Raw genomic sequence first — 72089 nt, forward strand, 5'->3', positions numbered from 1 at the left:
TAGAAACTAATGGTGTTACTAACTACCACTAGATACCAAAGAAATGAAAGAAAAAGAAAATAAAAGAATTTGATTAATCAAAAACATAACATTCTAAAAGCACAAAAATCTTATCTCCTTCAATTTTCTAAAACTCTGAAAACCTTAACCTGTGGAAATTTTCCAACAGCCAATTTGACACTTTTTTTTTTAAATCTCTGCTTTTTCCCCTAAATCCTTCCAATTAAAGGGCCCTTTAGGCTATAGGTCAAAGTTCATGAAAGAAAAAGTTGTAAAATTTAAGTAAGCCACCGCAATTTTACCAGGGCAATACATGGAGGATCAGAGTAGATATGAATACCAGTTACAAAAGGCTTGCTAAAAGCCAATTACAGAATTTAAAATGGGCAACCACACCACGTTTCGAGAGAGTAAAAACATATATGATCCACCTGAAGGTACTCAGCAGTTTAATGAAGTCCTGAACTTGTTCCTTTAGCATCTGCTGGTGCACTTTTTCCTGGATAAATCTCCAAGAAGAGTCCAAATTAAGCAGCAAGTTGGCTTATCTGTTTACTGGGTTACCCTGTTTCCAACAATATCTTGCTATTCCTGTATCTTGTCAAAGCAGCATGTTGTAGTTCTGGAATTAGTGTAAACTTTTTTAGATTTCTTTTCCACATTCTGACAAAAGACTACAGATTACTTGAAAACAAAAACTTTATACTAGCAAACCAATTGACTAACAGTAGAAACATAAAAGTAAAATGTAAAAACCTCCTTTCCAAACTGACACGGTTAAAGAAGCTATTCTTTTCCCTGGAGCATTAGTACAATCTTTCAACATAATTATTTAAACGTTTTACATCACATCCACTGCACATCTATAAACCAGAAAATCTGTGAATCTATGTCTGCTATCAACTGAGATACCGCTGTAAAGAACATTAAGATATAGAAACTGCTGTTAAAATTTGTAGGATAGCGCTAAAAACCTGATATGTAGAGCCACTCTTAGACCGAGAAAGCTGATAGGATTTTGAACATTGCAACATGTCAGTGGTGCTTTCTTTACATTATTCTTTCACCATGTCCTATCTACAAAAACTACCCACATACACACACATTTCAAATTTTGATAAATAATATCCTAATTTCTGCTTTTAACAGATGCACAGGTGCACCACTTGATAACCCATTAACAAAATCAATAATAGCACAACACATACAGATACAGGTAGAACTTCATACATGTACAACTGACGACGAATCCGGTCTTCACAAAGAAAGGCCAATATAAAATGGGTTATAATGTAGAATGTCAAGAGCCATAAACCTCATAGAAATGTTAATAAGTAAGCCATTTGACCAGCCAAGCCATACCAGTTGCAATAGAACAAGAACCACCCCCTCCCTCACCCTAAAAAGAAAATGAAAGAAAAACCCCATCGCATTCACAAATTGCATGACTCCAGTTAATACCATTTTTTCTTCCTACCAGACACAATTTCACGAGTCCCAGAGCTTTTCTTGAACGACGATATCCTGCAGTAACATTTCTGATGGAGACTTACAAAGTCTCTACAGCTTCACCAAAAGTCATCTTGGGTCAAAAAGTTTCAAACTTTTCAACAAAATCAACCAGCTTGAACTCCAATCCTGTGATGTCTACTGTCCTATGATGTTTAGAGAAGTTTATTGAAATAGCCTTTGGAAGTACAAACTCAAACTCTTCGATCCCTCTGAAGTTGTTCCTATACACCTACCCCATTAATACAATTAGAAGTGGAAAAGATGCTGAAAATAAATCTACATCCAAACAGATAATCTTAAGGCAGTGGATGAAAGATATGCACTTCAAGCTTAAAAGTTGCATGAAGAGAGCTTGGGAACATCTTCGACAAAAAAGGCATGTATAAAAAGATAATAAAAAGAAGTTTCAAGGAACCGAGTGGTCAATAAATTTTGAAAGTTAGTAACTTAAGAGTAATGGAGTACCTTCATACAGATTAAAAGAAGAACTAAAACAATAGAGGTACAAGCATAAAGTTCAATACTTGAATGAGAAGCTTCACATTAATGAAGCCAAAGTAAAAGGAAGAAATGCACGCTTGCTGACTGAAAATCTTGAAGTGTAGGTAAATAGACATATATGTCCTAACCATTGTTCATTTTGCAAGTGCTATATAATATCTTTCACCATATTGCCATACCACTATTTGTCCCTAACTATCATATCCCAAAAACCAAAACTTCTAGTTAAGGAATTAACAATGTAAAAAGCACTTCAGCCAAAGAGCACAAGCAATTGCAGTCATATAAGATCCCAATCACATGTTTAACCACTTCAGATCTATTCAAGCAATTGTTGAACAATTAATCAGGTGAGAACCAGCAATTGCAGCCATGTAAGGTCCCAATCACACTTTTAACCATACTCAGATCTATTCAAGCAATTGTTGAGCAATTAATCAGGTCTTCACTGAGAAAAACCTGAAAGAGAAACTAGCATTCTCTTGAAAACTTGCTGACATTTCTACAGCCAGGGCTCATCAAAATCAAATTAAAAAAGAAAAATAGAGTGATTGGCTAATTCAGAAAACTTCTAAACTGAAGGTATTCATAAGGGCTGGATATCTAGCTAGCTGTAATTCAATTCTCTGGTGCATTAATACAAAATCTTAGAACAGAATCCTATTACACAAAAAATTTGGCGCCAAGATGTTATATCCGTGAAGCCAAAATTTCTTAAGTCTGCAACTGAATTATAGCTTATCAGTTTGCCGCGAAGAATACTGTTAAGGAGATAGATTCATCAGCTGTCGTAATTGCGGGCACGTTATATAATTCCATTTCTTTCTGAATACAATCTGGCAATCCTCTGAACACTTCTTGAATGAGAGGATCCTGTTGCAATATTCTGGTACGGACTTCCAACCCTCTCTTTCAAGAGCGATCTTCTTCAGAGATTTTCCATTCTTCAAAAAATATTCCGCCAGCTTGAATTCATGTTCTTCCCCTTTAAAATTACTCATTTCTATTACCTTAAGATGCTCAATGAAAGATAGTGGACAAGCCTGTGGAAAAACAGAACCAAATTTCTCATCTTCGCCAAAGTAGTTCTTGAATACCTGTTCATATAAAGTATATAAGGGACAGCGAAATACAAAGCAATTAACTCTTACACTAAAATACCCAACACAACTTACCTCACTAAAGATAAGCACTTCAAGGTAAGGGGAACTTTCCAATAAGTTTGATAACACCTGTAAGATCCAGCTACGAGGAAAAGAATGGCAATAAACAGGTTCAAGCTCCAGCTTGATCAAGTTTCTGAAAGTTGGCAATGCTGGTTGAGAAAAATAGAGAGCCTTCATCCATATAACAAGAAGAATTAATTAAGAACAAAGTTCCAGTTCTTCTATTAAAAATTGAAGGAAAAGCTCAGAAGCCAACCCAAATTAAAGAAGACAGAAAAGAGAAAACATACCTTTAAAATGTTCTCTGACAAATTCAGTGATTTCACATTTTGCAACCCACTAATAAACTCAAAAGCATGCTGAACACGTAAAAATAAGTCAACTAGATTTGTCACATTATGCAGAAATTCAGCTCGTACTACTGCCTTATCAATAGATACCAGGCTCTGAATTATGTGTACTTCAAGTACATGACCGTCAACGTTCAAGGACTTCAGATTTGGGGCATCTACGATAACTTTATGCTGCCCCTCGAGGGAACATACCAAAGTCTCAAGATTTTCTGACTTCACAACAACAGTGAACTCTAGTTCAACTTTTTCATTCCAACAGAGCACCAGGACTTTCAACAAGGGACTCGAGATATGAAGAACTTCGACTTCAATGCTTTCTTCACTCTCACTCGCATAGCTGAAAGGTTGCACTGTTAATATCAGGTGTTCAAGCAAAGGGCAACCTTGAAGAAACCTCTGAATAGAATCTTCATCTACCAATGTGAATCGCATCAAGTAAAGATACTTGAGATTTGGCAACCAAACAAAATCAGGAACATTCCAACCCACGTCAAGGTTTAGTGATAAAGAAACTATAGTTTCAGATGAAAAAATTCCAGGTGGAAAAAGTATAGAAAATTTCTCAGTTGTATCCATTTCAACCGAAATACGAAGTTGGTCGACACTGTAAGTAGAAATTGCAGCAGCTGCAGATATCAACAATGATTCAAAAGCCAAACGGTACCTTTCAACAAAATGCTCCACGCGGAGTCGAATCTTTCTGATTGGAGCCGTATTTCGTTGTTCAATCACTCTATTAGAGAAATGTGTAAACTGATAAAACAGTCTATCACGGTCAGAAGCATCATCATCCACACAGAAACATAAATCAATATCAGGTAGCGAAACAAAAAGATTTCTCCATCTCGTGGACAGAATTGAGGTGGCTGCAGCTTCTTTTGTCTTCAAAAGTGAAAGGATGTGGAGCAGAACACAGTCCGAAAGTGCACTCAACCTATCAATACTATCACCATCTGGGGTTCTTTGCACCTTCTTTTCTGGAGGATCAGCCATCTGGGTTCTCTCTTTTTCTTTCCAAATTTCTCAATATACACAGCAGCAGCTCATGAGAGATTGTGCAATCTTGAGGCTTAAAAGTAGAAGGGATTTCTGCTCTTTTGCAGATAGCTATGGGCATCGAAGGCATTGAATGTATAATTGGATAATAGACTGGTAAAAAGATACTAACAAAGCATTCCGAAATAGAAAAGGCATGAGTAGAAACATCAACAAAGAACCTGGTTTTCTGAAGAACAAAACCATCAATGTCGACCAAGAATCTGCTTTTTGAGGTGGGTATTTTGTTTGCAGTTAGACCATTGATGAAATCCCTCTGTTTAATCTCCTCCTTCAAGTTAAGAAATGTTTTTGCTCCCAGAACCTTGCTGCTCTAAACCTCAACGTTTCTTTCTGATTTTCCCAGCCAAGGGGGCTTTTCAGGGCCCTATCAAAAAGAGGGGGAGTTTAGGGCTCGTTTGGGCGAAGGGAGTAGAATACTATTCAGTGATAATGGAGTGTTTGGATACGCCATCATTTGAAAAATGAAATTACTATATAACACCATAATACTTTTTCTAATGTAATGTACATATAATAAACACTTTTTTGCTTTAAATAATCGTAATCTATAACTCTTCAGGTGTGAAATATACGTTTGGATTACATTTTATTTAGTGAATCTCAAGGGTACACTGATACATAGTGTGTAAAATTTGGTGTACATAGCCAAGAATTAAGAATGTAAATGAGTTAAAGCAAGCCATTGTTTGTTTTAATAAATTTGAAATTGTATTTGAGTTTGTTTCTTTTTTTTGTTAAAGGAAACCAAACTCAAACTATTTGTTATTGAGCTAATCTTGAGTAGTGCTCAAGTGACTTGAATTTTTTTTTTTTTAACAAGTTAACTAACGGAGGAAAAGGACACCAAAATTAAGGCACTATTTGGATTGAAGGAAAGGAAAGGAAAGGAAATGAAAGGACAGAAGAGGACTCTAGTGAAAAAGGAAAAAAAAAGGAGGGTAGAGAAAACCTAATTCCATAGATTATGCAACTGCACTTGTATGAAAAAGTTTAAGGAAGTGCAGAAATTAAGAGGTCGTGAATGCAGAAATTAAGAAAAATATGGTATAACGTTATAGAAGAGCCTAGGCATCTTGGTTCAATAATTGTCCATGCAACTAAAGATGCCACAGGGTCATTTGGTCCCTTTAAGCTATTATAAATTTGTACTTATTGAGATTCTAATGTTCATAGTTTAACTGCACTCAAACTAAACAATAGTAGTGAGCCAGTGATGAAGGAAGAAAAGAGCCAAGTGAAGGTTGGGATCGGAATTGAAACACCATGGAGGACTTTTGCCAAAGAAATGAGCTCTGCCCTTCCAAAAATGGCTTCTCCCCTAAACTGTTTTTGTTTTGTTATGGCAGTACCTTTCTGTTATTAGCCTACCAGTTCACAATCTTGATGCTGCAATTTCCAATCAATACCTTTCAGAAAAATCAAGTCTTGGGTTCCAGGAGGAGAAGGTTGCAGTATTCAACGAATCCCTGCACCAGATTGGGTTCCAAGTGATCGAAGGTGGATACCTGAATCATGCGTTCACTTCTTACACAACTGTTTTACAATTTACTGCAGTTGGAGAATCAGAGACAATTGTAGATGTCAAGGTTTTATAGGAAACTGAAGCAGATGAAACTCGTATGCTAAATGAAACTATAAAAGCAATACTTGTTTTAATCAAGTGCCTTGAGGATTATCTGTCAAAACAGGGCTCTCAGACGTGCTTTTAGCAGTTGCCTTGAAGACTGCAAAGTGCTGAAATAAGGACCTTTTAGAGCATTTCGTGCTCTCGCATAAGCAAATCATGAATTGACTAAGTAGCCCTTAAAGTATGTTGCCAATAGCACTGCAAATGTGTCGAGTCGCTCCCGAGTCAAAGTTCAACTCGAGTTCGGTCAGACTTGAATTCGAGCGGCTCATTTATAAATTAAGTCGAATTCGAGATATGTGAGCTTAGGCTGATTAGCTCGGCGAGCGGTTTAACGAGCCTTGTGAAATTACAAAAAAACCTCTATTTGTATAACTAATTACTAAGTTAGGATTAGGAATTAGACCAAAAATTTCATCTCCACAATTTGCATTTCATTTCTGATTTCGTACGCATCTATCTCTCATTCACAATTTCTCACACAAACCCTTGAACCCTAGCCACTGCCGCCACCAGTCCACGGTGTACCAGTGACTACCACGGCCACCACCACAGCTATGAGCCACCCCTCAATCAAAAGCCAACACACCATAGATCTAAGCCCCTAATCTTCCTTCCCATTTGTCAGCTTGCTTTGGATTAAGTAGTAGCAGCTAAGCAGCACCGGCACCACCAGCTTCACAAGATGTCGATTAGTAGCTTGGAGACGAGCAGCTTCTGTTTCCTTCCCGTTTATGCGATACCCCACGGTGTCCATTTCAGTGAGATTTTCCAAACTTGGTGACAGGTAAAAAGAGATCTAGCATGTTTAAAGTAAAGTAAAGAATTGAGTAAAGTAATGAATGAATAGGTTTAGAGTAATGAATGCTTTGAAAAGTCAAATTTTGTGTTCTTGGAGTATGTTTTATCGTTTACCAAACCAGAGCTTCTTGGGTTCATGTTGCTTATCGTTTACCAAAATTTGTTTAATCTTGGTAGTGGGTCCTGCTTCATCATTCTTTATGCAAATGCACCACTCTTGCTTTGGGGGAAATTTAATATGGTTGAACCTGCCGGAAGAGACTTGGTTTTCTGGTGAAGTATAGTGCACTGATTTTTTGTGTATTATCTGTCTTTTCTCTCATGTGAAAAGTAATGCCGTGAACATTTTTAGCTTTTCTTTAATGACATTTCATCATGGTTTGTTGGCCTGTTTTTGCTTTTTTTACGGTGATTTAATAAGCTGTTTGGGCTGGTTTTTTGCACTTTTGTTCTTAGCTGATACTTGGCTGCTTAGGATGATTTAATATGGAAAATTTGATAGATTTAAAAACCACAAACTCGTTACTTCCATATGTTTTATAGTATCGAATGTTTGAAAGTAAAAGATGATTATCTAATCATGTTTTGCTATTTTTCTTTGTAGCCATGAATTGTAGGCTATTATTATGCTTATAATTTGATTAGGAATAAGTTGATAAAATGATGTTTTTGTTAGATAAATTTCCAAAAATTCGAGCTAACGAGCTACTCACGAGTCAAAAATTTGAGCTCACAATTTGAGCTGCTCACGAGCCAGAATTCGAGCTTCAACTCACGAGCCTTATCGAGTCGAGTTCAAACCTAACTTTTTTTAGTCGAGTCAAGCTCGAGCTCAATTCTCTAGGCTCGTCGAGCCCAAACTCGAACTCGAGTCCATCCATTTTTAAGTCGAGCTCAGGTCGATAAGTCTAAAACTCGCCTCGACTCGACTCGTTTGCAGCCCTATTACCAAGCATCCAATAGGAATGATAAATTACCATTTTAGTTTTTTCCCTTTTTCTTTTTCCTCGTCTTGCATATTAGAACAACTAACAAATTACTCAGAATTGCTCCCAAAAAAAAAAAAGAACTCTAAGATTGGGCACTGCTCAAAAAAAAGAAAGGGCCCAACAAGCAACATACTAGAAAAGTTTGCAAGGTTTTGTGCAAGCGTTGAATCTAAGAGGTCATGAATGCAGCTAATCTTAGATTCTGCCTCATGATTTGCTTCTGGTGTAATATGATATAATAAAAGAAAAAATTTGACCTTTTAACAAATGGACAAATAGCACCAAAAGAATAGCTTTGTTATTGATTTTGTAACCGAAGAAAGGAGAAAAAGGTTTGCATATTGGATACTAATTTTGCAGCTTCAAAACGAGGAGTTCCAATAACACTACACTATTTTTGCTAAAGGTCATTTCCTTCCTACTTGCGGCTGTCTTCTGGCTGCATGGTTGGATTGTTGCTGACATGGAAAGAAACAGAAGAGGTGAGGCATGGAGAATAAGAGGCAGAGAAGATCATCTATTATGTCATTCAGCTAAAAGGGATACTCCCTTCTGCCCATCTAATAAGGATGAAAGTTCCTGCAAGGCCCTTGAACAGCTGCTACCAAATTGTACACTAGCACTAAGATGGGAAAATTCTATCGAGTTCTTGAGAGGAATGATCCGCAACAGAGCTTACACTGGGCAATTATTTCATCAACAATTGTCAGGTCACAAGATTCATTTAAAGCAAAAAGCAGATTGGGTAAGTATTCCATAAAAACAGAGCATGACAGTTGATATACAGGCAAGACAGCAGGTGCCTCTTGGATCCTAAACCGATTTACATCCTATCAAGATCTAGCATTTTCAAGGCAACACAGGAACACCAAAGTAGATAGGACTGCAAGCTCCAATAGGCATGCTAAAAGCCTACTTACATAATATAACATCAACAATCGTACCATGTTTCAAGATGGTAAAAACATAAATAAGCCTCCTGAAAGTACTCCAGCAGTTTCATGCAGTCCTGTATCAGTACTTTTAGCATCTGCTGGTGTGCTGATTCCTTGAAAAATCTTCAAGGAGAGTCCAAATTAACCAGCAAGTTGAATAATTTGTTGTGTAGATTACGTTGTTTCCTATCTTATCTTGTGATTTCTGTAACTTGTCAAAGCAGCTTGTTGCAGCTCTGGAATTAGTCTTAAACTTTTTGAATAGTTTTCTTTAAATATTCTGACAAAAGAATACAAGTTACTAAAAGCATAAGATTAGAGTTCTACAAGATTAGAAATATAAGAGTAATATCCAAAAACCTCCTTACTTTTGGAGCTGACACAAAATTTTCAAAGCTATTCTTTTCCCAGGAGTTTTAATGCTACCTTTCAACCAGATAATTTACTCCTAATGTCACATCCATGCACATGTATAAACCAGAAAATCTGAGATTTTACGTCAGGAGTCAACTCATGTATGACTGAAAAGATGAACAATGTCAAGTAATAGAAATCTGCAGCTGTGAAGTGCTAAAAAACCATGATAGGTATAGCCACTCCTAGCCTGAGAAAACTGATATTGGGTGCTTTTCTTAAATTCTTTCATTCTGTCCTATACACACACACAACATCATGTACATTTACATTTGGAAAATGCACAACATCAGTACCTAGTTCTGCCATTAACAGATGCATCGCTTTAAGAACTACTTCAAAAAAAATTGACAATAGCAACACATATGGATTCAGGTGGAACTTCATAAATGTATAGCTGACGATTAATCTGGTCTTCACAAACAAAACCCAAAATACAATGGGTCGTAAGGCAGAATATCAAGCAGCATAAACCTCACAGGATGTCAACAAGTAAGCGCATACCACCAGACAAGTCATACCAGTTGCAAAAGAACAAGAACCACGCCCTCCCCCACCCAATGAAGAAAAAGAATAAGCCCATCCTATTCAGAATACGCCAAATGCTGCTTAATCCCATTCTTTCTTCCTATCAGACACAATTTCACAAGTCTCAGAGCTTTTGTTGAATGAAAAAATCCCATGGAAACATTTCTAATGAATACTTAGAAAAGCTCTATATCTCCACCAAAAGTCTTCTTTGATCAAATATTTTCAATTTTTCCAACAAAATCAACTAACCTAAGTTCCTATTCATCCTTTATAAAGATCATGATATCTGTCTTCCTATGATGTTTAAAGAAGCCTACTTAAATGGCCTCTGGCAGAACAAACTCAAACTCCTCCATCCCTCTGAGGTTGTTCCCAATCGCATAAATGATTACAAAAATTAGTTAGTGCAAAAGAATCTGAAATTAATTCTACAACCAAACAGATAATCATGAGTTACTAGATGAAAGATATGCAGTTCAAGATTAGGAGTCGCATGAAGTAAGCTTGGGGATGTCTTCCACAAATAGGCATGTACATAAAGATAATAATGAGTTCCAAGGAACAGAATGGTCAATATTTTTGGACATAAAGATGATAATGAGTTCCAAGGGACAGAATGGTCAATATTTTTGAAAGTCAGTAACTTGAGAGTAATGAGGTACCTTCATACAGCGGAGAAGAAGACAAACAATTGAGTGCTTACAATTATGAAGTCCTATACTCATGTAACTCGAAAGAGAAGCTTCAAATTGAGGAAGGCAAAGTAAAAGGAAGAAATGCATGCTTGTCAACTGAAAAATCTCAAAGTGTAGGTACATAAACCTATATGTCCAAATCATTGTCCATTTCCCAAGTGCAATATAATATCTTTCACCATATTTCCATTCTCCAATTTATCCCCAACCATCATATCCCATTAAACAAAACTTCTAGTTAATGAATTTAACAACGAACTAATCACTCCAACCAAAAGAAATTGTAGTCATAACGGATCTCAATCGCCTGTTTAGCCATATTCAGATCTAGTCAAGCAATTGTTGGTTAATTAATCAGGTCTTCCCCGAGAAGAACCTGAGAGAAACCGGCATTCTCTTGAAAACTTGCTGACATTTCTACAGCAGGGGTCATCAAAATCAAATTAAAAAAAAGGAGTAATTGACTGATTCAGAAAAACTTTTAAGCTGAAGGTTCTCATAAAGACTGCAAATCTACTCAGCTGTTACCCTTTCCCAGCGCATTAATACTAAATTTTAGACTAGAATCCAATTACACAGAATATTTGGCTCAAAGATGTTATATCCATGAAACCAAAATTTCTTATTCTACAGTTGAATTATATATTTATCAGTTTGCCACCAAAGAATACGCTAAGGAGATAGTTTCAGCAACTGTCGGAATTTTGGGCACGTTATATGATCCCATTTCTTTTTTAATACAATCTGACAATCATCTGAGCACTTCTTGAATGCCAATATCCTCTCACAATCTTCTGGTACACACTTCCAATCCTCTCTAGCCTCTCTTTCGAGAGCCATCTTCTTCAATGATTTTCCGTTCTTCAAAAAATACTCTATCAGCTTGAATTCATGTTCTTCCCCTCTAAAATTAGTCATTTCAATTACCTTAAGATGTTCAATAAAAGTTAGTGGAAGCGCCTGCAGAAAAACAGAACCAAATTCCTCGTCTTCGCCAAAGTAGTTCTTGAACACCTGTTCATATTAAGTATATAAGGGACTGCAAAATACAAAGCAATTAACTCTGAAATTAAAGTGTCCAACACAACTTACCTCACTGAAGATAAGCACTTCAAGTTTAGGGGAACTTTCAAATAAGTTTGATAACACCTGTAAGATGCAGCTACGAGGAAAAGAATAGCAATAGACAGGTATAAGCTCCAGCTTGATCAAGTTTCTGAAAGTTGGCAATGCTGGTTGAGAGAAATAGAGAGCCTTCATGCATATAAGAAGAAGAATTATGTAAGAACAAAGTTCCAGTTCTTCTATTAAAATTTGAAGAAGAAGCTCAGAAGTCAATCGAAATTAAAGAAGACAGAAAAGAAAAACATACCTTCAGAATGTTCTCTGACAAATTCAGTGATTTCACATTTACCAACCCACTAAGAAACTTAAAAGCACGCTGACTACGTAAAAATAAGTCACTGTGATTTGTCACATTATGCAGAAATTCGGCTTGTACTACTGCCTTGTCAATAGATACTAGACTTTGATTTATGTGTACTTCAAGCACATGACCCTCAACAGTCAGGGACTTCAGATTTGGGGCATCTATGGTAACTTTATGCTGCCCCTGGAGGGAGCAAAACAAAGACTCAAGATTTTCTGACTGCACAACAACAGTGAACTCTAATTCAACTTTTGCATTCCAACAGAGCAGCAGGCTCTTCAATGAGGGACTCGAGATATGAAGAACTTCAACTTCAATCCTTTCTTCACTCTCACTCTCATAGCTGAAAGGTTGCACAAATAACATCAGTTGTTCAAGCAAAGGGCAACCTTGAAGAAGCCTCTGAATAGAATCTTCATCTACCAATCTGAATTCAAATAAGTAAAGATTCTTGAGGTTTGGCAACCAAACAAAATCAGGGACATTCCAATCCACCTCAAAGGTCACTGATAAAGAAACCAGAGTTTTAGATGAAAAAATTCCAGGTGGAATAGGTATAGAAAATCGCTCAGTTGTTTTATCCATTCGAACTGAAAGATGGAGTTGTTGGACATTGCAAGAAGAAAGTGCAGCAGCTGCAGATATCAACAATGACTCAAAAGCCAGGCGGTAACTTTTAACAAAATGCATCACATCGACTTCAATCTTTCCAATTGAAGCCTTATTCCGCTGTCGAATCACTCTATTGGCAAAATCTACAAAATCAGAGAACATCCTATCACGGTCAGAAGCATCACCATCCACACGGAAACTTAGATAAACATCAGGAAGAGAAACAAAAAGATCTCTCCATCTAGTGCACAGAACTGAGGTTGCTGCAGCATCTTTTGTCCTGAAACGCGAAAGGATGCGAAGCAGAACACAGTTCGGAAGTGCACTCAACCTGTCGATATTATCACCATCTGGGATCCTTTTAAGCATCTTCTTTTCTGGAGGATCAGCCATCAGTACTTTTCTTTATTTCAATCTTTCAGTACATAAACAGCAGGTCTCGAGATACTGTGAAATCAACAAGCCTAAATGTAAAAGGGATTCTGCTTTTTGGCAGACAACTATGGGCATCGAAGGCATTCCATGTATAAGCGCACAATAGACTTGTAAAAAGATGCTAACGAAGCATTCTCAGATAAAGAAAACATGAGAAGAAACATCAACAAAGAACCTGGTTTTCTGAAGACTAAAACCATCAATGACGAACAAGAACCTGCATTTTTAGGTGGGTATTTTGCGGTTAAGCCGCTGATGAAATCCCATCTTATACTCTTCTACTCGAAGGTGACATACTCTTCTCCTCGAAGATGAGAAATGTTCTTGCTCCAAAAGCCTGGCTGCTGTAAACCCCAACATTTATTTCCCCAATCAAGAGAAGTTTTTAACCCACCAGCCGAAGAAGGGAGTTTTAAGGGCTCGTTTCGGGAAAAGGGAGTACGGTACTATTTAGAGCATCTCCAACGGAATATCCTTGTTTGGAACCTAAGTTTTTTGTCAAGTTGCTATAAATTTTTTAAAAACTTTAGGGATAATTTCAGAAACCTCCCCTGAGGTTTCTGACAGTCTCAAGGACCTCCCCTGAAGTTCCGAAAATCCCTTATACCTCCCCTAAAACTAAGTAGATAGTTTCAGGTACAACCCAATTGATGTGGACAATGAATATAAAATGTGTTTCAGGAGAGAGAAAATAATCAAATTCCACCTCTGCCCTCAAGATTGTCATTAGTGAGGATGTTTATGTTAGGGGCTGCTTGGTTAAAGGGTTTGGGAATCACAAAATGGAATAAATCCCTTATTTGTTGCTTGGGTTAAGCCTATTGGAATGCTATTTTTGGAATCATTCCCGAGTAAATTGGGAGGTTTTGGACAAAACCCTCAACTCATTCCCTCAGACAATATTTATCAAACCAGAGTCTTCTTCTTCATCAGTTTTTCTATCTCTTCTTCTTCAATCAATCGCCACCCATCACCTTCATCGGACATCTTCTTTCTCATTTCAAAGTCCCAAATTCAGGTTCACAAATAGTAGCAATAGCTTTCCAAGATCTGAAAGTCTAAACGAGAAATTAGATCATGTAGTAGATGATTTGCTTGAAAAGGTTGAAGCTTCCAAGGTGGAAATTGGAGAAGAGAAGATTTTATTGATTGGGCAAAACATTCCTTAGAACCAAACAATGTCATGAGTGGTGAAGTTCTAGTGAAATTTTTTGATTGTGTTCTGGTAAATCTGAAGGATCTGCTTAAGTTTGAAAACAATTTGATTCTGTCTTTGAAGGAACAAATCTCAACCCTTGAAGTGAATTTACTATTCTTGAAAAACTTTGTCATCTTCACAAATAGGCTATGCAATGGGTATGCGAATATCGGACTGTTTTTTACTTCTATTGAAGATGCTGCAAATAATGGTATTTCGTTCTGGTGTTGGTTGGGATGGAAGAAATAGGGAGTCAAAAGTTGATAGTAATAGAGACAGCGACATTTTAACCCTTCATTCTAAAGCCATAAAGAGCTGGTGTTTTATGGAAAAATAGGTACTCTGTTCTTATAAAGTAGGAAAGTCATAAAGAGCTGGTCTTTTATGAAAAAATATGACTATTGTGAAAGTGACCGCGATTTGGTTTATGAAATTATCCCAAAAAAATAGCAGAATGAATTTGTTTGTTTTGAAAGTTGTATAACGGTCGTTAAACTTCAAATATTCCTTCCTTAAACTTCAAAATCTACAAAATCTCATATTTTGAACCCATTGAATGCCGAAATTAAAATAAAATAAAATAAATTTATTGAATTAAAATAAAAATTTTTCGGAAAAATCATGCCAAAATATGGAAGCATCATACGAAACAATGATGGGAAACTGAGGTACATGACCTTGCATTTGTTAAATGCAAGGTACATTATCTCGCATTGAAGGAAAATGGGTACTCTGTAAGTATAATGGACGAAAGCCATAAAGAGCTGGTCTTTTATTTAACAATGGGTTTAAATTTATTTTATCCGATAAATAAATTTCTAGAAAATTTTCTAGGCAATTTTCTAGGAATTCGTATTTATCGGATGCAAGATACAGTCCAACCAAAAAGCTTGCTAGTTTGATGCAATTTTTGGCGCCTTTTCTCTTAGCCCAAATTAGCAATTCATTTTATTATCAAATTCCAGTTAAGTTACTTAATCCTTTCTATTACTCATTTCACTAATTAATTCATGTTATTATCAGAATATATTACTTCAACAGCAGGGATATTTGTGTCAATTCAACGTTTTTCAAGTCATTTTGGGACCCAACAATCTGACAGGGGAGGTATAAGGGATTTTCGAAACTTCAGGGGAGGTCCTTGAGACTGTCAGAAACCTCAGGGGAGGTTTCTGAAATTATCCCAAAACTTTAACTACAGTAATCTCAAAAAAATTTTCAAAAATTTTAAACTATACACTTCAAAATATTCAAAAATCTACATATTTTAAAAAAAATTTTTAAAACTTTTACAGTAAATTACAGTAAAATTTTAGACAAACTCCCAAAAAATTCATCTTCCAAACAAGGCTGACTGCAATGCTTGACAAAATATGGGTCCATTACACGCATCATTCTGATGATGCATGTAATAGGTGGGCCAGCCAGGATCAAAATTTAGCAGTCTGACAAAAGAATTATGTAATATTATGTTATTATTCTGATTTTATTTGATTTAAATGATGTAATATCATATATATATATATATATATAATAGGGCAAAAAATCTCAGCAGCCACTAAATTATTGGTCAGATTATATTTTGGCCATCAAATTATTTTTCGTCAGTAATTGGCCACTAAACAACTTAATCAGTAAATTCGTGACCATTTAATCGATAATTGCTCTTAATCTGTGAAATTAGCAGTACACGTGACAAAAGTGCGGGGTAATTTTTAGTGGATTAGACAGTAAAGCAAGATGGGAGGTTTTAAGTGGCCGCCATTTTGATTGCTTTGCTTGGGCTATGGTAGGGAAGGACTTCCGCACCAGAAAAATTTTGGAAGATTTGCTGCTGCAACATGTCTGCCGAGCCAAGGATGATATGGCCCCATTTTCAGATTTGGACTTGGCTCAGAAGCTTTACCGGTTCCTGCAGTCCAAGAGATTCTTGATTGTTTTGGATGATGTCTGCTCTGTCGATGCTTGGGAGTGCCTCCGCATTGCACTTTTGTCTCAAGAACCAACCGCCAGCAGAGTGCTGCTCACCACTCGGGATGTCGGAGTTGCAGACAAGATTGCTTCTTTATCAGCCGACGACAAAGGATTCATTCACCGGATGAGATTTCTTAACCCAGACGAAGGCTAGGAGCTTCTCCGCAAGATGGTTTTCAGAGCTCACTCTTCTTCTGGTAAAGGCATCATTTCCAGAAAAAATCTTACCTCTCCTGGGCAAACCACATATCTTCTTGCTGGGTTCCAATTTGTCCATGAGGTCTTCATCGTTGCTGTTAATTTGCAGAAGCATCTAGGTTTAGCAGAGCGCCTCGACATTCTTGTCTTCTTCTTCGGCTTCTTGGATTTGGGGCTGAAGATTTGGGGCTCCCAATTGAGTCCCTATTTTTTCCTCCATATAATTTTCCATTCGGTGATTGTTTGAGGAAAGAAATTAAAAGGAGAATACAGTGGCATAGTTGTTAGATAAAATTACCCCCGTATTTTGCCACGTGTACTGTTAATTTATCAGATTAAGAGCAATTATCAATCAAATGGTCACGAATTTACTGATTAAATTGTTTAGTGGCCAATTATTGACAAAAAAATAGTTTGATGGTCAAAACATAATCCGACCAATAGTTTAGTGGCCGCTGAGGTTTTTTGCCCTATATAATAAAGTCGTATTCTCATCCTTATCCCTTCATGTTTTCTTTTTCCTACGTGGTTTAATGAGACAGCAAGTGGTTTCCTACGTGCCTTACTCCTTTTTTGTTTGGATGTATATCAATTCTTATTTCCTATAAGAATTTTTAATATTATATGATTCTTATTCCCTACCTAAAAAAGGAACTGGAAAGTAATGCAATATAAATAAAAAAGACATAATAATAAATTTTATTATTAAATGCGTTATCAAGACATAGCGCATAGCACGAAATTTATGGAAAAGAAAAAGTTAATTGAATCCAATTAACTATATGTATTTGACCCGTACGGTCAAATATAAATTCCTATTTGAGCACGGGTTTGTAAATTCCTATAAACCCGTACAATCAAATATAAATTCCTATTTGAAATGCATTTACGAGCAAATGAGACATCTAAAAGGATGCTGTCATTTGAGTTTGTGGCCCCTATGGCTGAAGTTTGCTAGAGGAAATTCTGAGGCGCTAGACCTAGATTGTCTCATTTTTTACCCAAAGTTATTTGGACGATTGTGGTTTTATTTCTTATAAGAATTCTTAATATTATAGGATTCTTATTTTCTAACCAAAGTTACGTACTTTAAGCAACTTAAATCAAGATAAACTTACTTTTAATATTCTTATTAATATTTCTTTATATCCTTATCAATTCTTATTTATTATGCCTATACTACATATAGTCTCTAATATATTGATTTCAAACATCAAATTCATGGTTAGGTATTCTCAGTGCATGCAGTTGGCACATTAAAACATCGATTTTGGGTTTTCACTCTTGATCTGTGACTGATTTGAGTTAAGTACCATCATTCATCCATCTATGACTGATTTGAGTTAAATTTGTTTATTTCATGACAAGTTTTTCCTGATCTGTGATGTCTGAATTATTTTAGGATAATCATATGGTAGCTATTGTACCAAAAAATTTGGTACAAAGGTTTCGACCACAACTACTTGAGGGAAATGTCTATATTTTGGAGAAATTTAGAGTGACACAAAGAAAACAATCTTGGAATGTTGTGCACAATAAGCATAATATTTATTTCACTTATACAACTCTAGTGAAAAAGCTTGATGGTCGAATGAGTTCAATAAAATTTCACAAATTTGAATTCATCGATTTCAATGACCTCTCTTCACGATGTCAAACTTTTACATTCTTATCAGGTATGACGTAATAAGTTGATAGGGTAAATACTACTTTTATAAATACTATTTTTAATTTTATTCATTTGAAAATAGTGATTCCTAGATAACTATATGTGTTATACTTATTCATTTGTGTGTAATATAGATGTGGTGGGAAGACTTTCTAAAGTGAGACCAATTTATGAAGTTTCGAAGAGTAATGGAACTGTAAAAAAATGAGATATTGCAATTACTAATAAAAGGTAGTTGCTGCATTTTTTTTAATTTAGTCTGCTAAATAAATTAGTTATAATATGAAGATCAGCTCATATTATTATTTGAACAATTAATTTTGAGTAATTTCTATTCAAGTATTAATTTTGAGTGCTTTTATATTGAAGTGGTGAAAGCATTAATGTCACATTATGGGGAACAACATCGAATCAGTTCGATGATGAGACTATTTTGGTGTCTGATCAACTATTAGTGTTGGTGATCTCTTCAGTGACAGTTAAACAATTCAGAGGTAATGACATAAACATCAGCGAATTTCTCATAATAAACATATTGTTATTTCTTTTCATTAGCATTCTTAATGGATCTCACGATAAATTGTTACTCAGGTTCATACTATCTGTCATCAACAATTGCCACACGAATATATATGAATCTAAATATTTCCGAATTTGCAGATTATTTGAATTGGTAAAGCTATATATCTTTATTAAATGTTTGTTTAATTTTTTCATATATATTGTATATAAGTAATTAAGATAAGATTGTTATTAGCATTGATAGCACTGCTCCTCAAACTATTGAGGTTTTACATCCTCCAAAACGCGAGAAGCTATACAGCAACTAATGTTTAAGAATAAAAAATTATTATCAGAAATATATCAGATAATGACCGGTGTTCAAACAGAGGTACAATTAAAGTTGCAAGTTACAATTATAGCACATTAGTTTTCACAATTAAAAATATTAATTATTTAAATTGACTGCTTAAATTGGTCATTTATCTAGGAATTGGTTTACACTTCCAAAGTGACGATTTTGAAAGTTGATTTCAACAGTCAACTCAACTGTACTACAAAGCATGTCCAAAATGTCAGAGAAAAGTGACATTAGAAGGATCTAATTTTGTGTGCAATACTTGCAATCAAAATGTGGAGTATTTCAAATTAAGGTATGTCGTAGGTATTAATTTTTTATCATTTTAATTGCTACAATATCTACATAAACATAACTATTAGAATATGTGTATTTATACAGGTATATGTTAAAAGTCTTGGCAAGTGATGCAACCTGTAGTGCTTGGTTTGTTATATTTGATCAAGAGGCTGAAAGAATAATAGAATACAAACTTTCTTTTGTCTTGAAGAATTTAACAAGGTAAACTTATATCTAATTTTTTAAAATATTTTTAATAATAGTAGACAATCAGACACTTATCTCAGTCATTGAATATTCTAACAAAAAAATTTTATTATGCATTTCATTTTTAGTAAGGATTTAGCAATGAAATCGTGTCATCAATTATAAATAAGATCACGTGAAAATCTTTTGTGTTCCAAATCAAGTTGAACAATTACAATTTGGAACAAGGTAGTAATAGATTTACAGTGACTAGATGGCTCCACTGTGATTTCGGGAGAGAAACGCATTTCATGCTTTTCACAGGTAATGTGCAATAAATTTCTCTTATATTTCACATATTATATCTCACATAATATTTTTGCCTTTAATTTTGATAAATCATTATCAAATTGGTGGAACCGACAACCAATACCAACCTGAAGTATTTTCTTCCCAGATCCCAATTAGTATAACAGATGATTCTAATCAACAACATTTCAATGCACTTCATATGAATCATTCATCAGAGGGTTCAACAAAAACCACAGAGAAAGGGAATTCTCATAAAAAGATTTGCATAAGAAGGTAGATTTAATATACTATTTTACTTTTTTAAATTATAATCTTTACGTATTGTTATACACAACCTTGAATGCGATAAATCATTTATTGTTTTATACTTAGTTATCCTGCTTTGCTATCATGCAGTGATAATGAAAAATCAATAAATGCTGATTAGCGCGGACAAATCGAGGAGAATGTTCAAACAGAAGAAAAACAAAAACAAGTTTTTGAAAAGTAAAATATTATTTGATACTATTTACTGCACTTTTAAATTAAATTTGTATTTTATATCAATATTTTTATAAAATTAACTAAATAGTTTATTATTTTTAGACGATTCCCGTTTAACGAACATGTACAAAACTAGTTATGTTATGGAGTTCAACTAATTACATAAAGAATTGTTAATTAAGTATGGATTATTATGATATCTTCGCATTTGAGGTATCACATATTTCTTTAATGTTCTGCATAATTATTTTTCAAAAAATAACAATATATTAATTTTGAGAGATAGAAAAAGATATATTGTTCAAACTTAGAAATTAATAATATTATTTTTAGAAAATAAAAAATTCAAAAGGTAAAAAATTTAATGAAAGTTAATACTTTATTTTTCAAAAATAACAAAATTATTTTTAAAAATTACTTTATTTATTTATGGGATATGAGTTATGCATTATTAAAATAAATGTTTGATTTAATTGTAGACTCCTGCTATTACACCTTGTGGAGTGTAATCCATTGTGAGTGGAAGTGTAATAAAAGAGAAAAAAGTAGAATGTTGACGTGACATGTGGATTACACTTAAAGAGTAAATCATTGTGGATGTTCTTGGTCTACTAGGCACATGTAGCATGTGGTAAAGCTCGAGGGTGCATACCTTCTCCTGCCATGACACGATAGTTTCTATTTTACACGTGCTCTTAAGGGTGGATCTAAAGGAAAAAAAAAATGGAGGTGATTGAACTGTCATCAAGCTAAATGGATGTATATATTTACTCCTACTCTACATTAGTAAAATGAGTCAAAGGGAACCCAGAGGGGTTAGCAGTACTTTACATCGAGGGACAGGTGGACCCAAAGGGGTCAAAAGAAAACTTGGAAGGGATTAAAATGACATCGAACTAGATGGGTACCTATGCACCTACTGGTGAAATTTTCAAGAATTTTTGGACAAGAATGCAAGTTAAGGAATTTGATTCCTTGACTTATATCCAAAAGAGAAACTTGAAGGGGATTGGCAGCACTTTACACTACGGAAAAGGGATGGATCCAAAAGGGTTAAAGGTAAACTTGGAGGGAGTTGAACTACTACCAAACTAGATTAGTGCTTATGCACCTACGGGTGAAATTTTCAAAAAATTTTAGACAAAAATACAAGCCAAGAAATTTGATTTATTGGCTTGCACCCAAAAGTTCTCCATGGTGCCCAACTACTTTAGGAGTAGTTGGTTTCAAGGGTGCATATAAAGTGCAGAATTTAGTGCACTGTGAAGAATGAGTCGAATCATGGCAATTGTTCACAATTCAAACTTTAATCATGTTTAATTGTTGCAACAAATTTGAAATTATGTTCCAGTTTGATTTTCTTTATTCAATGAACTGAATTGAAATGAACTAAGTTCAAACGATTGTTATCATCGAACCAAATTTGAGTAGAGCTCAAGTAATTTAAACGTTTTAAATATAAATAGTAAATTACATGCTATTCTCTCCAACCAAGATCAAGATTAGTTTAATATTTTATATAAAAAAAAAGACTATTCAAGTTTTATTTAATTAGTTGAAAAACTAACTAAGCTTAAAGTTTTTAGATTACAAAAGACTATTAAAGATTTACTGGATTAGTTGACGAACTAAATAGATCGTGATCTTACCAAGTTCAACTTTATTATATCTTTCAACCCTATCGATTTTTCAACACTCAAATCTTTGACCAATCTGGATTCTCATCATCCACTTTTACAATAAGCACAGTTGATAATCCTTGTTTGTTCATTTACAATATATGCAATAAGACCTAGGCTCGATTGAGTACTTTATCCTTTTTTTTTTTTTTTTGCCAAAGATAAGAATATACCACAATCTTCACATAATGATACCAACCTCAGCGAAGCATACTCTAAAATTGAAATCTTCAAGGTTCCTAAGATTTGAATCTTACAGTATTACTTCATCAAAGACCATTGGCCATTTTGGATTATGTGTCTCCAAATTGCTATTTCAATGTTTAGGTTAGCTTTGAATAACTGGCAATATAACAGTATTAATACCTCAAAATCTTCTTGCAGAGTACAATATCCGTAATCATTTCACCTTCACAACTGTAAGAACATATATAATCCTCCTCAATATGCTCCAGCAGTTTCATACAGTCCCGAACCAGACCTTTCTGCATGGGCAGAGCCCTGCTGCCCTGCTTCAATCTTAAGAGGAGTTCACTTAACCAGCAAGTTGACTAATTGGTAGAAAGGATTGCAAGGATTGCAATGATTTCACAACATTGTCTTGTGAAAGGTACAGAGAGAGAGGTAGATTTGGAAGTACTGCAAACTGCAGTGAACTCTATGGTAAAAAAGGCTAAAATCTCACAATAACTTAACATTATGAAGCATGAGCTTTTTTTGCATCATTTTGCTAGCATGGGCAATGAAATTGTGAGAAAAAAGATTAACAGACTGATTTAGCAATACTTCCAAAGTGGAAGGTTCTACTTAAGACCTTATATTTCCCCAGCTATTATTCTTTTCTTTGGCACTATAACACTAACTTTCAAAGTATGGTTCTATTAAGCAATAAATATTTTGCTACAAGATGTTAGTTATCAAGCCATAAATTTCTAGCTCTGAAACTAAATGATGTGATCATCATGGCACCAACAGCATCAAGAATGCCACAAGATGAACTTGATGAACAAGTTCTAGAACTATTTTTACATGCGCATGAAATTATTGAAGTTTTAGTCTGGTCTTGACCAACAAAAATCAAAAAACACTGGTCATAAGGGGGAAAAAAGAAAAGAACAAGAAGAATATAAACGACAGTATCATTACAGGAAGAGTTACAGTGCCTTTGAAGAAATAAGCTCTGCAGCAAACCCCAATTCGTTATGAACAGAATCTGGCAATCCTCCGCACACTTCTTGGATGACAATATCCTGTCACAACCATCTGATTCAGTCTTCCAACTGTCTCTAATGAGAGTCATCTTCTTTAAAGATTTTCCATTCTTCAAAAAATACTCTATCAGCTTGAATTCATGTTCCTCCCCCTCAAAACTTCTGATTTCTATTTCCTTAAGTTGTCCGACAAGAGCTAATGAGAGAGCCTCTTGAAAAACAGAATCAAGTTCCTCGTCTTCACTGTCCTTGATGACCTGTCCATTCCTAGTAGATCAGAGGCAGCAAAATATGATTGAATTAACTATGCAACAAAATTGTCCATCACAACTTACTTCATCAATGATAAGCACTTCAAGGTTGAGGGAACTTTCAAATAAGCTTGACAACACTTTAGAATAAGGATTGCGAGGAAATGCATTGCAACGAAAATGACTGAGCTCCAATTTGTTCAAGTTTTTGAATTTTGGCAAGACCCCTTGAGAAAAATACAGAGCCTTCATGCATATAAGTAGAATTAAGTAAGAACGAAGTTCCAATTTTCCTATTATAGGTGGAAGATAAAGCTCTGAAATGAAGCATACCTGGAGAGTCGTCTGTGATAAATAAAGTGATTTCACATTTACCAACCCACTAAGAAACTTAAAAGCACGCTGACTATGTAAAAATAAGTCACTGTGATTTGTCACATTAGACAGAAATTCAGCTTGTACTACTGCCTCGTCAATAGATACCAGACTTTGATTTATGTATACATCAGGTACATGACCCTCAACAGTCAGCGACTTCAGATTTGGGGCATCTATGGTAACTTTGTGCTGCCCCTGGAGGAAGCATACCAAAGACTCGAGATTTTCCGACTTCACAACAACAGTGAACTCTAATTCAACTTTTGCATTCCACCAGAGCACCAGGCTTTTCAACGAGGGGCTCGAGATATGAAGAACTTCAACTTCAATGCTTTCTTCACTCTTGCTATCATAGCTGAAAGGATGCACCTTTAACATCAGACGTTCAAGCAAAGGGCAACCTTGAAGAAGCCTCTGAATAGAATCTTCATCTACCAATCTGAATTGAAATAAGTAAAGACGCTTGAGGTTTGGCAACCAAACAAAATCGGGAACATTCCAATCCACCTCAAAGTTTACTGATAAACAAACCAGAGTTTTAGATGAAAAAATTGCAGGTGGAATAGGTATAGAAAATCGCTCAGTCGTTTTATCCATTCGAACCGAAATAATGAGTCGTTGGACATTGCAAGAAGAAAGTGCAGCAGCTGCAGATATCAACAATGACTCAAAAGCTAGGCGGTAACTTTTAACAAAATGCATCACATCGACTACAAGCTTTCTAATTGGAGCCTTATTTCGCTGTCGAATCACTCTATTGGCAAAATCTATAAAATCAGAGAACAATTTATCACGGCCAGAAGCATCACTATCCACACGGTAAATTAGACGAACATCAGGAAGAGAAACGAAAAGATCTCTCCATCTAGTGGACAGAATTGAGGTTGCTGCAGCATCTTTTGTCTTGAAACGCGAAAGGATGTGAAGCAGAACACAGTTCGGAAGTTCACTCAACCTGTCGATATTATCACCATCTGGGATTCTTTCAAGCATATTCTTTTCTGCAGGATCAGCCATCAGTACTTTTCTTTATTTCAATCTTTCATCACAGAAACAGCAGGTCTGGAGATACTGTGAAATCAAGAGGCCTAAAATTAAAAGGGATTTCTGCTTTTTGGCAGATAACTATGGGCATCGAAGGTATTCCATGTATAATCGCATAATAGACTTGTAAAAAGATGCTAACGAAGCATTCCCAAATAAAGAAAACATGAGAAGAAACATCAACAAAGAACAGGTTTTCTGAAGACTAAAACCATCATTGCCGAACAAGAGCCTGCATTTTTAAGTGGGTATTTTAAGATTAGGCCGCTGATGAAATCCCACCTTATACTTTCCTACTCGAAGATGAGAAATGTTCTTGCTCCAAAAGCCTTGCTGCTGTAAACCGCAACACTCCTGATTTCCCCAATCCAGAGCAGGTTTAAGGCTTTAAGCGCCCCATCCGAAGAAGTGTAGTTTAAACTTTAAGCTTTAAGGGCTCGTTTGGGAAAAGGGAGTAGAATAGTGGTATTTAGCGTACTACTATCAACTATGTAATACGTGTTGTGAAACTAATAAAAGATACTCCCAAAAGTAGGGATTGGAATAGTAGAGTAAGAAGAAGAGATATTATTATATTTACTGATCAAAGTACTTCCAGATTTCAAGATTTCCCCAGGTTACAAAAGAAGTAGGATTCACCCCTATAAATAGGTGATCCAAGATCAAAGGTAAATGAACCCTATTAAATACAAATACATGAATTTAGTACATCAAGTACATCCATAAATGAGTTCATCCAATGTACCAATGAATCTAGGGAGAATACATGAGACTATCATCTTGAGAATACAAACGGACATCTTCATCTTGTAATCCTTCTTGAGAATATCAACGAACAGCCACATCTAGAGAATATCAACGGACATCCACATCTTATCATTATTTCATAACAATACATGGTATTTTGGGACAATTTCAAAACCGCCACTGTAGTTTCTGACAGTTGTATTGAACTGTTTCCAGGTTTTAAAAATTTTACTTGTCAGAGACTTAAGCCCAATGCTTACAAAATATTGACAATTATGTGGAATATTGTGTAGCTAAGGGTGTGAGCAAGCTTGCTCTCTAATTCCTATCAACAATCCGCTGATTGTGAGCATCTTAATTTAAGGGGAGAGGAAAGACTTTTTTGATGTTCAAGTTTGGATTTGTTGTTACTAGTTGCATATTTCTTAATTTATTTTCTTGATCATGCCAAAAAATAGCCCTGCCCCTTGGTGTACGAGTTGGTTGCTACATCAATAAAATTCTTTTGTTTTAAAAAATAATGGCCTTGCAAGTGAAAATAATAGGTCCAATCATGCATAAATTGAATTTCATGGCATGCCATTACATATTTTATACTCTTGTTGCTTTTGTATAAGCGTTCATAGACATAGTCGTTGCAAAGAGTAGTTGCGAATAGTTGGAGAAGTTGATGTCTTGCATTTGCTAACATTTGCACTCATAACCCTCGCCTGTGAGTTTGTTAAATTAGTAATTTATGCTTTGTGTGACATTGTAATTTATGCATTACATGAGCGTTTGTGTGGCAAGGTATGTTCTTGGCTGGTGAAAGAAGATGGTTTCTACCTTAGCATGGTCGGAGGTTATCTTCACTTACATACTTGGTGATATGTGTAATTCCAAAGATAGTATTTAAGTATATTGCATCTTTTATATTATCGATTTCTTTCTTGATGATATTTCATATTATTTTTGCCTTGCTTCATCCTGCTCATTCGTCCAAAGAAAATTATTCAGCTGAAATATGTAAAACTCTGTCAAAAAGTTGATCTCGAAGGAAGAAAGAATTGACAAATGAAACTTTTAGCTATGTCTGTGGCTACTTTTGCCATTTTTATTTACCAAAAGGTAAAAAAGAAAAAAAAAAAACACTTTGCCTGAGTAGAATTTGTGAAGACGAAAAGTTGAATGCCCACCTGTGTATTCAGATAATTTCAAGTTAATTCTGGAAGTGAAATTGAACCCAAAGCACAATCAGAGACTATTGTTCTGATATTAATTGACTTTAGAAAAGCATCAGCCCAAATGAACTATTTCAGTTGCATCTATCACTATAAAAAATAAATGAAGCACGAAAGATGCAGACATTAAACTTTTGGAATCCCTTATTTCAGTTATATGTATAGTATCTGTTTTCGTTCTGATTCTTCTAAGGTTCGAACACAATCCTGCAATGTTCAGAAGATTTCTTGAATGATAATATCCGGTTGTAAACTTCGGGACTAGACTCGCAACCCTTTATACTTCCACGAAGAGTCATCTTCTTTAAAGATTTCCCAATCTCCAGAAAATATTCAGCTAGCTTGAAACCAAATTCCTGATCATGCCCTAAGATTATTTTCAGCTCCTTGAGATGTCGAATGGGGCGTGCTGGAAAGGCCGTTTGCAGAAATATCCCGAGTTGTTCTACACCGAAATTGTGGTCGAACACCTGTACATTTGCAAACATTAGGAACTGCACAAGACAGTGGTTATGGACTACTTGCAAGACGAAGAAATTGAAGAGCAAACTTAATTGACTCACAGACGAAAGATGAAAGAAACTCACCGAGGAAACGATTTCGAGTGCTTCGAGATTAGGGGCGTTTTCCAGTAATCTTGCTATCAGGTTCAACCACCAGCTACTGTAATGGTAGCTGTAAATAGAGTCATCAAGCGCCAAACTGCTCAAATTTACGAAAGTAGGCAAGAATTCTCCAGCATAATAGAGAATCTGCAACCAAATGAGATGAAGAATCAAACAATATCCCAAACCACAAACTTAAATTTTTATGGATTGCTCTATTCAGCCGGCAGAATACTCAGGATAAGGCTGAGTTCAAGACATATTTTGTATCCATAAGTTTAAATTTACAATGTTAAACCCCTAGGTGAGGCAACAATTTTTGTCTGGGGCAGGTTCAGTTGTGATTTTAGCGCTAGTTGTAATGTTTTCATATGTTTTTTACATGATTTGTAACGTAATTATACCAGCTTACAGAATAGGAAAAATTTAATCCCTTCATCGCATAAAGACAAGGCTACTTTTATTTTCACACAGATTAAGAAGGTTAATTAATATAGTTAAATCAATTATTTGTACTTAGCACTTTCTTCATATGGCCTCCTTTAATACTAGATAATTTACTCAAAGTAAATGACTCATATTACTAAATCATTCTTTGAAACTTGTTTTTTTTTTTTTTTTTTTTTTCAATGCATGGCTTTACCTAATCAGAGTTACAAATTCGACTAAAACATTTTAGTAACAATGTAGGCATATTAGTAAATCGACAAAATAACAATCCTTCCAAAAGGAAATCAGCCCGTCATTTGAATAAATATATATAAACAAAAGTGAGACTATCTTTATAGAATAGGATATGGATAGGATAGAATATTGATACTCCGATCGGAACGAACAAAAAAAAAAAAAAAAAAACTGCTTTAGCAGAAGGTTAACTGGACATACCTTCATACCCGACTGGAATCGAAGTGATTTCGCATATTGCAAACCATTGACAAGCTCAAAAGCTTCGAGTGATTTCAAATTTTGCCTATGATACAACACGAGGGTACTTTCAAATTCTTCTTTTCTATACTTGAATGCTACTGTCGCATTCAGAATGTTCCTCACATCCTGAACAAATTCTACTCTCACGGGAGGACCTTGACACTTGAAATACTTGAGATATGGGGCATTTATAACAAGTTTATGCACTCCATATACATTGCAGTCCAGATATTCAAGATTGTCAGACTCCACCATTAGAGAATACTGACCAAAGTAACATGAAAGTGCAAGTCTTTTCAATAAAGGAGCAGAAATACGGAGATCCATAAACTCAAATTTCCAAAATCTCCATCTTAAACCCAAATCTTCGAGCAAGGGGCAAGCCTGAATAACCCGCGCGAAGGAATCTTGATCTGTTAATGCGAATTCATTCAAGCGCAGGACCTTAAGATTTGGTAAAGAAACTGAATCGGGAGGATTGAAATTAAAACTACTTTTCATCGTCATCGTCAGAGAAGTTAGTGTTGCACATGTGAATATCTCTGGTGGATACAAAAGTAATCCGGTGGAATCTCGATCTCCTGGCACACAAATATCAACTTCTTGGACTTGACGCGAAAGCACTTTCGATATCAACCAGTAAATCCCTGGACGAAGATCTTCAACCAAGGGCGGCGACACATTAAGTTGAAATTTTCTAATTGGAGCTTTGTTTCGTAGAAAAATCAATCTAGATAGGAATTTCTGAAAATTACACAAATCCCTTCTGCGCTCCTCCCCGATCTTGGCATCCCAATTCTTAGAGATTGTGAGATCAATAACAGGAAGTGAGGTAAAGAGATCTTTCCATCTGGTTGACAGGACTGATGTGGCTGCGGCGGTTTCTGAAGGGAGAAAGGACAGGATGTGGCAGAGAATCTCGTCCGGGAGGGCACTTAACTTGTCACTTTCATCATCTTTGGGGGTTTTAGTTTTTAAAGCCCTAGGACTTCGAGGATCATGAGCCATTGTTGGGGATGGTTTCTTCAACTGATTACCTGCTGTCAAGTTTTCAACTTCTGAACACTGAGCCACGAGCCAGAAGGGTTGTGATTTTTTCCAGGCAAAAAAGGATCTCTTCTGAGGGGAAGAATCTGGGCAAAAACTAGAAAAGACGAATCTAACTTCAAAGAGTGGCTTAAAAAAAATTCAAAGAGTAAGGGAGTAATATACTCGGATAACCTTCAACTTTTATGAGTTTGATTCTAAAAGGCTTAAAACCAAGACCATCAGGTTAATGCACAGTAACCCCAAATCTCTCAAGGATGAAGCGTTGTTTGATTCTACAAATTAAAGGGTTGAAAGTTAAAAACAAGAGGTTCCTTTTCTGTTTTTCTTTTAATTTCCACAAATTTAAAGGTTTCCCTTTTTTATTTGGGCTAATTCCACTTTGCACTTGTGAACCTCTGTCATTTTTTCACTTTGCACTCTGAACTCTCAACTTTGAACACTTTGCACCCTAAACTCTTAAATTTGTCCCATTTAAATCCAATTAATGACAATTTTAGTAAAATTACTGGCATAAACGACCCAACAAATTAATAAAAATGTGCCAAATGTGGTAAAAATAATATATTGCCATTAATTTGCATCATCTTTAATTTGTCTCATTAATTTTATTAACAATATTAGTGATTGAATCTATATAAATCAATGACAATGTGTCAAAAGTAATAAAAAAAAGTTTAAGGAATCATAGTTAAAATAAAAACAATACATTGTCATTAATTTTCTTCATTCTTTTCTCATTAATTTTACGAACGTAATTATTGATGAAATATAAATGGGAACTTGAGAATTTTGGGTGCAGAGTATCCGAAATAAAAAATTTACAATACAAAGTGGTCGAAATTGAAGTTTAGGATCCAACATAAAATAGAAATACAAGTTTAGAGGTACAAAATGGAGTTAGTCCTTCCTGTTTCCAGTTTTCCAAAGATTGCTCTTAAGGAATGGGAGGGACTGTGATTTTTAGGCTTGTTTCTTCCTCAATCTTCTAAAATTAGGATTAATTATATTTACTTTTCTTGAGATCTAGTCAACATACTGATTAGACCTTGTGATTTGATCAAATTACAAACTCTCTTTTTGAATTAGCAAACATTTAACTAATGAACCCCTGCTATTAATGATGTAAGCAAAAAGTAAAGGTAAAAGGTCCAAAATGCCATTGTAATTGGGAATGTTAGCAAATTAAAAATCCTCCCATCAACCCCACAGTAGCTGCTGCCTGCTGCGCTGCTCCCACCACCACACCACCATTTGTACTTAAATGACCCACTTCTCTCTACTTACCCCTTTCCAGACAATCAATTCACACCATCGACAACTATATCAGAGCATATAAGCCCCGTTTGATAACTCAATTCAACACTTAAATTTAATGGATTCAAATTTTAACATATTCAAACAGTTTGATAATAAAAAATTGAACATTTGAATTAATTAAGTGACACTGAATTTTCTAAGCAAAACTTACTCCTAAAATTAAGTGATAAGATATTCACTTATTACTAAATGTGATATGCACTCAAATGTATTAGATTTAATACTTAACAATTCAATAACTTAATGGATTCAGATTTCAGATTTCGATTTTTAGATTTCTGTTATATCAAATGCACCCATAGTAAAGCTGAATAATTTCAATTCCAACAAATCAAATCACTATTATATGATAAAAAATAAAAACAACAAATCACACAAACAAATTTATTATTAATGAGCAATATTGAATTTTCAGTCCAATGATTAGGGAAGGACTCTTAAGAGTCTTCTCAACTATCAAATTCAGGGTTCAAATCCTGTGCTAATAATTGATGGTAGGAAGGATTTAGGGAGGGGAGAAAGGGTGCAAAAAATTAAAAAAAGAAAAGAAAGAAATTTGGCTCATAGTACCATACTACCACCTGCACTTTTCCTTATCATTTGTCCCAAACTATCAACCACCTAATTTACTCTCTCACTCTCTCTTGGACCAATACCTCACAGTCCAATGTGAACTCCTGTTTAATAACGCGACTGCATTTATAGTTGTTTAAGAAGCTTATTTTAGTTTTAAGCTGTGTTTTAAAACTCGGACCGGACCGGCCGGTTGGACCGGTCGGACCGGGAACCGGCCAAATGTCCGGTCCGAGTCATGCTTAAAAACCAAGCAAGTAAAAACCCGGTCAAATCCGGTCAAAAATCGGGTTTGACCGGAAAAAACCGGATTTTCCGGTTCAAACAGTTTTTTTTAAAAAAAAACTTAAACTTTTTTAATATTATGTTTTGACCCCTAGATTGTTAAAAATTATTAATATACCTCAAATATTTCATACTTTATCAATATTTTCTTAAAGTTTGGTATTATTTTTCAATTAAGTCCATAATTTTAATTCTAAACTTGTTAATGCTCATTAAATAATATAAATTGTTACTTGATTGTTCTAATTTCTTTGTATTTTCTTGTTAAATATATTTAAAACATCAAATATATATGAATATACCTTTATTAATATTAACATGTTATTAGGTATTTTACATATAATATTTTAATTTTTAAATAATTTTTATTTATGACGTCATCCGGTTGAACCCCTATCGAATCCGGTTGAACCCATTGACCCCTGACCCTTGAGCTTGACCAAGTCGATACCCGGTCCGATTTTGAAAACATAGGTTTTAAGAACCCGCTTCCAAAACTAAAGATATCGTCCCTTAATCTAAAATTCATCGATTAAGGTAATATTATCCACATTAATGAGTACGCATTGAGTATCAGACCATTCCAAGAAAATCAATGATTACATTTTAAACAAGTAAAAATTCCTATAGGATATTCCACACTAACATTTGGGTAGTTGTTTTGCATTTCTATCGGAGTAGTTTTCAATCTCACTACGATTTGTCATTAATACATTGAATACGCCAAACTTGTCTCAAGTTGCCAAGGGACTCGACTTTGTTCACCTGTATGGACTTATACATGCATACTCGTGTCAAGTTGCCAAAATTCATGCTTCTGTTGGCAATCATCTTCTTGATAATACCAATCCATTAACTGTTCATTGTAAATCTAAAGGTAATGATATGTGTTTGGATAGAGTATTATTTGAAATATTATTTGGAATAATTATTATAGTACTTTTTGTGATGTGATGTATGGAGTAGTTGAGAATATAAAAAGGTGGATTAAGAAATGTGTTTATGATTCAAGCAAAATATTATGTGAAATAATTCAGCAATCCAAGCGAAATTTTGGTTCTCATACCTTAGCTGTAAACGAGGAAATACAATGGTCATTTCGCTTGAACTTTGGTGAAAGTACATTATTTTTTTGCCAGTTTTGGTGGGCTGGAAAAGAAAATTCAATTGATGTTTTCAACAAATTATTGTATGAGCTGTTTGATAAGGTATGCTCTTGGTTGGTGAAAGAAGATGGTTTCTATATTTTTGAAGGTGAAAATCTTCTTCACTTGCATACTTGGTCATGTGTGTGATAGCAAATGATTCTGCTGTATGTACACAACAATATTCAAGCAGATTGCATCTTTTATTTATTTACTTTTTGGATTTCCTCCTTGATGTTATTCCACACTAATTTGCCTTCTTCTTCTTCTTCTTCTTCTTCCCACTCATACGGTCAAAGAAAACTATTCAGACGAACTTACGTTAAAATTTAGCAAAAGGTTGAATTCAAAGTAAGAGAGAATTGACAAAATGAAAGAGCTAAAAACTTAAACTCTGCGCATTGGCAGAGTAAGTCTGTAAAAACCATATAGGTTTTGCAAAACAAAGAAAGTGAAAATGAACCCAATTCCATAAGATGAATTATGATTAAAAAACTGAGATCCTATCAAATTCAAAATCGATTAGTTCTCAATATTTTATGGAGGTAAACGATCGAATTCCAGTCTAACCAATTTGATTTTGTTCAATGAGGTTTTAGCCAACTCAATGAGGGTCGAGTTAGTGCCTGAACCAAATGTACAACTTCAGAAAATTTTCCGATATTTTCCTCTTCTATCTTTCAACTTCTGCATGAGAAACTCTAGTGCTGCATTACACTCGATATATGTAATATCCCCAAAGCACAATCAGAGATTGCAGTTCTGCTATTGAATGATATACGAATGGAAAATCATCAGGTTTGGCACCAAATAAATTGTTCCAGGCGCAAGGTCATTCAACTCCAATTCTTGAATAATTAATTCGGTCTCCTTGAAATCTCAAAACAAAACAGTAATAATAAAGACAAGAAAGTCCAATGAATTTTAGCAGGAAGAAAGAAATTATTGAAGACAAGTCATTGCAGTTGCAGTAAAAAAAAAATGAAGCACGAAAGAGGGAGATATTAACTCCTAAAACCGCTTATTCCAATTCATCAATTTTTAAAAAAAAGACAAGACAGTGCAATGAACTACGTTGAAGACCAAGAAAGAGTAAGGGTGCATTTGATAAAACTAAAACATGAAAACTGAAACCTGAAATTTAAGTTTGAATTCATTAAGTTATTGAATTGTTAAGTATTAAATGATATACATTTGAATGTCTATCACATTAAATAATAAATGAATAGCTTTTCACTTATTTTCTTGAGTAAGTTTTGCCTAGGAAATCTAGTGTTAATTAATTCAGATCTTCAGTTTTTTGTTATCAAATACATCTGAACATGCTAAGATTTGAATATATTAAATTTAAGTGTTAAATTGGGTTATCAAACAGATAAATCATCTATCATAGAAGAATATCAAGCACTTCAAGGTTAGGGGAATTTTCCAATAATCTTGATATCATATATGACTAGTAGCTGAAGATAGAATGCCAAAAGTTAATTATTTATATTTTGAAACACAAAAGTTGTTCTAAAGACACCAATTTTAAACTTATGCTAAAAGTGCTTTATTGACTAAAAACTAGAAGGAAGTCCCATGCAAAGCATGGAGATTGATACCTATGATGTGGTTAAATAAATTGGCATCACATAATTTGCATCACATAATAACCAGAGGTTGTTTGCATAGTCCCCTACTTTCCTTTTCAATGTCTAATATAATATCATTTTCCCCTACAATTAATCTTTCAAACAAAGTTAATTGGGTTGTCCAATTAGGATAGTTGTTTTGTTCAGTTGTTTCAACAAAACAGATTTGTATTTTCTATGCTTTATGTTTATTTTTTGTTATTTTTGTTGTACTTTATCTTTTCCTTTCACTAATAATAATGCATATCTTTTTCTTGCCTTTTGATTTCAAAGTTGCTTCTTAGCATTAAGTTTATCGATATTGTTTGTTTGATCCATCCTAAATTTCAACCCATAGGCCCTAAACTTAAACACAGAAAATCTAGATATATATACCATTTGTTTGCTTAACTACTACAATTAAAAACCATTATTTTGATCAAGACATGCTACTACAAATAATTAGAGGGGAAATCAATTTTCCTCATCACAAACACTAACTTGCATCAAACAATTATCAAGTCTACGATATTTAGTAAAAAATTAAAACAGCATGTAAATATAGCCACTTGTCTTTTCAAATGGCAATTTCTATCCATACACAACATCTCAGTCACTTAACTATTGAACCAATAAATTGCATCAACTGCAATATAATTTTCAAAGTGGAACAATCATTCACACACTTATTCATTCGAGCACACAATTCAAGTGGATCAATTACAATCATAATCACATTTAATCAACAAATGACATGCATCAAGTGGGAATATAGAGGTACCTTGTACCTTAGCAACAAAGTGCAATCTAAAAGCGAGATCTCTCCATACTTCACCCACCTGCAATAGCAAACACAAAAGCTTATTCACAATTTTGATTGTTGAATGCAAGCTATACAGTCCATAGACCAAAAAGCAAGAGCAAAATTGAGTATACCTCTACAAACCCAACTCTGATACTATGCAATAGAGCCATTTGAATTCCATGATTTTGTATCTTAACAACAACCATTATTGTAGCCTAGGCCTTGTTAGGCAAGCAAGTTTTTGCCCAAGTTTGTCTGCTACAAATTTTTTTATAACTTTAGCTACAGAAATCTCAAAAAATTTCTCAAAATTTTAAACTATACATTTCAAGATATCCAAAAATTTACACACTTCAAAAAAATTTTCTACAACTTGTACAGTAAGTTACAATAAAATTTTAGACAAATACCCAAAAAACTTATTTACCAAACGGGGCTCTAATTTACAAATTGATGAGCAAATGTTGAAGAAGATGGGAGGTCCTGTAGTTAATCACCCCAAATGATTCTTCACCTTTCACACTTTAATGGCCTCATCAACATGCTGCAATTACTGATTCAAATAAGTGCCATTTGTTGCAAGAACTGAATTAATGGTTCTTGAGCTTTTAAGGATGAAGAAGACGGAGCTTTCTACCATTACAATTCAAGCATTCATCTTTAACTTTAGTGCACTAATATTGTCTTAAATGCATTTAATTTGCGTAATCGATTTAGCTGAACAAACTTTAGGGGAGTTAATTTCATTTTTCTACCACTTTGCTAAATCAATGGCAAAGCAGCCAAACCATTAGCCACCAAAGGGTACAGTAGATAAACCCGTGAAATTAGTCAGCAGAAACCTGTGCATTTTGTTTTATCAATGCAGTTACAATTTTACCATTCTAAAATGCCCTTTCAAACATAGGATGAAAATCACCCAAGAGTCATACAACAACTCCTTTTTATATATATAGGACTCTACTTCTAAATTTAGTTAAATGTTAATTGTACTTCCCTTTTTGTTATTTATACTCCCATTATCATTTTTATTATATAGTTTTCATTTATTAGACTATATGATATAACAAATGGCAGGATTACAAATAATAAAATATGGAGTGCAATTAACATTTTTCTAAATTTATTGATGAGGAATAATGCTTACCAAACATGTTAAAAGTACTTTTGTCCTCCAAAAGCATTTTTTTAGTAAAAGCACCACAACCTCAAAGGTCTAGGTAGTTCAGGCAGAAGGAGTGTAAGTAAGAGATTTCGGATTTGAACCCTTACACTTCAAAAAAAAAATCCTCAAAGGTCCCTAAAACTAAGTATGGTATTTGTTCTTATTAGTTTGATATGTGGTACTTGGGTCTAGGACTGCAAATGAGTCGAGTCGAATCCAGTTTTGAATTTATTGAACCAAGTTGGACTTGTTAATGTGCAAGCTCGAGTTCGGGTTCAAGCTCGTCGAGCCAAACAAATGAAGCTCAACCTTGACTTGACTTAGGAAAAGGAATGTTAGAGCTCAAATCGTTTCTGGCTTGCGAGCTTGGCTCGATTTCTGGCTTGTGAGCAGCTCGAGTTATGCTCGACATTCTGGCTCGCAAGGAGGTCGAAATTAGCTCGATTTTAATTAATGTAGGGGCATTTTTGTAATTTTATATAAACTTGAGCTTTTTGAGTGGCTTGTCGAGCAATCGAGCCTCACAAATGACTTTTCAAGTTCAACTCGTATATATTAACACTCAACTCGAGCTCTGACTCAAGTTGCTCGCGAGTATCGAGTAATCGATCCTAACAAATGACTATTCAAGTTCGACTCGTATATATTAATGCTCGACTCGAACTCAAGCTGCTCGCGAGTGGCTCTCGCATCGATTGCAGCCCTACTTGAACCCATGGGTCCGGGGGATATTAAGTGAATTCACTTTTGGGGGAGAGCCAATCGTAGTATCCCCCAATTCGGGGTTTTTGAGCGTAGTCTAGGCGTTACACTGCAGCCTCGACCTGCTGCTCCCTAGTAAAACCAATTCCAAAATTTATTTCAATTCTTCTTTTTGGCAATTGTGGACAAGGTGACTTATAATTTTCCAACTGACTAATGCCATGCCTTGTTAACACAATTTTCCAAACGCTTATCAAAACAAGGAATCAAAATCAAACAAACATTAGTCGAGTTTGATCTTACATATACCATGAGTCAAGCTTGATCTTCTCTTAAGGTATTGGTTTGAGCTACAGCTTGAGCACACACATTATTCTCGGGATTGAATTGAATGAAGGACGCCCAAAAAAAAAAAAAAAATTTTGAACGAAGCACTAGCTGAGCATTATTATGCTTCAATTGGTATACATTTTAAATTAATCCTCATGTGCTTTGTTTGCACCGATAATTAATGGAAAAATTTTATTTGTGCTTCATTTGTTATTATTTGTACTTCCACCATTTATTTTATCACATAATCTAATAAATGAAAAATGAAAAATTTATTTTATCACATAATCTAACAAATTAACTAAAACAAGAGAAAGAAATTAAAAATACACACACTATTGAAATACAGTAAAATGAAAATAATTTTATTTTTACACATTGGCATAGCTAAAGCGTCGGTTTGCCAACTAATTTACATTACAGGGGATCAAGAGTTCGGCTCTCACCATCTCAAATGATCATTTATTGGACAACGGGAATTGTACAGAAAATCTACATCACAAATTAAGAGTAAATCATTATTGGGATTTAGGATAATGATAACAGAAAAAGAGCAAACGATGAGATGGAAACTTGGGTGAGTCCATGCATGCATGCTTGGTCCTTCCACATATCTTATCAGAAGATTTTCAATAACAGAGAGTCATTCAGCAAATGCATCTTCCATTACAAAAGGGATTGCAGATAATCTCTTGGAGTTTGCGCCCCAAAGCCAAATTCAAGGCTTGGACATTATTCTCAGAGGAATCTGAAGCTGAATGCTCCGCAGCCATAGCCACAGCCCAGCTGCTAAGGTGGCTCTGAAGTGCAATAAAAATGACAAATGCCACAAATATTAGTACTGCAAATTTGGCCATTTTTTAGCACTAGAAGATATCACTAGTACAGCCTTGAAAATCTAGGGAGGCTTATATATAACTCTTTCAGCCGATTGAGAATATCCCTTTGGCTGTTGTTTCTGCAACATTGGTTGGAATTTGCCGTCTTCTAATCGGCAACGAATATTCATATCATTTGTCGTAAAATCTCGTAGTTGTTCGGAGGATTCGAAGCCTATGTCAGTATGTAAAATGACGAACAAAGTAATCCATCAACAAGATATCACAGGGATCTCCGATATGACTTTGCGGGATTAATTGAGAAACTTTGTCACGGTCCAGCCTAGTGAAAAATGTTCCAAATAAAATTGTGAAACTTACTTCTTTTACATTAAATACAATATAAGATAGATTGTGAATCCTATATTTGTCTAATTGGCAGTATTCCATTGATCAAAAATTAATTACTAAACTTGCCAAGTAGTTGGAATGGTATTAGAATTTCTCAGATTTGTTAGACAGTGTGAATCACTATGTGCAGAAAATTTAGGGTCTGTTTGATAACATAAAAAAGTGCTGAATCTGAATTTTTTCAGACATTCAGATGTTTTGAGTGTTTGATAAATGAAAATCTATTTGCTGAACTTGTTAAGCAGTACTGAACCTGTGCGTATTTTTTTCAGCACAAAAATCCTAACTGAATGCTTAATTCTGATAAGAATCAATAGAATTATTTCAACTACCTTATCTTATCTACCAAATCTACCCTTGTTTGTTAATTATGTTTAAAATTCTTATCTAATTAAACAACCTAATATTCTCTATCTAACGATTTTTAGTTTCTCTTTTCTCCCTTTTTAATGACTTTCACATATTCTCCATACTCCTCATATAATATATTTCATATTTTATATTAATCTGATTTAAAAATAAATATTGTCATTTTCATACCTTACAATTTTAAATTAATTAAATCATAGATTCTATTTCTTTTTTGAACGAAAGGATATAAGGGCAAAATTGTCAAATTAAATTTATTAAGCATTCAGCTATAAATATTTATCAAACAATATAAATAGGTTTAGCATTAAAATTCAGACATTCATATATTTTTTTCAGTGCTTAAAATTCAGCAAATTAATTGTTTCAGTATTCAGATTTCAGAATTCAGACTTCAGAATTCAGATTCAGTTTTATCAAACGGAACCTTAGTCTTTTTCTTTGTTCCTTTCTTGAGAGAATTAACTCGTTAAATCACTGGAATGTGGTACACAGTTGTCAAAATGACAACTAAGTTTGTAGCGATAAGCCCACCACCCCCCACGCCCCACCACAAAAAAAAAAACATATACTGGTAAAATAAGTTGTAATTAACACAGAGCTCCAATTGCTTTAAGATCTTTCCAGGCTCCAATTCGTTACAAGGCCCTCTTCTATTATCAACCTATATAGTAAAAGCGCGAATGGATCTGCTAAGAATGGCTGTTGTTGTGCTGATGTGGCTAGATTTTATTGGCTGGATGGTGGTCGTCAATCACGTGGGGCTCACGTGCTTTCGCTGGGAGGAGAAGTGCAATTCTTTGTTGTTGTCCGAGAGAAGAAAACTTGGACCTTCGGTTTTTGAGAAGAAACGTTTCTCTGGATTGCCAGCTGAGTAAGCTTATTATGACGGTTGGTGATGGTTTGATTGATGACAAATGCTGGTGATGGGCTCAATGTGGGTTGGCATTATTTTACGATATTACCCTTCTTTAACAATTATGTACTGAGCGTTTTGGGTGCCAAAACTTTGGCCTTTTTGCTGACGTGTCACTCTGAGCATTGCACTTGCTTTTGCTTAAAAAACATGGCTGTTATCTTTTGGACAGAATACCGTGTATAGTAGCCCCTAAGTCCTTCCTCAATCTATAGCTTTCTTTGTACGTGTGAGTCCAGATTCTTTTTCTTCTCAGAAGGTAATGGGATTTGATAAGAAGGTGATGGGATTTGGTGGATGAGGGGCTCAAGGCGAAAGTGGTTGGTGATCTCCTTCTTTCTGGGTTTCTCCTCTTATTTTTCTCTTTTTCCTTCATCTATCTTTTACCCTTTTCCTCTCTCGAGTGATAATAGTTAATTTCTTCTGTTTTTCTGCCTTTTTTTCCTGATCTTTTTTTTCCCTTGCTAAAAGCAACAAATCATTTTCTCCGCCCCTCTGCGTCTCTATTTGTTATGCTATCAGATTTCTTGCTATTAAGAAAACTTCATTTTTTTTGGCTTTGTAATCACTGAATCTCCATTATAGTTAATTTTCTGATATGATTCATTTTTTTCGTTCTTTAAGGATTCACCTTGCATGTTTCGTCAATAAATATTTTCCTCATTTTAATCTGGACTCGGAGTGATGACTACTTTTTTGTCCATTTTTTTCCTTTTGTTAGGTGGGAAAGGATGATGGAGATTGAAGATGAACTGATGATGATTTTGATGGAGGTTTCGACATTCTTCCATGGTTCCAGATGTTTTACTGGAAACATTAAACTTTACCCACCATGTATGTGTGTGTATTTTTTTTGTTATGGTTTCATTTTTCTTTTCTAAAACTCACTTTCTTCTTGTTGTGATTGCAGGTGTAAAGAGTTGGCATTTTTGCCAATTGGGATATATTTCAAAGGTAAGGCTTTAATATTTTGCTAAGTAATTATGCAAGGAAATTTGTGTTAGGTTGACCAGAGTAGTTGTCGGATCCGTAGATTAAAAAATTTGTAGGGACTTTATGTTATGGTAGTTTGAATTCTATTTCTCTTTCATAGTTTTTTGTACTAGAATTTATTCTTGACTTTTTGGTGAAAGAATTGCTTTTGATAGTTTACTCTGAAGAAGGTAGGAGCAATTGAAATTGATATTGTAAATCTGAGGAGTGGATGAAGCCATAGAGCTGGCACTGCAACCAGAGAGACTTATAACATGCTATTGTGGCTTCCACTTGAAATCTAGAAGTGGAAGAACTAAAATTGGACTGCAAACAACAAAATTCAAGGTTGAACGACCACACCGTGTGTAAGTATGGAACATAAAATTGGAGGTACATAAGTGACACCAAATTTTGATGGTTTACACAATAACTTGGTTATTACTTTATTTGATAAATAGGATATTTTGTTACAGTGTGTTGCGATCCAACAAGTTGTGCTGGCATATTTCTTGCTCAATTAGACTTCATCCTCTACATAAGGTTTTCTGACCTTAAATCATTAAAGATAGGGCATATTTTGTTCATAAATAACTCTGGTATATTTCTTTTGTTGTTGTTGGAGGAGGAACCATGGAAATGACTGAGAGTTTCTCTTTGGTAGCCTAATGATATCTGTGATTTTCTATAGTCTTTTTTTAGGAATTTCAGTATTTTTTAGATCATTTTTTCATACTACTATGCAGAGAATACCTCTATTCAGTAAAAATTTGCTTTTTAAAGTATTTGTCATGTAATTAAGTATATGGTCTAGCTTCCTTTTTGTTTGTCATGTTTGAGTTTGTGGCCTAGAGAAACAGATGAAACAGAGAGTAAAATGGTGCTTGGATGGTAATTTATTGCATATATTATAGTTGAAGTGGTAATTGAAAAAAGTAAATTTTTGGTGTTTTGGTTTAATAGAATTTATGATTGTTTCTTGTAGGGTCCTTATCTATGGGATAATGCACAAATTCTTTCCATGTTAAGCCTTGTCATTGTGCTTAGTAATTTAGCCAATTTCTTTCCCGTTTAGATCTTCATGTCCCTATCTTCTTCACGTGATCAAGGGAAAATAGTCATGTACAAAAAGATTGTAGAAAATCTGTAAATTTGATTTTTCATCTAATTTAAACACTTTTTTTTCCGCTTTGAACACTCTTCAAAACTGATCTCATTTTTCCTCCTTCTGTCGGTATCTTCATGCAAGTGTATGTTCAACTCAACTTGTAAAAAGGCAATTTGTATTGTAAAACTTGAAATAGCCATTTATTAAGATTAATTCCTTGATCCTTGTATAATTGTTGGGTTGGGGTTTATATAATAAGTGGCTCAAATCATTAATTTGATATAATTGGAGGTTGGATAGCCACTTTTGGTGCAGCAATGGCTCAAGTGGAATTAATATCTTTGAAGTATCGCTAAGTTCCTTGCTATTATTTGCTTTTCTTCCCGAGCTAATGGTCAAATTCATTGCATCAGTTTTTCTAAAGACCACCAGTGGCATCATTTCTAACACCTGTTTTGTTTTTAGGTGACTGTAGAAATTACTGCTAATTAGGAACGGTGGGTTTTATTTAGTATGCCATTGTGTTGCAAAGCAGACCATAACTTTGCTATATGTTAGAGCTTTTTGATGCTTTTGTTTTTTATATTTTATAACTCTTTTGTCACCTCTCAAATTGCGAGTATGGTTTGAAGCCTTTTGTTTTTTCAAACTTAGTAATGGGTCCTCAGAACTTTGACAAATTGACATGCTTACATGTATAATTTGATTGTTGCAGCATTTCGGGCTGTGATCAATGGAAGATTTGTGAGGCCTACGCACATTGTAATAGCTATGATCCTATGGATGAAAGACATTTAGGTTTTTCTTTTGTTGCTCATTACCCTGCTATGATTTGTGTAAGGATCCTTGCACCGTAATTGATTTATGCAATATGTCATTGTACTACAATAAGAAGGTTTATTCATTAAATAAGGTTGAATACTCGGTGGCTGATCAGTAAATTACATAGTTAATGACCATGATTTTTATTTACTTCTTTGGAAAAGAAGGAATGATGTAGCTAATAGCATCTAGGGATAAAACCCAAAGAAGACTTTAAATTCCTTTGTTTCTTATTCTTTGTAAATGCGTCTTTTCCCCCTGTTGATGGGATTATAAGAGTCCGTGTTGTAGTTATAAGATGGTTGGTTTCTATCCTATTTGGACTAACAAGCATGATTACAATTTGGCAAATGGTTGTGCTTCTAGCAATTGACAAACATGGATGCTATTCAAGTTATTAGCTCTAGCTTTGCAGTATGGTGTAAACTAGACACAGTTCTTCAACTGGATATACTAACGGAAAGCACTGTAGATTTTTATTCTCCTTTCTTTTTCTTCTTAGTGTCTTTTTGTTCCTGCATATACATGATTTAAGGTGATTACAAATTGTTAAATGGTGGTCAAGTTCTTGAATTCTTGTTGTATTTAAAATCTGATCTTTTCTCTAAGATACTCTACAATCTCCTTCAAAATTTTGCTTTGAAGAGAGAGTTTTTGGGAAAAAATTGTAGAGGGGATTCTAAGAAATTACTTTTCCTTTTACTTGACCTTTAATTTTTTTTATACTTCTTTTATATATTTATCCCTACTTTTATTGATTTATTTGTTCTATTTTGATAATCTGGAAATATATTTTTGTCAGACTTTCTTATGACAAGCAATCAAAGAAAGAGGATTACCTTTAAAAAGCCTGTTTAGAAAACTTTGTAAGTGGAGTTGGCTTTGTTTATATTTTTTACTTTTTTCTTTGAGTATTAGATTACTGCTTTGTGTGGGTGTTTTATTGTTATTAATGTTGGTATCTTCATTGTGGATTATCTCAAAAAAAGAATTTGATATTGTCACTAGGCTTCTGCACTAGAGGAAATGTTGGATACGCCACTGTACCAGACCATTGCTCATTGAATAATGGTGTGCTGCCTATGATGTTAACAAGATTGTCATACTGACACTTTGTTTTGGAAAAAAGATATGTACAGGGGCTATTAATTTCTAACATACTCTAAGATCTGAGTGATCGAGAATGCAAATGTTGGAGCCTTGGAAGCTGATTTTGTTCCGATCTGGACATTTAATTTTTTTCTCTTTTTATGTGTTTAGCAAATTGGATTGTGTACTTATGAGTGTAAATTTATATTCTATAATATGTTTCTTAATTCATGACATTGATAAGCATTCAGGAAGATCATCTTAATTGTTGTACTAACTACTATTACCCCTTACTTTCAAGTTCTCGAAATAGAAAATACACAATCTTACTCAAACATTGTATAGTTTATTTTCACGTACAACTGATATCGTTGCTAAACAATGCTGGGCACAAAAAAATCCCGGGCATTAACTCCACACCGCGCGACAGCGCGGTGATCTCCTCCTAGTTGTAATTCAAAAGTAAGTAGTGGTGCAACAGTGCACAATTTGTTGCAATTGCGACCACATTTTCGAGGAAGCTACGCACACTCATCGACTTTATGTAACTTGGTATGATAAGTTTGCACTCTAAATCAATTTAGGAACGATGCTTTCTGAAATTTGGAAGGTATAATTAGTACCTCTAACATCTATTTCCTATAAACAATGAGATCATTATTTTTTTTATTTTTTAACACTAAAAGCAATGTGGTGAAACCTGACCAACTCTATGTAGGATACATTTGATAAAATTGAAATCTGAGGACTGAAATATGCAATTCGAATTTATTAAGTTATTGAATCAGTAGTATAATCTCAAGTTTGAGATTATATTTGGGTATGTTTTCTGGCCTAGTGACCTTCATGGCAGGATTGTAGCCTTTAAAATACTATCAATTTATTATCAAAATAAAAAAATAAAAATAAATAAAAAAAGTATTAAAATATTAACATTTGATCATATTTTGCATAAAGTAATAAATGAATAGTTTATCACTTTTTTTTGGTGTAAGTTTTGCCTAGTAAATTCATGCTATTTAATTAATTAAGATGTTTTAATTTTTGTTATCAAATTCGTCTGAATACGTTAAGTTCTGAACCCATTAAATTTAAATATTAAATTGAATTATGGCTTTTTTCTTCTTTAAAAGTGCAGTTGAATAAAAAAAAGTATCTAAAGTAAATGGTGAATGATGTGAGTATGTATTTAAATAGTCAATCGGCATATTTAATAACTATCACTTGGACACTCATTAAATTGAAAAAATCCTAAATATTAAACATTCTCTTACAAAAACAAAATTGTTAGTTTCTCACTCATACTCATATCCTTTTACTTGAAAATTGAAAACAAAGTAGACATTTTATCCTAAATCTTGTCGAGTGTTTATATTGAATTTAATTTGGACAGAAAATAAACAAAGGAAAAGTATGACAAATAGAAGTGATTGGCACTTTTAAATTTTAAAATGATCATAAGACAAGTAATTCAACTGTTGGTCTTAAAGATGGTAAATAGAAACTTCAGATTTAAACTGCAATTTGTTAGCATGACCGTAAAATTCGAGTTAGAACCCATTAATTAGATGATTTTATTATATAATTCAATAAATGAATTATTGCCCAAAAGATAAGGCCACAAATATTGAAGAGGTCCACAATGTGCCGGGGGACATTGTACATTCCATCCCGATTATACGATCCTATATTAAATGGTTATCCTATCTTCTTTGAATTTAGATATTCTTTCCTACTAAAACAAACAAAAGAGCAGTAAACGAAACAATGTTTGTCAGACAGAAAACTAAATCTAGCAATTTACCAAATGCCATAATAGCACAGCATTGTTTATTGAGCAACGTCATGAATTCAAATAGAAGGCTTCAACATAGAGTTTTCTACCGTCTTAGTTATCCAGAACTTTATTGTCGTTTGCTTTAAAAAATTTCCTAAGTTGTTGATGTATGCACAATCTATAAATCTCTTTTTAAAATGTCATTATGATTTATCATCAATACACTGGATCTGTTTTTGAGCAGCCCAAATAACACACATTTGTTCACTGGAATCACTATGTGTGTGTGTCTTTACATTTCGAGGTTTTTTTTTTGGGATAATTCTACAAACCTCCCCTGAGGTTTTTAACAATGACAAAGAGCTCTCCTCAAGTTTTAAAAATTATACATACCTCCCATACTTTTACTGTTTAGTAACGATATAAGTCCAACAAGATAGATTTTCTTACAAAAATTCTAAATTGCCCTTTTCTATAAAACTAAGAAAGAAATATAACGTATACTCAATCATTTTTTTTCTATAATTTGCACAAATTAACAAGTCTAATCCCTAACAACCGTCCAAGCATAAGTTCTAAAACCAAGTAGTCGTTCAAAAGATCCCAAATTACATATACGGTATCAATATTTGCCACGTTAAAAACAAAAAGGAAAAAAAAACACACACACGGATGCAAACACAAACTCCATTAACAACCAAATTCATACCCCAAAAATTAAATAGTAATGCTCAAATATCTCTTCAATACAAATTAATCTAACCCAGAACCGTCATTACAACTCTCCTATGGCCTTAAATATTAATATCTCAAAAGTAGAAAATAAATTCTGCCTCCACAATAAATTTATAATAAAAATTTTCTTTTCCAATGAAAGATGAAAGAAATCCTTATGCAATTATTGACATTTTATGAAAGTTTTTCTTGACAACCAATAAACTATGACAAATTTCACATCTTTAGTTTTGTTTCCTATTTCAATCATCAATTTCATTATTTATTCTCTATCACTGCGAGTCTCTTCATTTCCTTCTAATTTGATACATAATATGCTTCCTTTATTGATTTTGTAATTTCAATTTGCTAATATTCACAAAATTGAAGATAATAAAAAAAGGTTATAATAACTAGAAAAAAGAGGAGTGAAAAGTAACAAGAAATAGAAAAATAGATTTCTTTTTTGGTTTTGTAATTGTCTTAAATTTAAAATTGTCTACTAAATGGAGGGCATTACAGATATTTTGCTATGGTAAGGGAGGTAAGTGTAATTTTATAAACTAGAGGGGAGTCGAGTGAAATTGTCAGAAATCTCAAGAAAGGTTTATGAAATTATCCCTTTTTTCACATCAACTACACACTTTTTTGAAAAAAAAATTAATAGTTGAATCCTCAACGAAATGCCACCCCTTAAAAAATTCAACTAAATTTACTTACTTACTAAATGCTGTGACAGCGTATAATTATTGATAGACCAACGTAATGGATTCAAATAAAAAGCTTCAACATAGAGTTTTCCACCGTCTTTGTCATCCAGAATTTTTCTGTCGTTTGCTTTTAAAGTTTCCAAGTAGTTGATCTACTGCATTTATGTAGAGTGCACTTTGTAAATCTCATTGCGATATGTCATCAATTCATCAATCTGTCACTTCTTATGCAGCCCAAATGACTCCAGCTCATTCATTGGAAACACTATATATCAAATCATAGAGTATTCAACAGAGATAGTCACATACCATAATGATGAAACCAACTGTGATGAATAGTCTTTTCCCTTTGCTGATTCTAGCATTGTCTTCTGCCCCTTTATATTCAGTTTCTGTCTCATTTTTTCCCAAACTTCGTGTTTATATTGGCAATGCTCTTCCTAATAACACCCATCTGTTAACTGTTCATTGTCAATCTAAAGATCATGATCTTGGGTATCACACCCTAGCCGTAAATGAGGAAATACACTGGGAATTTCGCCAAAACATTTGGGAAACTACATTATATTTTTGTCATTTTTGGTGGGCTGGAAAAGATAAATCATTTGCCGTGTTTGACAGGAAACTACTTAAACATTTGTGTGGAAAAATATGTCCTTGGGTGGTGAAAGAAGATGGTTTCTACATTAATAAGGTTGGAGGTTTGGTTAAAAAGAATACCTGGTGATATGTACCATTTTGGATGATTTTACTATGTGTACACAATAGTATTTACCTATACTGCATCCTTTTTTTTTATGATTTCCTTTGTGATGTTATTCCACGCAAATTTGCCACACTTCCAACAGCTCATACATTCAAAATGGAACTCTCAAGAGGAAGTATGTAGAAATTCAGCAAAAATTTGATCCCATAGGAAGAGAGAATTGTGAAAATTAATTGAATGATAAAGTTTAGGCGAGAATAGGAGTAGATCTAGAGGTAATTGCTAAGAAAGAAAGGAGTAGAGAAGAGTTACAAGGAGTAAATCTTAAGCATTTAATAATGAGCTTTAGTACCATTTGAAAAACGGAACTACTTTTTAATTGCAGGCCTTCATTATAGACAGTGTTTTAAACGACGGAGGTGTCGGGCAGGGCATTTTTGTCTCCATCCAAGTGGGGGCGAAAGCCCAAGGTGATGAGCGTAAGCCCCGCAAATTTTGTAATTTTAATAAATAAAAACAAATTTCTTTGCAATATTATGCTATGAAACAAATTCTATTGTTAAATTTATGGCTATTAGAGAATGAAATGTGGAATCTTACATAATTTATGGCTAAATTGTAAATTTAGAGAGATGAAACGATAATAATACTACACAAGACAGGGGAAATTTTAAAAAAAGAAAAAAAAAGTTGAGGGGGCTACAAGCAAAACATATTATACAAAATTCCTAATCTTCTATATGCGCCGTTTCTTTCTCGGCTGTGATATATTAACCACTCACCTAAAGGGCATTAGCAATCACATGTATTTGTAACAATTTACTTAATTACAAGATCATTTTCTAAGAATTGCTGAAAACCGTGTGGAGGAATCGTGATATATTGCCAGGTGTTAATTGCTTATGTTGATTGTTTGTAAACTTACCAATTCTACTACTAAAAATAGATGCATTCATGGACTAATTTCCTCCTTAATTTATGATTCTTCAATTTCATTAAACCTTTTAGCTCCGTTTGGATTAGCTATTTTTGGAAGTATTTTTGAAAAACTTTGCTGTAGCAGAGTTTTAAGAGTATATTTTGGAATATTTTTAGAAAATATTTTGGGATATTTAAGAGTAGAAGAGTTTCTAGAATATATTTTGAGATATTTTTAAAAAATTTAAAAAAATTTAAACTAATTTTTAGATTAACTTTTAGAGTACTTTTTAAAAAAATTTATTGTATTTGAAAAACTAGTTTTTGAAAAACACTTGGCCTCGAAGTTTTTGGTCATCTGAGTTTTTCTTGGGGTAAACTAAGAAGTATTTTAAGGGGTTGCAATATAATGTCTCAGACATGGAGCTAGGGGTGAAATCGAGCCGAGTCGAGCTCGAGTAGTGGCGTACTCGAGCTCGAGCTCGGCGCAAACCACCAGAACTCGAGCTCGAGCTCGAGAAACAAAGATCGAGATCGACTCGACACAAGCATAGGCAGACTCGAACTCGACTCGATCGAGCTCGACATGTACCTCGAGCTCGATATCAAGTCGAGTACTCGAGCTCGAATGAGCTCGAATTGATCCTGGTTCTTGCACAATTCCAAAGAATCTAAAGAATTCTCAACGATGGGCACTGAGCACTACTAATTGGTATTAAACAATAAACTAAATTGCACTAAACATTCGAATTAAAGGACATTAATATCAATTGAACAAGATTAATTGCAATGCAAAGAAATCAAAACTTAGAAGCCATAAAGTCCTGGAGCCAGAAAGTCTTGCACTAAACATAAGGTCAGGTGCAATCTTGCACTGCACAGCAACACGCACGACAGGGGAGACAGAGAACTTCATTGCTCTATGCCTCTACATCCACAAAAGCTAAAATTTACACCACAGCTCGGTGGCATATATGTATACATATTACACCACAAAAGCTACTGATAGAACTCAATATGAGCAAGTTTTAAATTTCTCCCTGAAGAGGTAAACCAAAGAGTCAATCCAACCCATTTGGAATTCCATGCAGCAACATTTTGCATAAATGAACACAAACAAAAATTCACCTCTCTGTTTTATGAAGCAAGTTTTCCTATCCTGGTTGGTATACAAACCATTGATTGTAAGATATTAGGCACCCAAAAACAAAAGGGAATAAAAAACCCAACAAACGTCTTCACTAACTCAAAATCAGCAAATAGGAATTTCCACTTGCAAATCATCATAAAGCCCAGATTGAAAAGCAACACATGCTTCTTACCCATCCAAATAACTGTTCTTTGGACATTCTTAACATACAAGTCCTTTTTCTCTACCGGAACATAGTTCGGACCCATGATTCTAACCTTCATGCCAGTAGCAATTTTTTCAGAAAACACACGGCCAAAAGCAAAGAATCTACCTTTGTCAGATGCTGGAATCATCTTGGATACATAGAGCATAACCTGTTCCGTGGGACACACCTGTCCATCTTGTTCACAGGTTAAGACAGGCCGAATCCTTTCTCCCAGAGCCTGTCGAAGGACAGTTTCTGTTTGGACACACACACACCCTCAATACAATCAACCACCACAAATGCACCATCAGTAATACGAATGGCAGCAGCAGCAGTCACCTCAGCAAGTTTCTGTTTGGTTAGGGTTTGGAGATTAAAATTTTAATATTAGACTTATCAAATTTAACCTCGTAATGCACATATTTACTACACAAATGCACAATAAGTACCTCAATTTGTCAAATGCAGCTGTTGAAATTGGTGGGTTTTGATTTGATTTGAAATTGTTCGGCTGCTCACGCTGCTACTGCTACCTACTCCATTTTGAGCTCCAGGAGAAGGAAGAAGGAAGAGTAGTTTGAACTGCGGAAGTGTTTAAAGCTTCAGATGTCTCGACTGTGACAGTTGAGAAGATGAGCCAAAGACTTGAGAGATTGGGATTGGGATTTGAGAGTGAAGGACTGAAGGCGGAAGAGTGAAGAGGAACGAAGAAGACGAATGAAGGATGGATTCATCATTTCACCGTTTTTAGTTTTCAACCAAAATTACATATTCACCCTTCATTATTATTACAATATAGCTGACTAAACCCGTAAATATTCTAACTAACAAACCTAAAAAGGTAAATTGATATATAAAATATACATATATGCCACCGAGCTCGAGCTACTCGACGAGCTAAAATTTCTTGTTCCTAACTACTCGAATCGACTCGATTTACTGTAGCGATTAGCTCGAGATCGACTCGAGCTCGAATTTTCTCGAGCTCGAGTCAAGTATCTAATCAAGCTACTCGCGAGCTCGATTCAAGCTACTCGAATTCTCTGCACCCCTACATGGAGCATGACAAAATTAAAGCAAATGCCTGAATTTTAGTTCCTGTTTAATATATGGATAAAAAGACATCATGGGCAATAAACATTTCTTCCTGGTCCTCCATATACATTAGTAGTATGTTTTGAATGAATGATAACTATGTAAAATTTGAATTTAAAATCTAATTTTTATGTATGTGTCATGAATTTAACGATGATAATGTATACACTATACACTATTCAAAAAGTGATAGATTATAGCAATATGGCGTTGTCAATGCTAGCATTAAAATCATCAGGCGTTGTCAACTTGTTTGATCCCTTGGTCAGTTGAATACTTCTGATAAAACTAGCAAACTGTTCAGTAGGAAAATAGCCACTGCCCATTTGAGTTTTAGTGAGTTGTCCATTTATGACAGTATGTAAATATGGAGGCAAGCCAGCAACCAACCATAGCCAACTCATCTCCATATTGTAGCCACCACACATCTTTTTTCAGGTCCTATCGAATTTTCACCAACAAGATAAATATTTATTAAATCTGAGTAGAATAATTATAAAAAAGGAAAAATTGAATAGGTTGGTTTGGAATTGGGCTTCTCTCTGTTACATTGGAGAGAATTTCTCTCCATTTTACTCCAATAAAATTAATTTAAAAATTATTTTTAAAAATCAACACCTATCATAATACATATATTTTATTGCTTATATTAGTTAGGGAAAATGGCCAATTTTATCTCTAAATATTTTTACGATAGCCGATTTAGTCTCTCATTTTTATTTTTGCCTAATTTGATACATAAACTTAATTTTTGTGTCTAATTAAGGCCCTTTGCAACAGCGCCACCATTTAAAAATGATTTGGTTATTAATTTAACAATTAAATAGGGATATTTTAGGAATTTTGGATGTGTGTTGTAATAAAACCAAGTAAACCAACAAAAATTATTAGTTTTTGGAGTATTTTAAAAATGTAAACCCTTTTTGGGATATTTTTAAAATTTTTAATTAACTTCCTATCCCTTTCTTTACCTCATCCCCTCTCTTCTCCTCCACCACTCTCTTCCTCGGTCAACCTAGCCACCATTCCACCTCCCTCGACACCCTTACCTGTCATTACCCTTTCCGCTCCTCCTTAACTCTCCTCACTCCACCACCAAACTCCATCTCGCCACCCACCTACTCCTCCCCCCACCCTTCTTTTCCGCTTCTACCTCCTTCTCCTTTTCTCCCTCCTATCCCTTTCACCAGCATTCCTCTCCCACTACCCCTCCCTTTCATTTTCCCCGTCACTCTGACCTCCTCCCCCCAAGGAGATCTAGTCCTATAAACAATCTGAATAAGCCCTCTCTAAGGGTGCGGTTGATAAAATTAAAGTCTGAAAACTGAAACTTGAAATCTAAAATCTGAAGTCTGAATCCATTAAATTATTGAATTGTTAAGTATTAAATCTAATACATTTGAATGTATATCACATTCAGTGATAAGTGAATAGCTTATCACTTAATTTTGGAAGCAAGTTTTGTCTAGAAAATTTAGTACCACTTAATTAATTCAGATGTTCAAGTTTTGGTTACCAAACAGTTTGAATATATTAAGATCTGATTCCATTAAGTTTAAGTGTCGAATTGAGTTATCAAACAGGGTCTAAGTCTTTCTTGACTATCTCATCATCGCAAGAAAGGATTTGTAATAAGAAGAAAAACCCATCATCCAATCACTGTCGCCATTTTCTTCCTGCAACGGTGATCACCACTAGGATAATGTGACCGGCTTTAAAAGAATCTGTTTCCCAAAGTTATTATAGTGTTATCTTTTATAAGCTATTTTCCATCATTTATTCAAGTCAATGACGGTACTGGTCAAGAGATTAGTATAGAAAGGATTGCACATTTGCTCAAAATTTTGGTCTTTTAGTATAATGAATCATGCAAAGGAAGTATACGATTTTTTAAAAAACCATGACGATTCCAGTGAGGTTCCATTATATTAATTTGACGTTTGCCATGGTCCTGTTATGATTAGCTTATAGAGGATTTGAAATTCTAAACATGAAATTGACGAATTGGGTTTCTTAATTATGAGCTGCCTTTTTTATCAAAACTCCTTAGGGAGAGGGAGAAGCAGGGGGTGGTGAGGAAAAGGGGTGGAAGAGAGAAGTAGGAGTGGAATGTTGATGAAAAGGGTAGGGGAGGAGGACAAAAGGAGAAGGAGGAAGAGTGGGGGAAGGAGGAGGAGGTGGGTGGCGGATAGTGGAGTTTGATTGTTGATGGAAGAGAGTGCCTTTGTTGGTGGAAGAAGGAGAGTGCCCAAAATTTTCAAATGCCCCTATTTAATTATTAACTCAAGAGCCAAATCGCTTCTAAGCGGTGGCACCATCAAAGAAGACCTTAATTGGACTGAAAAATTAAGTTCACATACCAAATTAGATATAAATAAAAGTTATGGACTAAACCGTCTCTAGTAAAAATATCTAGGAACGAAATTGGTCATTTTCCCTATTAGTTACACATAAAACTCCATTGAAATTGACTAAGTTTTGCCCACTGATTAATCATTACAAATTGTGTTACAATTGTGTATCATTTGTTACCGTTCAAATGTTCTGTGTTAATTGAACGTCAAAATATTTGCAAAAGAATATCATTTTAACATATCTTGGTCTAGAGATCAAAAGCAAAGTAATGACACAATTGGACGAATTTATAGAATCATAAAATTTTAAATATAAATAAATGGAGAGAACAATAGAGAGAAATCCAATGGAAAGGATTCTAACCCATAGGTTCACTACAATCAATTTCTAAACCTACTATATAATACAAAATATATTTCAGAAAGGAAGGAGCAGGAAATAAGAGCCACAAAAAATAAATAGAGTGACAGAAACAAGATCACGAGAACAAAGAGTCTTGTTCATAGATAATTATGCACTTTTAACGACAACCTCTGTTGATTTCCCAATCATTTGAATTCTCATTACCTTCCAAATATATAGCGGTAATTGATATTGGGTACCATTTTCAGTAGAGACATTTGAAATGGCAGCTCCCAATGCTATCTCTGTGTTGGTCTGAACAAGCTAGAGCAGTATAAGTCGAAGCAGCCAGTAGATTTATAGCCTCTTGACAGGTTGCATTTTTGTTATAAATTTCATGATGATTCCCTCTTTTATTTGACCAAATATTGAGTTAATTGACAGATTCTACTTATTTTTTGATAATTATTGTCAATTATAGGGATTTGAAACAAAAAAGTAACTAAAAGACATGATTTTTCACTGAACTTGCTGTTCGGTGTGGGCACGTCAAAATTAAAAACTATGCACGTTCAAGAAGCTCGAGAGCTAGCAAGTAGTCTTCAATCACGAGTTGAAGTCATATGAATCGGACGTTCCACCACGGGGATAGTGTTTTATCCCTACTAGGAAGCTAGACTATTTTGTCAATGTTAACTTTTCCTTTTCGGCTAAGACAGGATTTGTGGGAACAATTTGATTTGAATTAGGAGAAGTAGTTTAGTGTTAGTAGGAAACGAAAAAAGGGAACAGGCATTATCGTTTCCTTTATTCTTTCTTTCTCCAGGCAAGAGAGAGGCTAGCATTCATTAGGTATCTTTTCTTTTTGGGCACTAAAAAACAAGTGGAACGTTTTTCATCTTTTTCCTTTTCTTTTCCTCGGATACTTTATCAGAATTGAAGAGTGTTTTCAACAAGTGATTTTACAATTTCGCATGGGATTTTTTCAACGGAGATGAACTAATTTTCTCATTCTAGTCAAGAAACAATGGAGAATTTGATTCATCTGAAATTATGAGATCGAATTAATTGTATTTGCTTCTTTTATTTACTCGTATTTTCTGATTTAATTTCTTATGATTGTTGCATTATTCAAATATCCAGAGTCCAAAATTTAGATTAATTCAATAATCTAAAATCAACTAGGGCAATTAAACCTGTAATTGTTAATTATTCTAAATTAGTGATAACAGGCATGATTGGATTTGTATTAGAGGAACGTATGTACGTACTAACTTAAAATAACTCTGGTAACGTATTATTTGGTTAGAACAGGACTTCTCTAATTCTTAAAGCGCAATTGGGGAATTGAACTCTAAGGTCGTACCTAGAGTTATTTCTTGATTAGAGGAGTAGTTAACGGTCGTACCTTGGTTATCAATAAAGTAAGAAGAAGTTGACTGTCATCGCTTGTTTGATAATTATAACTTATTTATTAGTTAACAAATGGAATTATCATTGCATCGATGATCAATTAAGAGAACCATTTTCGAAGTTATTTCTTGACTAGAACTTGTCCATTATTGATTCAATTTTAATAATTTGTCATTTAGTTTTTGTTTATTTATTTTATCTGAGTTATTAAATTATTCCCAATTTTATAAAAATCTCCCTTACTCTGTAGTCTAGAAGAAACGAATTATCCCCAATCCCTGTGGATTTGACTCTACTCACCGCTATATACAAAAATCTGTATTTTATTTGAGTAGATATTTATTATTACACAGGCTCGACACCTGTCACATCTCCTTGTTCCAATTATCAAATTTTAGTACAAATCCAGTTTCATTTGGATTGAATAATTTGATGAAATATCTGAAATCCACCAAAATCACTCTAATTGTTTGGATTGGTTAAAAGGCATTTGAATTTATATTTCAGAATTATCAAAATACATTTTAAACATTACAATAATTTGTGATTTACAAATTCAAATACCTCCTAAATGATCAAAATTTTAGGGGGATTTATCCTAAACCTTGTCGAGGGTTTATCTCAAATTAAAATTGGACAAAAGAAAAGGGAAACATATGACAGAAAAAAAGTAAGTGATTAGCACTTTCACATTTCAAGACAATCATAAAGCAAGTAAATCTACAAGTTGGTTTTATAAATGGCAAGTAGAAACTTCAAATTTATACTGCAATTAGATAGCATAATTATAGAATTCGACTTAGTATCCATTAATTAGATGCCATGATCGCACACCATTGTTTATTGAGCAACGTAACAAATTCAAATAGAAGGCTTCAACATTATTTTTTTCGCCATTTTTGGTGGGCCTGTTTGGGATGAACGTTTGCGTGCTGAGTTTTATCATAAAACATGTTCTTAGGTGCTGAAAGAAGATGGTTTCTACCTTAGTAAGTCTAATGGTTTGGTCCTCAAGAATTCGTGGTGATATGTACAATTTCATATGATTTTGCTGTCTATAGACAACAATATTCACATATATGGCATCCCTTTTTTTTTTTCAATTTTTCCCTCCATGATATTATTCCGTACTATTTTGTCTTGCTTCTTTCTACTCGTACGTTTAAAGAGAATTAGTAGGAGAAATATGTCAAAATTTAGCAAAAAAGTAGATCCCAAACGAAGACAAAATTGACAAAATAAAAAGAATGGTAAAGTTTGGGCAAGAGTGCAAGTAGATCTAGTGGTAACGGTTAAGAAAGAAAAAGGATAAAAAAGTTTTGAATGCGTTATTTTAAAGAGACGATATATACACTATCATCATTGGATTCATGACATGTGTACAAAAGTTGAATTTCAAATTTAAATTTTACATAGTTGTCATTCATCCAACGCTGAAAATGTAAATCCTGTCAGTGTAGGAAACATTAATCCCATTTAAAGCATTTAAGGCACAAGTTTTTATCCCAAAAAAAAAAAAAAAACAGGAGTCGATGTCTACAAAATGCCAATATTGTGCAGCTGCTTCAAAGCCAAAGAGGTTTTTTTATTGCAAGGCTTTACTACAAAAGCTCACGTTCATCCGATTCAATCAAAGAGAATTATTCATAGATTTCGATTAAAAGGTTAAAAGCAGCCATAAAATTGTCCCGCATTAACAAATTATTCTTCAACATTGAGAAACCTTAAATTTTGTTTGAATTTATATATATGGCTTAGGAGTTATGCATAGAAAAAAAATTATATCATAATTTTACATACATATGCATATAACGACAGCAACTTGATTACTTTCTAATTAATTGAAGGTCTTATAGAACAAAATGGAAATTAAAAATAATAATGAAGTGGCATAACAATAGACAATTATAACAAACAAACTCATACTTATAATATCGTAATTTTCAAAAACAAAAACTTTGTATTAGCCATATACATGTCTGGATGCATAATTTTGCTGGTATCATCGTTGGACTATTAGTAAGGGACAAAATAAGTAGCATGTGGTTCATTTTTCATTGCCTACCATTTTAAGATAAATGAATTTTCTAACCGGTTAACACATTAAAATTTGGTTAAACTACTACTAATCCCCTATGGTTTCATTTATTGTCACATAACTCTTCTAACATTTTAAAATATCCACTTTACTCCAAATGATTTCATGTAAACTGAAAATTTAACAAAAAATAGCATTAATCAGCGTAGTCTAGGCGTTACGCTGCAGCCTCGGCCTGCTGCACCCTATTAAAACCAATTCCAAAATTTATTTCAATTCTTCTTTTTGGCAATTGTGGACAAGGTGATTTATATTTTTCCAACTGATGAATGCCATGCCTTGTTAACACAATTTTCCAAAAGTTTATCAAAACAAGGAATCAAAATCAAACAAACATTGGTCGAGTTTGATCTTAAACATATACCATATGAGTCAAGCTTGATCTTCTCTTAAGGCATTGGTTTGAGCTAGAGCTTGAGCACACACATTATTGTCGGGATTGAATTGAATGAAGCACCCCCGAAAAAAAAAATAAAAATGAATGAAGCACTAGTTTAGCATCATTATGCTTGAATTGGTATACATTTTAAATTAATCCTCATGTGCTTTGTTTGCACTGATAATTAATGGAAAAATGTTATTTGCACTCTATTTTTTTTATTATTTATACTTCGACCATTTATTTTGTTATATAGTCTAATAAATGAAAACTATATAATTAAAACGATAGTAGGTGTGTGATTAAGAAAAATGGGAAGGCAAATAATATTTTTCTAATTAACGGTATATTGTTCATAGAGCTAGAAAATTGTCTAGATGACTATGGTCCCCTTGAAAGATAATCATTCCCTTTACCAAAAATAATTCATAATTAACAAATTAACAAAAAAAAGAGAGAAAGAAGTTAAAAATACACACAATATCAAAAAACGGCAAAATGAAAATAATTTATTTTTACATATTGGCATAGCTATAATGTTGGTTTGCCAATTGATTCACATTATAGAGGATTAAGAGTTCGGCTCTCACCATCTCAAATGATGATTTATTGGACAATGGAAATTATACAGAAAATCTACATCACAAATTAAAAGTAAATCATTATTGGGATTTAGGATAATGATAACAGAAAAAGAGCAAACGATGAGATGGAAACTTGGGTGAATCCATGCATGCATGCATGGTCCTTCCACATATCTTATCAGAAGATTTTCAATAACAGAGAGTCATTCAGCAGGAGCATCTTCCATTACAAAAGGGATTGCAGATAATTTCTTGGAGTTTGCGCCCCAAAGCCAAATTCAAGACTTGGGCATTTTTCTCAGAGGAATCTGAAGCTGAATGCTCCGCAGCCATAGCCACAGCCCAGCTGCTAAGGTGGCTCTGAAGTGCAATAAAAATGACAAATGCCACAAATATTAGTACTGCAAATTTGGCCATTTTTTAGCACTAGAAGATATCACTATTGCAGCCTTGAAAATCTAGGGAGGCTTATATATAACTCTTTGAGCCGATTGAGAATATCCCTTTGGCTGTTGTTTCTGCAACATTGGTTGGAATTGGCCGTCTTCTAATCGGCAACGAATATTCATATCATTTGTCGTAAAATGTCATAGTTGTTCGGAGGATTCGAAGCCTATGTCAGTATGTAAAATGACGAACAAAGTAATCCATCAACAGGATATCATAGGGATCTCCGACATGACTCTCAGGGATTAATTGAGAAACTTTATCACGGTCCAGCCTAGTGAAAATTGTTCCACATGAATTTGTGAAACTTACTTCTTCTATATTAAATAGAATATGAGATAGATTGTGAATTCTATATTTGTCTAATTGGCAGTATTCCATTGATCAAAAATTAACTACTAAACTTGCCAAGTAGTTGCAATGGTATTAGAATTTCTCAGATTTGTTAGATAGTGTGAATCACTATGTACAGAAAATTTAGACTTTTACTTTGTTCCTTTCTTGAGAGAATTAACTTGTTAAATCACTGGAATGTGGTTTTGTAGCTATAAGGACTTCCACCCCCCCCCCCCCTTCCCTCTCCAAAAAAAAACCAGAAAAAGACATATACTGATAATAATAAGTTGTAATTAACTTACTTTGCATCACATTATGGCAGGGTAACGTTTCACAATTTAATGAATCTTCCACCTATTTGATGGGCTGGTTAAGAGATTATTTATGGTTAAACTCTTCACAACTTATTAATGGCTATAACCCCTTTGGTATGAATAGTTTATCGGTCTGGGCATGGATGTTCTTATTTGGACATCTTGTTTGGGCTATTGGATTTATGTTCTTAATTTCCTGGCGTGGGTATTGGCAGGAATTGATTGAAACTTTAGCTTGGGCTCATGAACGCACACCTTTAGCCAATTTGATTCGTTGGAGAGATAAACCCGTAGCCCTTTCCATTGTGCAAGCAAGATTGGTTGGACTAGCCCACTTTTCTGTAGGTTATATATTTACGTATGCGGCTTTCTTAATTGCCTCTACGTCGGGCAAATTTGGTTAATTTTGAAATTCATTTTTGAAGTGTTGTATCCGCGAAAAGATCATTTCTTTCGACGAAGAGGGGCCCGCCTTCTTATATTTCTACATCTAGGATTCGACTTGTATTATGGATACTAATAGGAACTGAACCATTATGGCAAGGAAAGGTTTGATTCAGCGGGAGAAGAAGAGGCAAAAGTTGGAACAGAAATATCATTTGATTCGTCGATCCTCAAAAAAAGAAATAAGCAAAGTTCAGTCATTAAATGACAAATGGGAAATTTATAGAAAGTTACAATCTCCACCGCGGAATAGTGCACCTACACGCCTTCATCGACGTTGTTTTGCGATCGGAAGACCAAGAGCTAATTATCGAGACTTTGGACTGTCCGGACATATACTTCGTGAAATGGTTCATGCATGTTTGTTGCCAGGAGCAAGAAGATCAAGTTGGTAAGGATTAACCCTTGATTTCTATTCTATGATCGGTGATCATAGAAGTCCCCTTTACCATTCTGTATAAATCGGCTATTCTATTTGTAAAAGACTATTGCTTTAAAATCTTTTTGGGCCCTAATTCGTTACAAGGCACTCTTCTATTATTGTAATTCAAAAGTTAAGTACTATACCTGGCAATTGGGCGGGTTGGGCGGGTTTTGTGCGGGTTAATATTGGGTTTTTATTTAAATGTTACACCCAACCCGCCCAACTTTAGATTGGGTTAATTTTAGGTTGGGTCATATTGGGTCATCTCAAACCCATGACCCAAATATGACCCAATATATTAATTAATAGATTTTGATATATAAACTCTCTCAAATATAATTACACATACAAAAAAAAAATTTTAAGTGGGTGTCCAACACAAATACCCAAACCGCCTAAAAAAAGATTTTATGCTAATATTTTCACAAAGAAAGTATGGTAATTTTGGATTTATGTAGTTTTTACATATTGAGAATACAGTTTACAAAAACAAAAATCTTTTAGCATGAATGAGTTATGTGGTAGTTATTAAGCACCGAGGACATGAGTAGTTGTAAGTTAACATTAATGTCTCAAAATTAATTTTGAATTTAATAATGTTCAAATTCTTCATACTGAACATTTTGATGACGATAATATAAATGAAAAAAAGTCACATTGTAGCTAAATATCTAACTCATAAATGCAAATTAATTTTTTTGTCACGATGGATCTGGCAACTATTATAACACATCTGGCCTTGTCTATATCTAGGGTAATACCCTATTAAGTATGTAACCAAGGAATTAAAAATATGCCAAGTAAAAATTTTTAACTTGCTTGGCGAATTATGTTATAATCACAAAAGATGTTTTTAGTAAAAAATAATAAAAAAAAGTCTATAGTTGATGCTTTTGAGTAACTATTCACCCTTTTAAGATTGTGTTGATTATTCACCTGATTCAATTAGCAAAAGTTGGGTAATGGGTGCCCAACACAAATACCCAAACCGCCCAAAATATATGTGAACTTTTATTACCCAACCCAAAATTGATCCAATACCCAACTTACCCAACCCAACCTCTCAAATTAGTGGGTGAGTTGGGTGGGTTGTTGGGTTTTGGGTATTATTGCCAGGTCTATTAAGTACTGATGCAACAGTGCAACATTCGTTACAATTGCGACCACATTTTCGAGGAAGCTACATAGACTTAACAACTTTATGTAACTTGTTATGATAAGTTTGCACTCTAAATCAATTTAGGAACGATGCTTTCTGAAATTTGGAAGGTATACTTGGTATCTCTAACATCTATTTACTATAAACAATGAGATCATTAAGTTTTTTATTTTTTAACATTAAAGCAATGTGGTGAAACCTAACCAACTATACGTAGGATGCATTTGATAAAATTGAAATTTGAGAACTGAAATATGCAATTTGAATCTATGAAATTATTGAATTATTAGTATTAAAATATTAACATTTGATCATATTTTGCATTAAGTAATAAATGAATAGTTTATCACTTATTTTTTGGAGTAAGTTTTGTCTAGTAAATTCATGCTATTTAATTAATTAAAATGTTCTAATTTTTATTATCAAATTCGTCTGAATATGTTAAGATTTGAACCCATTAAATTTAAATATTGAATTAAATTATGACTTTTTTTCCTTCTTTCAAAATGTAGTTGAATAAAAAAATAAGTATCTAAAGTAAATGGTGAATAGATGTGAGTATGCATTTAAATAGTCAATTTGCGTATTTAATAACTATCCCTTGGACACTCGTTAAATTGAGAAAATCCTAAATATTAAACATTCTCTTACAAAAACAAAATTGTTAGTTTCTCACTCATACTCATATCCTTTTACTTGAAAATTGAAAACAAAGTAGACATTTAATCCTAAATCTTGTCAAGTGTTTATTTTGAATTAAATTTGAACAGAAAATAAACAAAGGAAAGGTATGACAAAAAGAAATAAATGATTGGTACTTTCGAATTTTAAAACAATTACAAGGCAAGTAATTCAACTGTTGCCAAAGAGATAAGGCCACAAATATTGAAGAGGTCCAGATTGTGCCTGGGGACATTGTACATTCCATCCCCATTATACGATCCCATATTTAATGGTTATCCTGTCTTCTTTGAATTTAGATATTCTTTCCTACCAAAACAAACAAAAGAGCAGCAAACGAAACATTAAAGTTTGTCAGACAGAAAACTAAATCTAGCAATTTACCAAATGCCATAATAGCGCAGCATTGTTTATTGAGCAACGTCATGAATTCAAGTAGAAGGCTTCAAGATAGAGTTTTCTACCATCTTAGTTATCCAAAACTTTATTGTCGTTTGCTTTAAAAAATTTCCTAAGTTGTTGATGTATGCACAATCTGTAAATCTCTTTTTAAAATGTCATTATGATTTATCATCAATACACTGGATCTGTTTTTGAGCAGCCCAAATAACACACATGCATTTGTTCACTGGAATCACTATGTGTGTGTGTCTTTACATTTGGAGGTTTTTTTTGGGATAATTTCACAAACCTCCCCTGAGGTTTTTAACAATGACAAAGAACTCTCCTCAAATTTTAAAAATTATACATACCTCCCCTACTTTTACTGTTTAGTAATGATATAAGTCCAACAAGATAGATTTTCTTACAAAAATCCTAAATTGCCCTTTTCTACAAAACTAAGAAAGAAATATAACATATACTCAATCATTTTTTTTCTATACTTTGTATAAATCAACAAGTCTAATTTCTAACAACCATCCAAGCATAAGTTCTAAAATCAAGTAGTCGTCCAAAAGATCTCAAATTGCATATACAATATCAATACTTACCACGCTAAAAAAAGAAAAAAGAAAAAACACACACGGGGACGCAAACACAAACTCCATTAACAACCAATTTCACACCCCAAAAATTAAATAGCAATGCTCAAATATCTTTTTATACAAGCTAATCTAACCCAGAACCGTCATTACAACCCTCCTATGGCCTTAAATATTAATATCTCAAAAGTAGAGAATAAATTCTGCCTCCACAATAAAATTATAATAAAAAATTTCTTATCCAATGAAAGATGAAAGAAATCCTTATATGCAATTATTGATATTTTATGAAAGTTTTTCTTGACAACCAATAAAATATGACAAATTTCACATCTTTAGTTCTTTTTCCTATTTCAATCATCAATTTCATTAGTTATTTCTCTATCACTGCGAGTCTCTTCATTTCCTTCTAATTTGATACATAATAACTACTCCCTTTATTGATTTTGTGATTTCAATTTGCTAATATCCACAAAATTGAAGATAATAAAAAAAGGTTATAATAACTAGAAAAGAGAAGAGCGAAAATAAACAAGAAATAGAAAAATAGATTTCTTTTTTGGGTTTTGTAATTGTCTTAAATTTAAAATTGTCTACCAAGTGGAGGGTATTATAGGTATTTTACTATGGTAAAAGAGGTAAGTGTAATTTTATAAACTAGAGGGGAGCCGAGTGAAATTGTTGGAAACCTCAAGGGAGGTTTCTGAAATTATTCCTTTTTTTGTTCACATCAACTACACTTTTTTAAAAAATTAATAGTGGAATCCTCTCTTAACGAAATGCCACCCCTTAAAAAATTCAACTAAATTTACTTACTTACTAAATGCTGTGACAGCGTATAATTATTGATAGACCAACGTAATGGATTCAAATAAAATCTTCAACATAGAGTTTTCCACCGTCTTTGTCATCCAGAATTTTTCTATCGTTTGCTTTTAAAGTTTCCAAGTAGTTGATGTACTGCATTTATGTAGAGTGCACTTTTTAAATCTCATTGCGATATGTCATCAATTCATCAATCTGTCACTTCTTATGCAGCCCAAATGACTCCAGCTCATTCATTGGAAACACTATATATCAAATCATAGAGTATTCAACAGAGATAGTCCCATACCAAAATGATGAAACCAACCGTGATGAATAGTCATTTCCCCTTGCTGATTGTAGCATTGTCTTTTGCCCCTTTATGTTCTGTTTCTGTCCCATTACTTCCCAAACTTCATGTTTATATTGGCAATGCTCTTCCTAATAACACCCATCTGTTAACTGTTCATTGTCAATCCAAAGATCATGATCTTGGGTATCACACCCTAGCCGTAAATGAGGAAATACACTGGGAATTTCGCCAAAACATTTGGGAAACTACATTATATTTTTGTCATTTTTGGTGGGCTGGAAAAGATAAATCATTTGCTGTGTTTGACAGGAAATTACGTAACCATTTGTGTAGAAAAATATGTCCTTGGGTAGTGAAAGAAGATGGTTTCTACCTTAGTATGGTTGGAGGTTTGATTAAAAAGAATACCTGGTGATATGTACCATTTTCGATGATTTTACTGTGTACACAATAGTATTCACCTATACTGCATCCTTTTTTTTTATGATTTCCTTTGTAATGTTATTCCATGCAAATTCGCCACACTTCCAACAGCTCATACGTTCAAAATGGAACTATCAAGAGGAAGTATGTAGAAATTCTGCAAAATTTGATCCCATAGGAAGAGAGAATTGAGAAAATTAATTGAATGACAAAGTTTGGGCAAGAGTAGGAGTAGATCTAGAGGTAATTGCTAAGAAAGAAAGGAGTAGAGAAGAGTTACAAGGATTAAATATTAAGCATTTAATAATGAGCTTTAGTACCATCCACAAAATGGAACTACTTTTTAATTGCAGGCCTTCATTATAGACAGTGTTTTAAATGACAGAGGTGTTGGGTAGGGTGTTTTGTCTCCATCCAAGTGGGGTGAAAGCCCTGAGGTGATGAGCGTAAGCCCCACGAATTTTGTAATTTTAATAAATAAAAACAACTTTATTTGTAATATTATGCTATGAAGCAAATTCTATTGTTAAATTTATGGTTACTAGAGAAAGAAATGTGGAACTCTTACATAATTTATGGCTAAATTGTAAATTTAGAAAGATGAAATGATAATAATACTACACAAGACTGGGGAAATTTTTAAAAAAGAAAAGAAAAGTTGAGGGGGCTACAAGCAAAACATATTATACAAAATCCCTAATCTTCTATATGCGCCGTTTCTTTCTCGGCTGTGATATATTAACAACTCACCTAAAGGGCATTAGCAATCACATGTATTTGTAACAATTTACTTAATTACAAGATCATTTTCTAAGAATTGCTGAAAACCGTGTGGAGGAATCGTGATATATTGCCAAGTGTTAATTGCTTATATTGATTGTTTGTAAACTTACCAATTCTACTACACTACTAAAAATAGATGCATTCATGGACTAATTTCCTCCTTAATTTATGATTCTTCAATTTCATTAAACCTTTTATGTTTATGTTGGCAATGGTATCCAATTTGTGGCCTCGAAGTTTTTGGTCATCTGAGTTTTTCTTGGGGTAAAATAAGAAGTATTTTAAGGGGTTGCAATATAATGTCGCAGACATGGAGCATGACAAAATTAAAGCAAATACCTGAATTTAGTTCCCGTTTAATATATGGATAAAAAAACATCATGGACAATAAACATTTCTTCCTGGTCCTCCGTAGAAAAAGGCATTTACAATATATACTGTCAGTTTTACATGAATAATAACTATGTAAAATTTGAATTTGAAATATAACTTTTATACACATGTCATGAATTTAATGGTATACATTGTTAGTTTTTTATGAATGATAACTATACAAAATTTGAATTTGAAATGCAACTTTTGTACATGTATCATGAATCTAGTAATAGTGTATACACTGTCAATATATATAAAATTTACCCTTTCCCAAAGTGATAGATTGTAGCAATATGGCGTGTCAATGCTAGCATTGAAATCAACAGGTTTTGTCAACTTGTTTGACCCCTTGATTAGTTGAATACCTTGTTAGGGAGAAAGGCCTCCAGAGAGTCCATCAAAGAGTCCATAGTGTTGTCAACTTGTTTGATCTCTTGATTAGTTGAATACCTTGTCAGGGAGAAAGTCCAAGGTGTTGTCAATTTGTTTGATCCCTTGATTAGTTGAATACCTTGTTAGGGAGAAATGTCTCGAAAGAGGCCATCAAAAAATCCAATATGTAAGTCAGGAATCAACTCTAACCCAAAAACTTAACCTGTTGGGCTTCGGACCCTTACTTACATATTAAGTGCTCTTTTTCGATCTCTCGAATCAATGTAAAATATAATCCTTTACTCATGAATTTAACAAATCTTCCCCTTCATGAATAACCCTTCAAATTAAATCTAAGTTTACAAGCTTTTCTCCAAACCCACTTTAATATTCAATGTAAGTCCACCTTAACACTTAAGATCACCTCTTCTCCCAATCACGGATCCACTCTTCTCCAAGATCCAAACTGGATTTTTTTGGACCCTTACCAACCCTTTGGATTTTGTTGGACCCTTGCCAACTCTTGACTCCTTGGTTTAACATCAACCATAACCCCCGCCAAACCCATAATGCACTTGGTCTAACACTAGAGCCAAACTCCTTAGCACTTTGGCACTTTGGTTTACTACCAAGAAGAGAATTTTCACCGGTCAAACTCCAAAAAATATTCACTTGTCCATGAATAGTCCAATCTTGTAATCTGATACCACTTGTTAAGGAGAAACGTATCGAGAAAGCCCATCAAAGAGCCCAATATGTAAGCCAGCAACCCAACTCTGACCCAAAAACTTAAACTGTTAGGTTTCGAACCCTTACTTACATATTAACTGTTTTATCTTTCGAATCAATGTAGGACATAATCCTTTATTCATAAACTTAACATATCTTGATAAAACTTGCAAACTGTTCGGTAGGAAAATAGCCACTGCCCATTTGAGTTATAGTGTGTTGTCCATTTATGACAGTATTTGCCACCTCTCCTCCCCATCCGATCATTGAAGCACCGTCAGCCAGGTATGTAAATATGGAGGCATGCCAGTAACCAACTATAGCTGTCTCATCTCCATATTGTAGCCACCACACATCTTTTTTCAGGTCCTATCAAATTTTCATCAACAAGATAAATATTTATTAAATTTGAGTAGAATAATTATAAAAAGAAAAATTGAATAGCTAGGTTTCGAATTGGGTTCCTTTCCATTGCATTGTAGAGATCCGTCACCATTTTACTCCAATAAAATTAATTTAAAAATTATTTTTAAGATCAACACCTTTCATAATACATATATTTTATTACTTATATTAGTTTGAAAAAATGATCAATTTCATCCCTAAACATTTTTACTATAGCAGATATAGTCCCTCATTTTTATTTTTGTTCAATTTGATACGTAAATTTAATTTTTGCGTCCAATTAAGGCCCTTTGTGATAGCGCCACCATTGAAAAATGATTTGGTTCTTAATTTAACAACTAAATAAGGGTATTTTAGGAATTTTGTACGTGTGCTGTAATAAAACTGACGGGTATTTTACATACGTGCAAGCTAAAAAATACCGAATTACACCCGTTCACTGCAAGTATACAGATCAACTAGTAGTTTAGGGTATATATCGGGTCGATCCCACAGGGAAGAATGCAATTACCGATGTTTTCAAACTCCTTTATTATTTAGACTACCACAAATATAAAATTTAAGAAAATAACACCAGAAAGCTCCTAGAGATATGGAATTCCTTACTACTCTTGCAAATGAGATTATCGGTTAAGTGAATGCTATTATCTTGATTAGTTATGGCGTAATTTCCTAATGTATGTGAAACCTACTTTCGTAGTGAATCAACTATACTTGTAATTAAATCATACCTACTCTCGTGGTTATGAAATTAACTACAAGTTCATTTCTTCTATGAAATTACATGAAACAAGTCACTTAAGCCGCATAGGTGCACCTCTACTTTCGTGAGTGTACTCCCTAGGCTTATCACTTCTTTGAACTAGTGTTAAATTCCAATTTTCATTGCAAACTTAACACCTTAAGATTATCATAATTAATGGCCAGTTAATCATGATTAGATAACCAAAAGTGATAAATAGCTTGCTCAAAATAATATGACCAAATAACCAAATAAACATCATTAACAAAATATAGCAAGTTCAACCATAACTCTAGGCATAAACTTTAACTAAACATATTAAACACAAAATCCAGAACTTATATATTAGCTAAACTTGGAATCAAATACAAAAGATAAAGAGTTGGAAAGGAAAAATAACCCTTGTCACATGAGCTCTTTCCTTGCCTTCTTCATCTCCTTCTTCATCTTTGCCTAGCTAATAAACAAGAAGGATGAACTACTACTCTATACTAAACTAATCTAACAATAAGAGAATGGAAAAGCTACATTTTTGCAGACTCCAAGCTTCTCCCGTATCATTTTTCCTTCATCTCCAAATGTCTCTGCATATAATAAGCTGATGCAAAGTCCTCCCCTTACCAGTCAAAAATTTCTGCTATGACTCTCCACTTTGATTCTCCAAATCTGAATTTGTTAAGGGAGTCAAAAATAATGGCTTTTGACTTGGAACCTTGGCTATATCTCTTCCTTATGTCTTCTGAAGCATGTGCAGCCTACGTTTCTCTCCAACTCTAGCTGGAAAGTAGTGTGAAGATGAGAAAAATGGCTGAGCAAATTACAGAAATTCGGCTGCCATACACGTTTTTACTTTTGACCTCACTTCAACTGCATTTTTCTCCATGATGAAGGCTGAACTGGCTTTTGTGCAAAACACAAAAGTTGTAGCCCTTTGAATTAGAGTTCCAATGCTTCAAGAATCATCTAATTTGGAGATCGGTGGACTGAGATATGGTCAAAATACCATAGACTGGTCAATTCTGGGCTTCAGCTTTCGACCATCCAGATAAGTTTCTGTGTTTCGACCTTTTGACCAGGAAAACGGCTGAATTGGACTTTGATGTCTTCATACCAAATGCAGATATATCTCTTAGCTTCAAAATGGTACCAAGATCACCTTGATCCGATCATTGTAGCTCCTGATATAGTCAAAATACGAAAATATGTCTGAGTTGTCAAAGCTGACTTTTCTTGATTTTTGTCCTCAAATTGCATTTCTTCCTTTTACACTTCATATTTTATTTTCCCCACTTTAATCCATCTTCAATCATCCAAATATCTTCTCAATGCACTTCATTTGATGATTGAATCATTAAACCTACAAAATATGAAGTTTTTACCATAAAAATCCATAAAATGCAATGTTTAGCCATTTTAACATAAAATGTAGTTTTTTACCAAAACCTTAGTTATTCTAGTTATTAAACTAAATAATCAAACCAAAATTAACTAATAAAACACACAAAAAATACGTAAAATAAACTCTTATCAAATACCCCCACACTTGAACCATTGCTTGTCCTCAAGCAATAAAAATACAAACCAACAATGATCCAAAATTTGAAAATAAATATATGTAGCATTTCAACTTCATTTCCTCAAAACAAAGTAAATAACCATTATGCAATTATTCAATTAAGTTCAAGTACTCATAATATCAAGTAAAGGAGAGCCAATTATACCGTAATTATAACAAGTTTAATTCAATTTCTCATTCTTACTTAATTTCATACGCAAGTAACTCATATGGTCAATAATATGCTTCCTAAACTCATGATCATTTCTTATTCTACTTAAACAGATATTTATTCATATAACGTAGCTAAATATTACTTAAGTTGTGAAAGTGTCTTTTGACGCGAGAATCGACATTTTTAGATGAAGATCACCGGTTACTCAACACTTCACATACTCAAGTTGCTTTGCATACTCTTAATTCAAGTACCGTTTTACGCGAAAGTCGACATTTGTAGATGAAGACTCCCGGTTACTAAGTACAAGAATCATTGGAGTAGAATAGATCTTTTTTTTTTCTTCTTTTTTTTCATTTTTTTTTCTTTTTACAGCAAAGATAATAATAAATTCCTCAAAAGAATAATCATGAGAAGAGTATTGCACTTATTGACCATATTTATCACTTAACTTATAAAATCCAATAAAGAGAAGAAATTTCATCAAATATGCAAAAAAAAAATATAGGCATAATTTTCTCCACTTTAAAAGATATACTTTCCTACAAATGCAAAAATTATAATCACATAATAGTCATTTCCAAATTAAATGAGAAAAGAAGTTTCCAAATCACATATATTTATCTCAAATGTAGAAGGAATTTGAACTACTAATGGTATGAAACTTGTTACCCCTTGGATAAAATTGAAAAAATATGAAACTTTTTGGGGCAAGTTTGCAATTTTGGACAAGATTTTAGAAAAATTTTGAATTTTAACACAAGTCCAATATTTGCAACTAATAATTCAATCACATACAATATATATAATCTCAATTCTCCCCCCACACTTAACATACACATTGTCCTCAATGTGTAAAAAGGAAAATCAAGATAAAGAAAGTAATACTCCCCTATGATGTGATTGAATATGAAGCTTCAAAATCCATTGTCCGTTTATCTCCAACGCTTCATAAGTTCCATTGAATAACCATTAGTAATAATAATCGAAACATAGAAAATAAGAAACAAAAGTGATAACAAAGGCTTAATAAAACAAAACGGCGATCCGTAATTTCAAACCTTTGTTTTGGTGATGTACCTATATACAATATACAATAAGCAACTCAAGGTACAAGAAAATATATGAGGAAAAGAAGAAAAAAGAGAATCAAGGAATCTGCATTTTTTTTTTTGCTCCGAAAACGCGACTCATCAAAACGCGCCACCAAGCCGCGTTTTATGAAGTCGCGTTTCTTCACATATCTTGCAGGATCGAAAACGCGACTATGCTTAAAAACGCGACTTAGAGTCGCGTATTTGAAGTCGCGTTTTCAATTTTTGGTCAGGCTGGAAAACGCGACTTGGTAGAAAACGCGACTTCCTGTCGCGTTTTGAAGGCGCGTTTTCTTCAGTATAGATGCAGAATTGAAAACGCGATTATGGAAAACGCGATTCTAAGGCGCGTTTTCAGCCCAAGTGCATTTTCTTCTGCGAAATTTTTGCAGAAAGCCAATTTTGAAAAATTACCATTTGTACCCCAATCACTCAAAATGCATCATAGATCATTTGTTTGCTAAAATTCTCAATGCATGCACATGTAAAATGATCAAAATATGCATTTTAACCCCTTCTAACAAATCAAAAACAACAATTACTCAAATTGAGGGTTTGAGTTCCTTGATCAAATTTCGCCTTTTTCACCTCATTTGGTCACTTTTGCTTCCATTTCCAATACCTACAAATGAAAAATAACAAAATAACTCAAACATATACTTTAAACATAAAATCACCCCAAAATAACATAAACTTAAACAAACATTGGGTTGCCTCCCAATAAGCGCTTCTTTAAAGTCAATAGCTTGACTATTTCACATCATTTTTCAAGGAGGCTTAGTTAACGAATAATCCACCATTTTTGGTCGTGGTGGATCATTAAATGGTGACTTTATAGCAAAAGTCACATGATCTAATGATAGGAGAAATGGAATTGACTTACCTATCCCAAGTGTTTCATAAATATTACCTTGAATATGCACCACTTGAGAACTTACCAACGGAAATGTCATGAGAGTATCCTGGGCAGCAATACCCTTAGAACCTACACTTTCAATGCATTCCTCAAGAGGGGTGAAAAATGAGTCATTAAAACTCACCTCTTGAAGTTCAAGGTTAGTTCCAAAGATATTATCATGTGAAATGGATATTTGCTCATTAAAACACAATTGAAATTCATCATTTTCATCCAAATGAAATCCATTTTCACATACAACATTCCTACCATTCATGCTAGGATCATTTTGCAAATTTTTAGAGGAAATAACTTCACACAATGCATTCAATTTCTCTTGTATTCTACTAAAGTGAGAAGTCAGTTCATCTATTCTTTCTTCAACCCTATCAAAACGGTTGGAAGTTGCATTAGCTAATTTTTCTAAAGCTAACTCCCA

The 72089-nt window shown here is 33.9% G+C and overlaps 5 protein-coding genes and 2 long non-coding RNA genes across 7 annotated transcripts; 3 read left to right on the forward strand and 4 right to left on the reverse strand.

The window, feature by feature from the left end:
* Positions 1 to 2390: 2390 nt before the first annotated feature.
* Positions 2391 to 4943, reverse strand: LOC113782630 (F-box/FBD/LRR-repeat protein At5g22660-like). Its single transcript, XM_027328507.1, has 3 exons — positions 3470 to 4943; positions 3189 to 3350; positions 2391 to 3110 (listed from the first exon to the last, which is right to left on the reverse strand). The coding sequence occupies exons 1-3, from the start codon at positions 4523 to 4525 to the stop codon at positions 2778 to 2780; spliced, it is 1551 nt and encodes a 516-aa protein (XP_027184308.1). The 5' UTR covers positions 4526 to 4943; the 3' UTR covers positions 2391 to 2777.
* Positions 4944 to 6638: 1695 nt separating this feature from the next.
* On the forward strand, positions 6639 to 9137 carry LOC113782638. The gene is made up of 2 exons (XR_003469816.1): positions 6639 to 7005; positions 8415 to 9137. It is a non-coding gene; the product is annotated as an uncharacterized LOC113782638 (long non-coding RNA).
* Positions 9138 to 11026: 1889 nt separating this feature from the next.
* Positions 11027 to 13416, reverse strand: LOC113782619 (F-box/FBD/LRR-repeat protein At5g22660-like). Its single transcript, XM_027328497.1, has 3 exons — positions 11956 to 13416; positions 11676 to 11837; positions 11027 to 11597 (listed from the first exon to the last, which is right to left on the reverse strand). The coding sequence occupies exons 1-3, from the start codon at positions 13015 to 13017 to the stop codon at positions 11256 to 11258; spliced, it is 1566 nt and encodes a 521-aa protein (XP_027184298.1). The 5' UTR covers positions 13018 to 13416; the 3' UTR covers positions 11027 to 11255.
* A 2627-nt stretch (positions 13417 to 16043) lies between these two features.
* Positions 16044 to 16385, forward strand: LOC113765650 (putative disease resistance protein At1g50180). Its single transcript, XM_027309887.1, has one exon. It carries the CDS (start codon positions 16044 to 16046, stop codon positions 16383 to 16385), a length of 342 nt encoding a protein of 113 aa, XP_027165688.1.
* Positions 16386 to 22805: 6420 nt separating this feature from the next.
* On the reverse strand, positions 22806 to 24958 carry LOC113782610 (F-box/FBD/LRR-repeat protein At5g22660-like). Its single transcript, XM_027328490.1, has 3 exons — positions 23692 to 24958; positions 23443 to 23604; positions 22806 to 23364 (listed from the first exon to the last, which is right to left on the reverse strand). Exons 1-3 carry the CDS (start codon positions 24751 to 24753, stop codon positions 22807 to 22809), a joined length of 1782 nt encoding a protein of 593 aa, XP_027184291.1. The 5' UTR covers positions 24754 to 24958; the 3' UTR covers position 22806.
* Positions 24959 to 26935: 1977 nt separating this feature from the next.
* On the reverse strand, positions 26936 to 35273 carry LOC113765659 (F-box protein At4g22280-like). The gene is made up of 5 exons (XM_027309896.1): positions 35199 to 35273; positions 35044 to 35101; positions 28238 to 29412; positions 27335 to 27499; positions 26936 to 27217 (listed from the first exon to the last, which is right to left on the reverse strand). The coding sequence occupies exons 1-5, from the start codon at positions 35271 to 35273 to the stop codon at positions 26936 to 26938; spliced, it is 1755 nt and encodes a 584-aa protein (XP_027165697.1).
* A 4696-nt stretch (positions 35274 to 39969) lies between these two features.
* LOC113765978 lies at positions 39970 to 42745 on the forward strand. Its single transcript, XR_003467790.1, has 4 exons — positions 39970 to 40098; positions 40500 to 40612; positions 40689 to 40732; positions 42574 to 42745. It is a non-coding gene; the product is annotated as an uncharacterized LOC113765978 (long non-coding RNA).
* Positions 42746 to 72089: the final 29344 nt, after the last annotated feature.

This window comes from Coffea eugenioides, chromosome 1 (genome assembly GCF_003713205.1).
Source record: "Coffea eugenioides isolate CCC68of chromosome 1, Ceug_1.0, whole genome shotgun sequence".
NCBI classification, from domain to species: Eukaryota; Viridiplantae; Streptophyta; class Magnoliopsida; order Gentianales; family Rubiaceae; genus Coffea; species Coffea eugenioides.

Bases quoted from the DNA above. Each gene is read 5' to 3' on its own strand.
- LOC113765650 (XM_027309887.1), top strand. From the start codon at position 16,044: ATGGTAGGGAAGGACTTCCGCACCAGAAAAATTTTGGAAGATTTGCTG.
- LOC113765659 (XM_027309896.1), bottom strand. From the start codon at position 35,273: ATGGTTGTTGTTAAGATACAAAATCATGGAATTCAAATGGCTCTATTG. The intron at 35,102-35,198 runs GTATACTCAATT...TTGCTATTGCAG, and splicing joins TCAGAGTTGGGTTTGTAGAG to GTGGGTGAAGTATGGAGAGA. The intron at 29,413-35,043 runs GTACCTCTATAT...GTTTTTGCCCAG, and splicing joins CTTTGTTGCTAAGGTACAAG to ATTCTTCCCCTCAGAAGAGA.
- LOC113782610 (XM_027328490.1), bottom strand. From the start codon at position 24,753: ATGGCTGATCCTGCAGAAAAGAATATGCTTGAAAGAATCCCAGATGGT. The intron at 23,605-23,691 runs GTATGCTTCATT...ATATGCATGAAG, and splicing joins TATCACAGACGACTCTCCAG to GCTCTGTATTTTTCTCAAGG. The intron at 23,365-23,442 runs GTAAGTTGTGAT...AGGAATGGACAG, and splicing joins AAGTGCTTATCATTGATGAA to GTCATCAAGGACAGTGAAGA.
- LOC113782630 (XM_027328507.1), bottom strand. From the start codon at position 4,525: ATGGCTGATCCTCCAGAAAAGAAGGTGCAAAGAACCCCAGATGGTGAT. The intron at 3,351-3,469 runs GTATGTTTTCTC...ATATGGATGAAG, and splicing joins TGTCAGAGAACATTTTAAAG to GCTCTCTATTTTTCTCAACC. The intron at 3,111-3,188 runs GTAAGTTGTGTT...TTATATGAACAG, and splicing joins AAGTGCTTATCTTTAGTGAG to GTATTCAAGAACTACTTTGG.
- LOC113782619 (XM_027328497.1), bottom strand. From the start codon at position 13,017: ATGGCTGATCCTCCAGAAAAGAAGATGCTTAAAAGGATCCCAGATGGT. The intron at 11,838-11,955 runs GTATGTTTTTCT...ATATGCATGAAG, and splicing joins TGTCAGAGAACATTCTGAAG to GCTCTCTATTTCTCTCAACC. The intron at 11,598-11,675 runs GTAAGTTGTGTT...TAATATGAACAG, and splicing joins AAGTGCTTATCTTCAGTGAG to GTGTTCAAGAACTACTTTGG.